The sequence below is a fragment of the Agelaius phoeniceus genome, chromosome 1 (genome assembly GCF_051311805.1).
Source record: "Agelaius phoeniceus isolate bAgePho1 chromosome 1, bAgePho1.hap1, whole genome shotgun sequence".
NCBI lineage: Eukaryota > Metazoa > Chordata > Aves > Passeriformes > Icteridae > Agelaius > Agelaius phoeniceus.
The window spans coordinates 155,772,039-155,842,346 of record NC_135265.1 but is presented as its reverse complement, the minus strand read 5'-3'; the positions used below and the strand labels follow the sequence as shown (position 1 = coordinate 155,842,346).

The window sequence follows — 70,308 nt, the reverse complement described above, 5'->3', positions numbered from 1 at the left end:
ACCTGTCACCTCATGGCACCCATCTCTCCTGTAACCCCTAAGTCTCCCTTATTGCCATCCCTGACCCCTTCACTCCCCTCATGATCCCCCTGATGCTCATCTTTGTCCCTCAGGTGGGAGTGTCTCCAGTGCCCCCTTCCACGTTGGGGGACTCCTCCTGGCCACCACAGCCCTGGCAGTGGCCACTGGAATCCTCTGAGCCAGGAGGCCACCGACGTTACTGGGGTCACAGCGGCAACCATGGCCAGCATGGCAACCAAGGTCACTGTTGTCACTGTTGCCACCACGATCAAGAATACCACCAGGACATTCTTGAGAAACAAGAGAAACAAGAGCACCAAGGCTACCAAGGCCACCACTGCCACTATTGCCACCATGGCAGCTATTGCCCCCATGAGGTAACTGGGGCCACCATTGTCACTGCAGGCACCACAGCCACCCTGGCCACCATGGTAACTATAATCACCAAGGCCACTGTGACCACCTTGATCACCAAGATTACTTGAGCCACAAAGTTACAACAGCCAATGTAGCCATTGCGGCCACCAGTATCATTGTGCAAAGCAATTCTATTAAATAATTCTATCAAAACAATTCTATTTAGTATATCTGTCAAAGCCAGCAAAAAGGGACAATTCTTAAGCAGGGCTCAATGGCACTCCTCACACCAACACTCATGGGAATGTCTCTTTCTTTCAAACTCAAGGAGGATCCTTGGGGAGCATCCCCTTCCTGAGGGAGGAACCTCACACACATTTCATTCCAAGCAGAAACAGGAGAGAGGAATCTCTCTCTGAGAGGGCACTGGACATTCCCAGGGTCAGATGATGGATGGCCAGGCTCAGCTCTGGTGCTTCATCCTCAGTTGTCAATTTGGCGCATGTGATTTGGGCTGGTTTTAGCCCCACTCAGCAGCAAAAGCAGCACAAGACCCCTCTCAGTGCTGCTCCAGTGGCCACAAACGGGGCATTGTCCCTTGGCCATATTCCAGGCAGAGCATCCTGCCACATGCTGCACTTCAGGGGGACCTCAAAGGTTGGAAACTGGGAGGTTCAAGAGGGAAGGGCAGATCCTGTCCCTGGGAACAGACAGTCCCCAGTTCCAGTCCAGGCTGGGTGGGACCTGCTGGAACAGCTCTGGGGAAGGACCTGGGGGTGCTGGTGGGTGACCCGTGGAACTGGCATTGTGTCCCATGGCCAGGAGCGATCCAGGGGGCATCAGGAGGGGTGGGACCAGGAGGTGAGGGAAGTTTTGTGCCCCTCTGCCCTTCCCAGTGAGGAGCATCGGGAGTGCCGTGACCAGCTGTGCCCAGTGCCATGTACAACCCTGCCCAGTGCCATGTCCAGTTCTGTCCTGCTGTGGACCCAAACCTGGTCTATGGCATGATGCTGCCTGAGCTGGGAGGTTGGGCCAGGGGCCCACTCTGGGTCCTTCCAGCCTGACCCATGCTGGGATTTGGGGATTCTGGCAGTTGCAGTTCAGGAATTGTCCACTGGAGGGCGGCAGCTGCGAGTGCGGGAAATCAGCAGCACTGCGCATGCGCCGTCGCCAGCTGCAGTTCCGGGTGCCAACAGCAGGCGGCAGCACGAGCTGCTGGCGCTGCCGAGTGCCTGCCCCGCCCCATCCTGGCCCCGGGGGCTCTGCAATGGTTTGGGAAGGAGCGACCTTAAAGCCCATCCGGTGCCAGCCCTGCCATGGGCAGGGACATCTTCCCCTGGGCTGGGCTGTTCATGGCCCTGCCCAACCTGGCCTTGAACTGTTCCAGGACTGGGGAGCCACAGCTTTGGTACAGATGGGTAAAATGATGATTGGCTCTCAAAATTAAGGCATGAATATTGTGTTTATGTTAAGAAAAGTTTTGTTGATGTATGGTTATGTGATTTTAGTTTGTTGTTTGGACATCCTGTGTAATCCCCATCGCCCCCTCTCCTCCCCCATAAGTTGCTACAGGACAGCTGTGGTTGTCAGGATTGTCAGGGACATGTACCCGTGCCCCTTGCACGGGGCAGTTGGGAATGGGGAATGCCTGTTTCTGCGGAGGAGTGGCACGGCAACACCTCACCTCCAACCACACTGCAGGAAGGTCTCCACCAAAGGACAGCAAGGAAGAATCAAGTGGCAGACTTTGGGAATGACAAGGGATTTAGAAGAAAAATGTTTGAATATATATGACTGCTTATGGATATGTATTTGGTTGATGCAACAACAGGGGTATAAAGGTCAGAGCCGCCATTTTGTGGATGAGACTCTGGCTGCAGCTAAGCATACCGCTTAGGATTCAAGTGGAACATTTTTACTGTCTACCTTTTGAGCAGAAAAATTTACCTTGCCAGAGGTTTACTTGCAGAAAGGAGACAGAAGAGCCCTGTAATTTCATTCATGATCAAAGGAAGAGGTTGTTCTGGTTTGAAAGCACAACCAGTGAGAGACTCCAAGTCAGAAATGCAATTTATTGTGAAGAGGGAGAAGGAAAACCAAAATACATGCAATAATACAAAAGAAAAACCACAGACAAAAAGTATGACCTGACACCGTGTTGGTCAGTGTGTTGGCAGCAGTCCAGTTCAATTGGTAGCTGCAGTCCTCTTGGAGTGGCAGATATGGTGCTGTTGGAGCAGTTATCCTGTAGATGGATGTAGTCTCCCTCTGAAGATCCAGTGGAAAAGATGGCTGTTTCTCTGGGAATACAGTGGAAAGTCTGACTGCTCTGTCCCAAAACCCAGATTATATCCAGGTGGAGGTTCTTAGCTCCTCCCTCCTGGGCAGAGCATCTCACAATGCGCTGTTATCATTCTGATGAGTCATACAGTGGGTCCTTGACTGTCCATTAAACAGAAATGGCTCCTAGAGGGAGTTATCTCAGTGTCATGTGGCAAGACATTGTTTTGTTGATTAACAGCAGATAAGAAAAAACAATGTCCCTCCTGGTTTCAACAGCTCTTGAGGATGGGAATAGAATACATCTTTTTATTGTAACCTGGGACGGAGGCCATGGGCAATTTCCCCATGGGGTGTTCCAAGTTGCTGGACAATGCAGCCTCCTTTTTATCCCAATTTCCGTGCACTCCCCTTCCCCATTCATGGAGGTATTCAGAAGGTGCAGACTTCAAAACCCACTTACAAAATATCCCCCTTGCTACACAGCCCACTCTTCTATCACACAGACACGTGACCATTCAAATGAGATTTAACTCCACCCTGGGTGCGGAAATTAAAATTCATAAGCCTGTTAAGACTTTTTTCTTCTTCTTGAAGTTCAGGAATTTTGCAGGACCTTGTCTGAGCAGCAATCCGTGTCAGTGAGGAACATTTTCTGAAACTGATAGTTTCTCCGGTCACTTCCTTATCTACAAGTCCCAGGCCCAATCTACCACAAGATCCACACAATCTGTTTGTAAAGAAACATTCCTCTTATTCCTTTCAGGGTTGAATTAATTGTGGAGCAGAAATAGAGTTTGGTTGGGTTTAAGTCCTGAATATGTGGGAAAGCACAGAATATGATCAAGAATGCAAATGAATGAATTTCTAAAGAAGTAAAGGACAGTCAGGGAGATGTTGGGGGAGAGAGGGGGTGGGGAAGATTGTTGTTTTTCCTCTTCTCTTCCTCTACTCTTTTCCCTTTTTTCCCTTTTCCTCCAGGGAGATTGGCAGTGGCGGCCTTGGTAGCCACATTTATCTGGGGGTCATGGTGGTCATGGTGATTATGGAGATCATGGTGAGTGTGAGAAATAACTGCTCACTTTAAAATTTTAAAGGTTTATTAGACCTCAACAGCACAATAAAGGGCCTGAATACGGAAAACAGGCAGCACTGGGAGTGTGGTTGACTGCCATTGGCTCGTCCACAAAACAGCGGCTTTGCCTTTTATACCCCCAGTGTTGCATCAGCCAAACCTGGCTCTGCCAAAGTCTGCCATTCAATCCTGACTCGCTGTCCATAGGTACAGACCTTCTTGTAACTTGACTGGAGGAGAGGTGAGGTGAGGTGAGGTGAGGTGAGGTGAGGTGAGGTGAGGTGAGGTGAAGTGAGGGAGGTGAGGTGAGGTGAGGTGAGGTGAGGTTAGGTGAGGTGAGGCATGCCACAACTCAATAGGAACAGATTTTCCACATTCCCAACTGCCCAATGGCAGGGGCACGGGTTCATGTCCGGCCCCCACATGTCCCTGACAACCCCAACAACCAGGGCTGTCCAGTGGGAACAATACAGAGGTGGGTGAAGAGGACAGTGTGGAGCACAAAGGGTGTCCAAAAGCCAAACTACAATCACATTACCATAAGTCAACAAAATTTCTCTTAATATGCACACAATATTCACCATTTAATTGTGAGAGTCAGATATAATGTTACCCATCTATAACAAAGCTGTGGCTGCCCCACTCCTGGAAGGGTTCAAGGCCAGACTGGGCAGTGCCTGGAGCAGCCTGGCCTAGGGGAAGATGTCCCTGCCCATGGCAGGGCTGGCATCGGACGGGCTTTAAGGTCGCTCCATCCCAAACCATTGCAGAGCCCCCGGGGCCAGGATGGGGCGGGGCGGGCGCTTGGCAGCACCAGCAGCTCGTGCTGCCGCCTGCTGTTGGCACCCGGAACTGCAGCTGGCGACGGCGCATGCGCAGTGATGCTGATTTCCTGTGCTCGCTGCTGCCCTCCGGTGGACAATTCCTGAACTGCAACTGCCAGAATCCCCAAATCCCAGCATGGGTCAGGCTGGAAGGACCCAGAGTGGGCACCTGGCCCAACCTCCCAGCTCAGGCAGCGTCATCCCTGAGCACAGGATTGGGTCCAGAGCAGCCCATAACTGGACATGGCACCTGGCAGAGCTGGACACGGCATTCCTGTTATGCCTCCCTGGGCAGGGCAGAGGGACATGAACATTCCCTGACTTCCTCCCCCTGCTCTTCCTGATATCCCCTGAATCCATTCTGGCTCTAGGCAGCACAGCCAGCTTCACTGGTCACCCACCAGCACCCCCAGATTCTTCTCCAGAACTGCTCCAGCAGGTCCCACCCAGCCAAAGATGGCACTGGTGACTGTCCCTCCCCAGGGACAGGATCTGCCCTTGACCTCTTGAACCTCCCAGTTTCCAGCCTGTAAGGTCCCCTGAAGTGCAGGATGTGTCTGGATGCTCTGCCTGGAATGTGCCCAAGGGACAATGCCCCACTTGTGGCCATCATGGCAACATTGAGAGGGGTCTGGTGCAGATTTTGTTGCTGAATTGGTGAAAACCAGCCCAAATCACCAACTTCAAATTGAGAACTGAGGCTATAACAGCAGAGCTGCGCCTGGCCATCCATTAGCTGACCCTGGGAACATCCAATCCTGTCTCAGACAGAGATTCCTCTCCCCTATTCTGCTTGGAATGAAATGTGTCTGAGGATCTTCCCTTGGGAAGGGGTTCCTCCCAAGGATCCTCCTTGAGGCTGAGAGAAAGAGACCATCCCAAGATTGCTGTTGTGGGGAGTGACATCGAGCCCTGTTTAGCAATTTTCTCTCTTTGCTGGCTTTGTCAGAATTATTTAATGGAGTTTTTTTGATAGATTTTTTATTAGAATTGCTTTGCACAATGGCCTTGGTGGCCACAATGGCCAGGGTGGCTGTGGTAGCCTTGGGGCTGAGGGAGTCTTGGTGGTCATGGTGGCCACAGCTGCCACAGTGACCACAGTGACCTTGGTGACCTTGATGGCCTCATTGCTCAGAGGATCCAGGTGGCCACTGCCAAGGCTGTGGTGGCCAGGAGGAGTCCTCTGAGGTGGAAAGGAGTCCTGGGGACACTCTAACCTGAGGAAAAAAGAGGAGAATCAGTGGGGCCATGGGGGTAGTAAGGGTCTCAGGGATAGCCATAATTGGGGATTAAGGGTGACAGGAGAGCTGGGGGCATGAGTGTGACAGGTGACAGGGTGTCAGGAGGGGCACAGGGGGGTACAGGGGCCAGGGAGGTCAGGGAAATCATGGTGGGCTTAGAGGGCCATGGGGGGTTTCAGGGGGTTACAGGGTTTCAGGCAGTACCATGTAAAGGTCCTGGCCCACCCATGTTCTGTACACAGGGCCCATCCCCACAACACTGCCTTTATCAGAGAGGGACAGGGTTGGTACACTGTGGAGGTCCCTGTCCCTGTCCCTGTCCCTTGTCCCCTGGCATGGGTGTTCCTGTCCCTGTTCCCTCCCAGAAGTGGGGATACCTATCCCTCTACCCTGTCATGGATGTTCCTGTCCCTATGCCCACAATGGATGACCCCAGAATAGGTGCCCCCAACCCAGGGTATCCTTGTCACCCCACACACTGTGAGTGTCCCTGTCCCCCATCCCCAGTCAGTGTCATTGTCCCCTGTGCCTTATCGTGGCTGTCCCCATCCCCCCTGGCTGTCCCCTGTGTTTTTACCTTGCAGCCACTCACAGTTGTATTTGCTGTAGGTCCCATTGGACTGGAGCTGGATCTGTGTCTTGTCCCCTTCCTGGGCATATTGGGTGACCTTGAAGGTCTCAAAGGGTGGGATCAGCACAATTTTAGGTTCCGGATGTTCGCTAAAAAGCGTGACATCCACACCATGGCACGTGTGCACCTCGAGTATTGTGGTGTTGGAGCACTCGCCAGTTTGATTGCTCAGGAACACTGGCATGAAATGACCGAACCGGATGGTGTCACCATGCTGTGCCTCGAACCGGGTGCCACACACCATCAGGAACGCGTCCCGACACTGCCCGTTCTGAGCGTCCCTCAGCATGGCCAGGGCATCGGTCAGCAGGAAATGCAGCGTTTTGAAGTGGAAGTTGTCCCGGTATTCCTGGCGGGAATGCCCGACCACGTGCAGGGCATCATTGAATTTTCTGGGGTCAGTCATTGTGAAGGCAATGATGGCGGTGGCTGGTCTGGGGACAGAGGGGACTCAGGGGGGCCCCGACTCTGCCACTCAGCTGCAGCCTTTACCCAAACCTCAGCAAACTCCTTGTTCTGCTCAAACTCGGAGCTGTTGAGGGCCGGCAATGCCTCCTTCATGGCAGGGCCGCAGCCCTGGTACTGGTCATCAAAGGAGTCTGGGGCCATGTCCAGGGGGATCACATCGACAGCCGTGGTGGCCATGGCCATTGCCAGCAATGCCAGGGCCTGAGCCAGGGGGGCCATGGCAGGGAGAGGCCACAGGGACCGGTGTGGACACTGGAGGACACAGAGGGGACATGGGGGAGACAGGGGGGGGTTCATCAGTGAGGGACTGGGGAGGGGAGTGGGGTCAGCAAGGGAGTGGGGTCAGGGGGAAGAGAGGCACTCCTGCCCAGACGACCCCTGCACATGTCTGAGTTCCCTGACCCCAAAATCTGGGATTACTTATGCCTCCCCAACATCCCCCAGCCCCAGGGACCCCAGTCCCACAGCACCATCACCCCCAGAAGCCCAATCCTACTCCCATGACTACAAGTCCCCTCAGCCTCAGCAGAATCCCCACCCAAATCCTGGGGTCACTCCCTGAGCCCCTCAGTGTCCCTCTCCCTTGGTCCCCAGACCCCACTCCTACTCCCATTCCCCAGTTCCTTTGGTGTCACCCCAGGACATCAACCCAAATCCAGGCATCACCCTCTGTCCCCACAGTGTCTCCCAGACTCCCCATCACCCCAATCCCACCACATTCTCACCATCCCGTGTCCCCCCTCATTTCCGCCAGAGCCCCCCATGACCCCAGTCCCTGACCTGTGACTCTCTCAGTGTCACCCCTTGTCCGCAATCCCATTCCCTCAATCCCATGTCCCTGCAAAGAGTCCTCCCAGAGTCCCCCCAGCCCCGATACTAAAATCAGCCGGAGTGAACTCCTGGATGGATCTGGATATAGCAGAAAGCTGGAATTCCTTATCAGCTCAGACTCACAGCAGATCTCTCCTGGTCCTGCACATCAGGGGGGCACTTTGCCATGGGGTATTTATCCACCATATTTATAAATATTCATGAAAATGTCTCCCTTAGCTAGTACAGAATCTGTACTTTTCCCGTAAATCATTTGCATTGATCCACCTCCTCCTACAAGTCATTTTATTGTCCTGGAGAGTTGTAAAAATGGGGCTTCTGGGGCACATTTTCACCAAATACTTTGATATCAAAGGCTCTTTTCCTGGAACAATTTCTTTGCACAGGTGCTGTTGTTTCCTGTTACAGAACTTGCCAAAACCCCACTGGAGTTCCCTTTGTCTGTTTCTCCATGGGTTCTAGCCATGATTTTCATCTTGTATGCACACCTCTCCATCCTTTTATCATTTCTGCCAGTTTGTCTTCAGGCTCTGTCCAGCACCTTCAGGGGAAGGGAAAATTTCCATTCTCTCTGTTATTTGTCACTTTGTGACAGAAATGCTCCAGTCCAGTTATCATCCATGATACCATCCAGGATCTCCAGGTCTTTCCTGTCCTGAGGAGCCCACAACAGGAAAGAGCACTGGGCAGAACTGTACATGGCACTGGGCAGAGCTGGACATGGCACTGGGCAGTGCTGGACATGGCATTGGGCAGAGCTGGACATGGCACTGGGCAGATGTGGACACAGCCCTGAGCAGAGCTGGACACTGGGCAGAGCTGGACACAGCCCTGAGCAGAGCTGGAAATGGCGCTGAACAGAGTTGGGCACAGCACTCCTGATGTGCCTCACTGGGCAGGGAGAGGGGCACGATCACTCCCTGACTTCCTGGCCCTGCTCCTCTGAGTGCCCCCCAGATCTCTCCTGGCCCCAGGCCACATAGCCAGCTCCATTGGTCACCCAGCAGCACCCCCAGGTCCTTCCCCAGAGCTGCTCCAGCAGGTGCCCACCAGCCAGGCACGGCACTGGGGCTAAATTGGACTAAAACCAGCCAAAATCACCAACCCTGAACTGACAAATGCTCGAAAAGTACCAGAGCTGGGCCTGGCCATCCATCAGCTGACCCTGGCAATGTCCAGTCCCCTCTCAGACAGAAATTCCTCTCCCCTATTCATACTTGGCATGAAATGTCTCTGAGGTTCCTCCCTCGGGAAGGGGACACTCCCCAAGCATCCTCCTGAAAGTTGAGGGAAAGAGACGTTCCCACAAGTGTTGGCATGGAGAGTGACTTTGAGTCCTGCATGGGAATTGTCACTTTTGACTGGCTCTGTCAGAATTACTTCATGGAATCGTTTTGGTAGAATTATTTAATGGAGTAGTTTTGATAGAATCATGTAACAGATTTGATTTGACAGAATAATTTAATAGAATGTGAATTGACCAAACCAGACCCTCTGGCCACACCATGCCTGGAACCGGACACCATGCACACCCCGGAACACGTGGTGACACTGCCCATTCTGAGCATGCCTCAGTGTCACCAGAGCCTGGGTCAGCAGGAAATGCAGCGTTTTGAAGTGGAAGTTGTTCCGGTATTCATGGCGGGAGCTCCCGGCCGCACACACGGCTGCATTGAACTCCTTGTAAATGTCCTTTGTTGTGTAGGCCACGAGAGCTACGGCCTGGGCTGGGGATGCCAGAGGGGACACAGGGGGAGCCCCGCTTGTGCCACTCAGCCTCGGCCTTCACCCAGGTCTGGGTGGGGAGCGGATTCACCTTGAACTCGGAGTGGCTGAGGGCCGGCAATGCCACGATCACGGCAGGCCTGGAGCCCCAGTACTGGTCATGAAAGGAGTCCTGGGCCATGTCCAGGGGCACCACCTTGATGGCTGCAGTGGTCACAGTCATTGCCAGCAGTGCCAGGGTGCGAGCCAGGAGGGCCATGGTGGGGAAGTTACTGGGAGCAGTGTGGGGACACTGGGGGACAAAGTGGGACACACTGAGGGGACACTGAGGACACACGGGGCTACATGGGAAGGGCTCCTCTGTGAGGGGCTCAGCATGGCCCCTGAGCTCCAACCAGATGAACTTTAGAACAGTGGCCATTTATCCTCATTTCCTAGGAGGCCTTGGATATTATCCTTTTGTTTTCCTATGCAGTGAGTCTCTTAGTCAGTGACACGGTTGTATTTGGTAAGTTTTTCTTGATTGTGATCTGTGCTCCATATATTTTATCCTGTACTTAGAAGATAACCAGTAATAGCTTTAATAAAATAATAGCCTTACAGATGGGAACTGCTTTAACATCAAGGTACACAAACTCTTTGCATAAAGAACCGAGAAGGGGAAGATGTGGAAGACCAGACCACTACAGAAGCTCAACTGGAGCATGGCAGACCTTGTGGCCCTGGTAGAGTGAAGACTGTGGGAGAGAAAAACTCCAGGCAAGTACAGAAGTGATGATGTCATGTCTGATCACTCTGCCCATCATGTCTGGACACTTCTGACCATCACGATGAGCACTCTGGCCAGAGAAGAGATGACAGGGATGTTGCTGGTGAAAGAGATAACAAGGACATTACCAGTGTAAGAAGGATAATGGAGAATATTGTGTTTCTAAGGGGACTGCCGCACAGGAGTCCGAGTAGAAAACTTCGTACAAACATGGTGAGCTATAAATCCTGGTAAACTGGTGCAATAAATGGCTTTGCTTTGATGGCATTGCAGAGTCCATGTCTCTCAATCCCCGCACAACAGCTGCTCCTTCCCAATCCCAATCCTGTGTTTACCCTTCCAATGTCCCCCTGGTGCTTCCCAGGATCTCATTTCTGCTCCCAGAGCTTTGTAGCCCTCTTGTGACCCCAGGCTGCTCAGGAAACTCACCCAAATTCCTTAAGCCACTCTGTCACCCCCTCCTGCCCAAGTCCACCTTGGCCCTCTCCCAGACCCCAGTCCCACTCCCAGTCCCATTAACAGTTTCATGTCATCCCAGGACCCCAACTCAAATTTGTGGATGAACCCCTGACCCTACAATGTCAGCCTGGAGACCTTCCTGCCCCCCATTCCACAACTGCAACACACAACCCCAGTCCCATGTCCCTCCACACGTGTCCCCTGGAGTGCCCCACAACCACCGATATCGAAACCGGCCAGAGTGAACTCCCTGATGGTACTGGAGTTAGCAGAAAGATGGAATTCTTGTTTAGCTCAGACTCACAGCAGATCTCTCCTGGTCCTGCATATCAGGGGAGACTTTACCACACAGAATCTATCCATCTTAATTATACATATTCATCAAAATGGGCTTCTTAGCTAATACAAAACCAGCACATTTCCCGTAAATAATTGGCATGGGCCTGGTTATTTGGGGAAGTAATTTTTATTGTCCTAGGGAGTCATAAAAATGGGGTGTTGGGATGTGGGTTTCACAAAGTGCCCCAATATCTCAGATGACCTTGTCTCAAACTTTCATTTTTGCAGGCACTGCTCCTTCTGTGTTACAGATCTTGCCAAAATAATGCCTCACTGGATTTCCCTTTATCTCTTTCTCCACAGGTTCCAGTAACCTTTGCTCTTCTCTGTGCACATTTTTACATCCTTCTATCGGTTTTTGTTTGTTCTTCTTAAAGCCCTATGCAGCACCTTCAGGAGAACTCAAACTTTCTATTCTCTCTCTTATTGCTCAGCCCCCACAACCCCAATCCCACCATCCCTTGTCCCCCGAGTTTCCCCCAGTCCCACTCCCCACGGCTCACTGAGTTGCTGCCACACCTCAGATACCAGTTGGGCTCCCCTATCAGATGCCATCCCTGTAGGCACCTTGAGCCTGGGGATGATCTCTTCGGGGAATGCCTGGGTGACTTCCCTGGCCTTGCTGGTGTGGCAGGACAAGCTCTGGACCCCAAAATGGATCCATCTATACCAGGACATACCTGAGCCTACGTTGGCGTGGTAGCTCAAAAAAACCATTTGCCAGTAATCCCAGGAGCGTTTCCACTTCCAGTGATGCCTGGAGGTGATGGTTTTGAATGCAAATGGTTCTTTTAAAAAGATATTAGCGATTGCTCTGTAACAGACCTGACAGTTTTGTCCTATGAACACTGAGGCTGCAGAACGGTCCCCATCTCATCGATTCCCCAGAGCTTTGCTGGCGCTTTTCTCCTTTACAAATTGCAGCATCCGCTGGGGTGGGCCTGACCTGGTTATTGGGAGTTACCTCTCACCAACCCACCCACTCACCCTCTTTATTGTGGGCTTTAGATAAGCATCCAATTTTCAATCTGCCCAACTCTCTCCAGGCCTCACCTCTGGGGCTGAAATTCCATTCTCAGGAATTAACAGCAGCATGCTTTGTTGCAGAACCTCTCATGCAGCTTTATTGCAAGTCTATTTCCCACAGAGATTTGTCTGGACATGGCCCAGGACTCCTTTCATGACCATTTTTATGACTCTTCAGGACTATAAAAGGACTTGTAGGAGGAGGTGGATCAATGCAAATGATTTACAGGAAAAGTACAGTTTCTGTATTGGGAAAGGGACACATTTTCATGAATATTTATAAATATGATGGATAAATACCCCATGGCAAAGTCGCCCTTTATGTGCAGGACCAGGAGAGATCTGCTGCGAGTCTGAGCTGATAAGGAATTCCGGCTTTCTGCTCTCTCCAGATCCATCAGGGAGCTCACTCCAGCTGATTTTGGTATTGGGGCTGGGGGGAATCGAGGGGGACTCTTGGGGGGGGACACGGGATTGAGGGAATGGGATTGCAGACATGGGGGGACACTGAGGGAGTCACAGGTCTGGGATTGGGGTCATGGGGGGCTCTGGCGGAAATGAGGGGGGACACGGGATGGTGAGAGTGGGATTGGGGTGATGGGGAGTCTGGGAGACACTGTGGGGGCAGAGTGTGATCCCTGGATTTGGGTTGATGTCCTGGGGTGATACCAAAGGAACTGGGGAATGGGAGTAGGAGTGGGGTCTGGGGACCAACGGAGAGGGACACTGAGGATCTCAGGGAGTGACCCCAGGATTTGGGTGGGGATTCTGCTGAGGCTGAGGGGACTTGTAGTCATGGGAGTAGGATTGGGCTTCTGGGGGTGATGGTGCTGTGGGACTGGGGACCCTGGGGCTGGGGGATGTTGGGGAGGCATAAGTAATCCCAGATTTTGGGGTCAGGGACCCCAGACATGTGCAGGGGTTGGCTGGGCAGGAGTGCCTCTCTTCCCCCTGGGCAAACTCCACTCCCTTCCCCAGTCCCTCACTGATGAACCCCCCCCGTGTCTCCCCTGTGTCCCCTCTGTGTCCTCCAGTGTCCACACCGGTCCCTGTGGCCTCTCCCTGCCATGGGCCCCCTGGCTCAGACCCTGGCACTGCTGGCAATGGCCATGGCCACCACGGCTGTCAATGTGATCCCCCTGGACATGGCCCCAAACTCCTTTGATGACCAGTACCAGGGCTGCGGCCCTGCCATGAAGGAGGCATTGCCAGCCCTCAACAGCTCCGAGTTTGAGCAGAACAAGGAGTTTGCTGAGGTTTGGGTAAAGGCTGCAGCCAAGTGGCAGAGTCGGGGCCCCCCTGAGTCCCCTCTGTCTCGAGACCAAGCCACCGCCTTCAGGGCCTTCACAATGAGTGGCCTGACCAGCATCTTTAATGATGCTGTGCGCGTGGCTGGGCGCTCCCAGCAGGAATACCGGGACAACTTCCACTTCAAAACGCTGCATTTCCTGCTGACCGATGCCCTGGCCACGCTGAGGGATGCTCAGAAAGGGCAGTGTCGGGACGCGTTCCTGAAGGTGTGTGACACCCGGTTCGAGGCACAGCGTGGTGACACCGTCCGGTTTGGTCTATTCATGCCAGTGTTCCTGAGCAAACAAACTGGCGAGTGCCCCGGTGAGACAATGCTCGAGGTGCACACGTGCCATGGCGTGGATGTCATGCTTTTTAGCGATCATCCGGAACCAAAAATCGTGCTGATCCCACCCTTTGAGACCTTCAAGGTCACCCAATACACCCAGGAAGGGGACAAGACACAGATCCAGCTCCAGTCCAATGGGACCTACAGCAAATACAACTGCGAGTGGCTGCGAGGTAACAACACAGAGGACAGCCAGGGGGGATGGGGACAGCCATGATAAGGCACAGGGGACAATGACCCTGACTGGGGATGGGGGATAAGGACACCCACTGTGTGTGGGGTCACAAGGATTCCCTGGGCTGGGGGCTCCTATTCTGGGGACGCCCATTGTGGGCACAGGGACAGGAACACACATGACAGGGAAGAGGGATAGGTATCCCCACTTCTGGGAGGGAACAGGGACAGGAACACCCATGCCAGGGGACAAGGGACAGGGACAGGGACAGGGACAGGGAGAGGGACAGGGACCCCCCAGGGTACCAACCCTGTCCCCCCTGATAAAGGCAGTTCTTTGGGGATGGGCGCTGTGTACAGAACATGGGTGGCCAGGACCCCCCATGCCACTCCCTGAGACCCTGTAACCCCCTGTAACCCCCCATGGCAATCCCTGACTCCTCCTGACCCCTGTCACTCCTAAGTCCACCAAGACCCCCCTGACCTCCCTGGGGTCTCTTTCCCCCCATGCCCCCCCTCACACCCTTTCACCTGTCACCTCATGGCACCCATCTCTCCTGTAACCCCTAAGCCTCCCTTATTGCCATCCCTGACCCCTTCACTCCCCTCATGATCCCCCTGATGCTCATCTTTGTCCCTCAGGTGGGAGTGTCCCCAGTGCCCCCTTCCACGTTGGAGGACTCCTCCTGGCCACCACAGCCCTGGCAGTGGCCACTGGAATCCTCTGAGCCATGAGGCCACCAATGTCACTGTGGTCACTGCGGCAACCATGGCCAGCATGGCAACCAAGGTCACTGTTGTCACTGTTGCCACCATGAAAAAGAATACCATCAGGACCCCCAGAGAAACAAGAACACCAAGGCTACCAAGGCCACCACTGCTACTATGGCCACCATGGCAGCTATTGCCCCCATGATGTAACTTGGGCCACCATTGCCACTGTGGCACTGCAGGCACCACAGCCACCCTGGCCACCATGGTAACTATAATCACCAAGGCCACTGTGACCACCTTGATCACCAAGATTACTTGAGCCACAAAGTTACAACAGCCAATGTAGCCACTGTGGCCACCAGTATCATTGTGCAAAGTAATTCTATTAAATAATTCTATCAAAACAATTCTATTTAGTATATCTGTCAAAGCCAGCAAAAAGGGACAATTCTTAAGCAGGGCTCAATGGCACTCCTCACACCAACACTCATGGGAACGTCTCTTTCTTTCAAACTCAAGGAGGATCCTTGGGGAGCATCCCCTTCCTGAGGGAGGAACCTCACACACATTTCATTCCAAGCAGAAACAGGAGAGAGGAATCTCTCTCTGAGAGGGCACTGGACATTCCCAGGGTCAGATGATGGATGGCCAGGCTCAGCTCTGGTGCTTCATCCTCAGTTGTCAATTTGGCGCATGTGATTTGGGCTGGTTTTAGCCCCACTCAGCAGCAAAAGCAGCACAAGACCCCTCTCAGTGCTGCTCCAATGGCCACAAATGGGGCATTGTCCCTTGGCCACATTCCAGGCAGAGCATCCTGCCACATGCTGCACTTCAGGGGGACCTCAAAGGCTGGAAACTGGGAGGTTCAAGAGGGAAGGGCAGATCCTGTCCCTGGGAACAGACAGTCCCCAGTTCCAGTCCAGGCTGGGTGGGACCTGCTGGAACAGCTCTGGGGAAGGACCTGGGGGTGCTGGTGGGTGACCAGTGGAGCTGGCGTTGTGTCCCATGGCCAGGAGCGATCCAGAGGGCATCAGGAGGGGTGGGACCAGGAGGTGAGGGAATGTTTGTGCCCCTCTGCCCTTCCCAGTGAGGAGCATCGGGAGTGCCGTGACCAGCTGTGCCCAGTGCCATGTACAACCCTGCCCAGTGCCATGTCCAGTTCTGTCCTGCTGTGGACCCAAACCTGATCTAAGGCATGATGCTGCCTGAGCTGGGAGGTTGGGCCAGGGGCCCACTCTGGGTCCTTCCAGCCTGACCCATGCTGGGATTTGGGGATTCTGGCAGTTGCAGTTCAGGAATTGTCCACTGGAGGGCGGCAGCAGCGAGTGCGGGAAATCAGCGGCACTGCGCATGCGCCGTCGCCAGCTGCAGTTCCGGGTGCCAACAGCAGGCGGCAGCACGAGCTGCTGGCGCTGCCGAGCGCCCGCCCCGCCCCATCCTGGCCCCGGGGGCTCTGCAATGGTTTGGGAAGGAGCAACCTTAAAGCCTGTCCGGTGCCAGCCCTGCCATGGGCAGGGACATCTTCCCCTGGGCTGCGCTGTTCATGGCACCGCCCATCCTGGCCTTGAACTGTTCCAGGAGTGGGGCAGCCACAGCTTTGTTATAGATGGGTAATGTGACGATTGGCTCTCAAAATTAAGGGATGAATATTGTGTTCATGTTAAGAGAAATTTTGTTGATGTATGGTTATGTGATTTTAGTTTGTTGTTTGGACTCCCTGTGTTCTCCCCATTGCCCCCTCTCCTCCCCCCATGTTGTTGCTCCAGGACAGCTGTGGTTGTCAGGATTGTCAGGGACATGTACCCGTGCCCCTTGCACGGGGCGGTTGGGAATGGGGAATGCCTGTTTCTGCAGAGGAGTGGCATGGCAACACCTCACCTCCAACAACACTGCAGGAAGGTCTCCATCAATGCACAGCAAGGAAGAATCAAGTGGCAGACTTTGGGAATGACAAGGGATTTAGAAGAAAAATGTTTGAATATATATGACTGCTTATGGATATGTATTTGGTTGATGCAACACCAGGGGTATAAAGGTCAGAACCACCATTTTGTGGATGAGACTCTGGCTGCAGCTAAGCATACCCCTTAGGATTCAAGTGGAACATTTTTGCTGTCTACCTTTTGAGCAGAAAAATTCACCTTGCCAGAGGTTTACTTGCAGAAAGGAGACAGAAGAGCCCTGTAATTTCATTCATGATCAAAGGAAGAGGCTGTTCTGGTTTGAAAGCACAACCAGTGAGAGACTCCAAGTCAGAAATGCAATTTATTGTGAAGAGGGAGAAGGAAAACCAAAATACATGCAATAATACAAAAGAAAAACCACAGACAAAAAGTATGACCTGACACCGTGTTGGTCAGTGTGTTGGCAGCAGTCCAGTTCAATTGGTAGCTGCAGTCCTCTTGGAGTGGCAGATGTGGTGCTGTTGGAGCAGTTATCCTGTAGATGGATGTAGTCTCCCTCTGAAGATCCAGTGGAAAAGATGGCTGTTTCTCTGGGAATACAGTGGAAAGTCTGACTGCTCTGTCCCAAAACCCAGATTATATCCAGGTGGAGGTTCTTAGCTCCTCCCTCCTGGGCAGAGCATCTCACAATGCGCTGTTATCATTCTGATGAGTCATACAGTGGGTCCTTGACTGTCCATTAAACAGAAATGGCTCCTAGAGGGAGTTATCTCAGTGTCATGTGGCAAGACATTGTTCTGCTGATTAACAGCAGACAAGAAATACGATGTCCCTCCTGGTTTCAACAGCTCTTGAGGATGGGAATAGAATACATCTTTTTATTGTAACCTGGGACAGAGGCCATGGGCAATTTCCCCATGGGGTGTTCCAAGTTGCTGGACAATGCAGCCTCCTTTTTATCCCAATTTCCGTGCACTCCCCTTCCCCATTCATGGAGGTATTCAGAAGGTGCAGACTTCAAAACCCACTTACAAAATATCCCCCTTGCTACACAGCCCACTCTTCTATCACACAGACACGTGACCATTCAAATGAGATTTAACTCCACCCTGGGTGCGGAAATTAAAATTCATAAGCCTGTTAAGACTTTTTTCTTCTTCTTGAAGTTCAGGAATTTTGCAGGACCTTGTCTGAGCAGCAATCCGTGTCAGTGAGGAACATTTTCTGAAACTGATAGTTTCTCCGGTCACTTCCTTATCTACAAGTCCCAGGCCCAATCTACCACAAGATCCACACAATCTGTTTGTAAAGAAACATTCCTCTTATTCCTTTCAGGGTTGAATTAATTGTGGAGCAGAAATAGAGTTTGGTTGGGTTTAAGTCCTGAATATGTGGGAAAGCACAGAATATGATCAAGAATGCAAATGAATGAATTTCTAAAGAAGTAAAGGACAGTCAGGGAGATGTTGGGGGAGAGAGGGGGTGGGGAAGATTATTGTTTTTCCTCTTCTCTTCCTCTACTCTTTTCCCTTTTTTCCCTTTTCCTCCAGGGAAAATTGAACTGGCGGCCTTGGAGGCCACATTTTTCTGGGGGGTCATGGTGGTCATGGTGATTATGGAGATCATGGTGAGTGTGAGAAATAACTGCTCACTTTAAAATTTTAAAGGTTTATTAGACCTCAACAGCACAATAAAGGGCCTGAATACGGAAAACAGGCAGCACTGGGAGTGTGGTTGACTGCCATTGGCTCGTCCACAAAACAGCGGCTTTGCCTTTTATACCCCCAGTGTTGCATCAGCCAAACCTGGCTCTGCCAAAGTCTGCCATTCAATCCTGACTCGCTGTCCATAGGTACAGACCTTCTTGTAACTTGACTGGAGGAGAGGTGAGGTGAGGTGAGGTGAGGTGAGGTGAGGTGAGGTGAGGTGAGGTGAGGTGAGGTGAGGCATGCCACACCTCATTAGGAACAGATTTTCCCCATTCCCAATTGCCCAATGGCAGGGGCACGGGTTCATGTCCGGGCCCCACATGTCCCTGACAACCCTGAGAACCTGGGCCGTCCAGTGGGAACAATACAGAGGCAGGTGAAGGGGACAGTGTGGAGCACAAAGGGTGTCCAAAAGCCAAACTACAATCACATTACCATATGTCAACAAAATTTCTCTAAATATACACACAATGTTCACCATTTAATTGTGAGAGTCAGATATAATGTTACCCATCTATAACAAAGCTGTGGCTGCCACACACCTGGAACAGTTCAAGGCCAGACTGGGAAGAGGCTTAGAGCAGCCTGGCCCAGGGGAAGATGTCCCTGCCCATGGCAGGGCTGGCACCGGACGGGCTTTAAGGTCGCTCCATCCCAAACCATTGCAGAGCCCCCGGGGCCAGGATGGGGCGGGGCGGGCGCTCAGCAGCACCAGCAGCTCGTGCTGCCGCCTGCTGTTGGCACCTGGAACTGCAGCTGGGGGAGGCGCATGCGCAGTGACGCTGATTTCCCGTGCTCGCTGCTGCCCTCCTGTGGACAACTCCTGAACTACAACTGCCAGAATCCCCAAATCCCAGAATGGGTCAGGCTGGAAGGACCCAGAGTGGGCCCCTGGCCCAACCTCCCAGCTCAGGCAGCGTCATGCCTGAGCACAGAACTTAGTGCAGAGGAGCCCATAACTAGACATGGCACCTGGCAGAGCTGGATATGGCATTTCTGATGCGCCACCCTGGGCAGGGCAGAGGGACATGAACATTCCCTGACTTCCTCCCCCTGCTCTTCCTGATACCCCCTGAATCCCTTTGACCCTAGGCAGCACAGTCAGCTTCACTGGTCACCCACCAGCACCCCCAGGTCCTTCTCCAGGTCTGCTCCAGCAGGTCCCACCCAGCCAAAGATGGCACTGGTGACTGTCCCTCCCCAGGGACAGGATCTGCCCTTGCCCTCTTGAACCTCCCTGTTTCCAGCCTGTAAGGTCCCCTGAAGTGCAGGATGTGTCAGGATGCTCTGCCTGGAATGTGCCCCAGGGACAATGCTTGTTGGTGGGGGGAGTGACATTGAGCCCTGTTTAGGAATTTCGCACTTTGCTGGCTTTGTCAGAATTGTTTAATGGAATTATTTCAATAGAATGTTTTATTAGAATTGCTTTGCACAATGGCCTTGGTGGCCACACTGGCCAGGGAGGCTGTGGTAGCCTTGGGGCTGAGGGAGTCTTTGTGGTCATGGTGGCCACAGCTGCCACAGTGACCACAGTGACCTTGGTGACCTTGATGGCCTCATTGCTCAGAGGATCCAGGTGGCCACTGCCAAGGCTGTGGTGGCCAGGAGGAGTCCTCTGAGGTGGAAAGGAGCCCTGGGGACACTCTAACCTGGGGGAAAAAGAGGAGAATCAGTGGGGCAATAGGGGTAGTATGAGGGTCAGGGATAGCCATAATTGGGGATTAATGGTGACAGGAGAGCTGGGGGCATGAGTGTGACAGGTGACAGGGTGTCAGGAGGGACACGGGGGGTTCAGGGGCCAGGGAGATCAGGGAAATCATGGTGGGCTTAGAGGGCCATGGGGCGGTTACAGGGGGTTACAGGGTTTCAGGGAGCGACATGTAAAGGTCCTGGCCCACCCATGTTCTGTACACAGGGCCCATCCCCACAACACTGCCTTTATCAGACAGGGACAGGGTTGGTACATTGTGGAGGTCCCTGTCTCTGTCTCTGTCCCTGGTCCCCGGGCACGGGTGTTCCTGTCCCTGTTCCCTCCCAGAAGTGGGGGTCCCTATCTCTGTTCCCTGTCATGGATGTTCCTGTGCCTGTGCCCACAATGGGTGTCCCCAGAATAGGTGCCCCCAACCCAGGGTATCCTTGTCACCCCACACACTGTGAGTGTCCCTGTCCCCCATCCCCAGTCAGTGTCATTGTCCCCTGTGCCTTATCATGGCTGTCCCCATCCCCCCTGGCTGTCCCCTGTGTTGTTACCTTGCAGCCACTCGCAGTTGTATTTGCTGTAGGTCCCAGTGGACTGGAGCTGGATCTGTTTCTTGTCCCCTTCCTGGGCGTATTGGGTGACATTGAAGGTCTCAAAGGGTGGGATCAGCACAATTTTAGGTTCCGGATGTTCGCTAAAAAGCGTGACATCCACGCCATGGCATGTGTGCAGCTTGAGCATTGTCTCACCGGGGCACTCGCCAGTTTGATTGCTCAGGAACACGAGCATGAAATGACCGAACCGGACGGTGTCACCACGCTGTGCCTCAAACCGGGTGCCACACACCATGAGGAACGCGTCCCGACACTGCCCGTTCTGAGCGTCCCTCAGCGTGGCCAGGGCATCGGTCAGCAGGAAATGCAGCGTTTTGAAGTGGAAGTTGTCCCGGTATTCCTGTCGGGAATGCCCGACCACGTGCAGGGCATCATTGAATTTTCTGGGGTCAGTCATTGTGAAGGCCATGATGGCGGTGGCCTGGTCTGGGGACAGAGGGGACTCAGGGGGGCCCCGACTCTGCCACTCAGCTGCAGCCTTTACCCAAACCTCAGCAAACTCCTTGTTCTGCTCAAACTCGGAGCTGTTGAGGGCCGGCAATGCCTCCTTCATGGCAGGGCCACAGGTACTGGTCATCAAAGGAGTTTGGGGCCATGTCCAGGGGGATCACATTGACAGCCGTGGTGGCCATGGCCATTGCCAGCAGTGCCAGGGTCTGAGCCAGGCGGGCCATGGCAAGGAGAGGCCACAGGGACCGGTGTGGACTCTGGAGGACACAGAGGGGACACGGGGGAGACACGGGGAGGGTTCATCAGTGAGGGACTGGGGAAGGGAGTGGGGTCAGCAGGGGAGTGGGGTCAGAGGGAAGGGAGGCACTCCTGCCCAGCCAACCCCTGCACATGTCTGGGTTCCCTGACCCCAAATTCTGGGATTACTTATGCCACCCCAACATTCCCCAGCCCCAGGGTCCCCAGTCCACGGCACCATTGCCCCCAGAAGCCCAATCCTACTCCCATGACTACAAGTCCACTCACCCCAGCAGAATCCAAATGGGCTTCTTAGCTAATACAAAACCAGCATATTTCCCGTAAATAATTGACATGGCTCTGGCTGTTTTGGGAAGTAATTTTTATTGTCCTAGAGAGTCATAAAAATGGGGTGTTGGGATGTAGGTTTCACAGAGTGCCCCTATATCTCAGATGACCTTGTCTCAAACTTTCGTTTTTGCAGGCACTGCTCCTTCTGTGTTACAGATCTTGCAAAAAATGCCTCACTGGATTTCCCTTTATCTCTTTCTCCACAGGTTCCAGCAATATTTGCTCTTCTTTGTGCACATTTTTACATTCTTTTACTGTTTTTTATTTGATCTTCTTAAAGTATTATGCAGCACCTTCAGGAGAACTCAAACTTTCTATTCTCTCTCTTATTGCTCAGCCCCATGACCCCAATCCCGCCATCCCTTGTCCCCTCAAAGCCACCCAGTCCCACTCCCCACTGCTCACTGAGTTGCTGCCACACCTCAGATACCAGTTGGGCTCCCCTATCAGATGCCATCCCTGTAGGCACCTTGAGCCTGGGGATGATCTCTTGAGGGAATGCCTGGATGACTTCCTTGGCCTTGCTGGTGTGGCAGGAGAAGTTCTGGACCCCAAAATGGATCCATCAATTCCAGGAGATACCTGAGCCTATGTTGGCATGGTAGCTCAGAAAAACCATTTGCCAGTAATCCCAGGAGCGTTTCCTCTTTCAGTGATGCCTGGAGGTGATGGTTTTGAATGCAAAGGTTTCTTTTAAAAAGAAAGATATTAGCGATTGCTCTGTAACAGACCTGACAGTTTTGTCCTATGAACACTGAGGCCACCGACCAGTCCCTATTGCATCGATTCCCCAGAGCTTTGCTGGTGCTTTTCTCCTTTACAAATTGCAGCATCAGTTGGGGAGAGCCTGGCCTGGTTATTGGGAGTTACCTCTCACCAACCCACCCAGCCACCCTCTTTATTGTGGGCTTTTAGATAAGCAGCCAATTTTCAATCTGCCCAACTCTCTCCAGGCCTCACCTCTGGGGCTGAAATTCCCTTCTCAGGAATTAACACCAGCAGGCTTTGTTGCAGAACCTCTCATGCAGATTTATTGCAAGTCTATTTCCCACAGGGATTTGTCAATCCCCAAGCTGGTGTGCCCTGGATTGTTGTATGGCCATGTCTTTGGGCAGCTGGGTGGTTGCCAGCACACCCAGAGCCTGCTGCTTTTGTTGTTACACAAAAATCTCCAAGGAGAGGCAATCCCATGGGAAATGTGGACCTCAGGGCCATCTTTGAGTTACAGAATGTGTGTCCTTTCATAGGAGTCCAAATCGAAGGTCATTCTGGGGCCTGCTTTGTGGGGGAGACTTCACAAGATCTGTGGGGTGCTCTTCAAAACAACTCAACATCAGCCAGGATTGGCACAGATGAATGTGGGGCACAGCAGTGACTGTTTTCCTCATCCAAGCGGCCAAGAAATCCAATCTGGGACAAAGGTTTATGGTATATACTCTGCTTACTGTAAAGAAAACTGTCAGGTCTCTTACAGAGCAATGCCTGGGACCTTTTCAAAAGAACCCTTTCAATTGAAAACCATCACCTCCAGGCATCACTGGAAGAGGAAACACTCCTGGGGATTACTGGCAAATTTTCTGGACTACTACGCCTACATGGGCTCAGGTATCTCCTGGTGTTGCTGGATCACTTCTTGGGGGTCCAGAACTTGTCCTGCCACACCAGCAAGGCCAGGGAACTCACCCAGGCACTCCCCCAAGAGATCATCCCCAGGCTCAAGGTGCCTGCAGGGATGGCATCTGATAGGGGAGCCCAACTGGTATCTGAGGTGTGGCAGCAACTCAGTGAGCAGTGGGGAGTGGGGCTGGAGGAAACTCGGGGGACAAGGGATGGTGGGATTGGGGTTGTGGGGGCTGAGCAATAAGAGAGAGAATAGAAAGTTTCAGATCCCCAGGAGATGATGGATAAGGTTTTAAGAAGAACTAGCAAAAAACAATAAAAGAATGTAAAAGTGACGGCACGGAAGGGCAAAGGTTGCTGGAACCTGTGGAGAAAGAGATAAAGGGAGCTGCAGTGAGGAGATTTTGGCAAGATCTGTAACACAGCAGGTGCAATGCCTGCAAAAGTGAAAGTTTGAGTCAAGGTCATCTGGAATATTGGGGCACTCAGTGAAACTCACAACCTTATACCCCAGTTTTATGACCCTCCAGGACAATAAAAATTATTTCCCAAAAGAGGCAGAGCCCTGCCAATTATTTATGGGAAATGTGCTGGTTTTGTATTAGCTAAGAAGCCCATTTTGATAAATATGTATAATGAGGATGGATAGATTCTATGTGGCAAAGTCCCCCCTAATGTGCAGGACCAGGAGAGATCTCCTGTGAGTGTGAGCTGAAAAAGAATTCCAGCTTTCTCATACCTCCAGTTCCATGAGTTAGTTTACGCTGGCCAATTTCTATATTGGTGGCTGGAGGGACTCCAGGGGACACTTGTGGAGGGACATGGGACTGGGATTGCATATTCCTAGACCGTTATATTTCCATAAACTAGTTTCCATATTCCAGGAATTATTTAACATGGCCCTTCCTTGGGTCAGCCTTTTTTAGAGCATGCCTGCTTCTTGGCTGCGGTTTTGACTCCTTCTCTTTATCACTTCCAGTCTGGGCCTTGGTCCATACTTTCTTCAGACAGCAGACGCTGAAAGTTGGCATTTCAACAGCAGGGTCCTCATGACATGTCCACTGGATGTTATCCCCACCAAACAGACAGTTCACTGGTAACAATATCAGCTACCGCTACTACTATGTCTAACCTTTTGTTAATAGCAGAAATAAAAGCAAAGATATTTGAACATATACATGTAGTAATTCATCTTAATATTTGCAAAGAGACAAGAGATTTGATTTGTCTTCCATTCTCTTTTCCCGTTTTTCTCTTTTCCTCCAGGGGTAATGTCAGTGGTGGCCCTGGCACCATGGTGACCTCTCTTTTCTGGGGGTCATGGTGGCCTTGGTGGTAATGGAAACCAGAGTGACTGTGAGAAACAACCGCTCACTTTAATTTTTAAAGGTTAAATAAACTGCAACAACACTTTAAGAGGACTGAATAAGGAAAAAGGGACAGTGCTGGGAGTGTGACCAACTGCCACAAAACGGCGGCTCTGCCTTTTATACTCCTGGGGGGTTGCATCAGCCAAATACATATTCATAAGCAGTCAAACATATTGAAACACTTTCCGTATAAATCCCTTGCCCCACCAAAAATCTGCCGGTTGACTCTTCCTTGCTGTCCATTGGTGGAGACCTTCCTGCAGTCTGATTGGAGGTGAGGCGTTGCCATGCCACACATCCCCAGCAACAACTTCTCCCATTCCCAGCTGCCCCATGCAAGGGGCACAGGTACACACCCTCCCTCCCTCCAACATGTCCCTGACATCCAATGCTGAAACCTACCGTGAAAACCAATGCTGTTGGGTAGAAACAATATGGGTTGGGGAAAGGGGGCTGTGGGGAGAACCGAGGGTGTCCAATCAACAAATTACAATAACATAACCATAAATCAACAAAACTTCTCTTAATACAAAAATGCAATATTCATCCCTTTATTGTGAGAGCCAATCATGTTACCCATCTATACCAAAGTTGTGGCTGCCCCACTCCTGGAATGGTCCAAGGCCTGGTTGGGCTGGGCCATGAACAGCGCAGCCCAGGGGAAGGTGTCCCTGCCCATGGCAGGGCTGGCACCGGACGGGCTTTAAGGTCGCTCCAGCCCAAACCATTGCAGAGCCCCCCGGGGCCAGGATGGGGCGGGGCGGGCACTCGGCAGCGCCAACAGCTCGTGCTGCCGCCTGCTGTTGGCACCTGGAACTGCAGCTGGGAGCGGCACATGTGCAGTGCTGCTGATTTCCTGAGCTCACTGCTGCCCTCCAGTGGACAATTCCTGAACCACAACTGCCAGAATCCCCAAATCCCAGCATGGGTCAGGCTGGAAGGACCCAGAGTGGGCACCCGGCCCAACCCCCCAGCTCAGGCAGCGTCATCCCTTAGGATAGGATTGGGTCCAGAGCAGCCCATACCTGGACACGCCACTCGGCAGAGCTGGATACGTCACTCCCGATGTGCCTCCCTGCTCAGGGATGAGGGGCACGATCTCTCCCTGACCTCCTCCCCCTGCTCTTCTTGATGCCCCCTGGATCCCTCCTGACCCCAGGCCAGCTTCACTGGTCACCCACCAGCACCCCCAGGTCCTTCTCTACTTCTGATCCAGCAGGTCCCCTGCATCTGGAACTGACACTGGGAACTGTCCCTCCCCAGGGGCAGAACCTTTCCTTGCCCTCTTGAACCTCCCAGTTTCCAGCCTTTAAGGTCCCCTGAAGTGCAGGATGTGGCAGGATGCTCTGCCTGGAATGTGCCCTAGGGACAATGCCCCATATGTGGCCATGACGGCAACATTGAGAGGAGTCTGGTGCAGATTTTGGCACTGAATGGGGCTAAAACCAGCCCAAATCACCAACTTCAAATTGATAACTGATGGTAAAGCACCAGAGCTGGGCGTGGCCATCCATCAGCTGACCCTGGGAACATCCAGGTCTCTGTCAGACAGAGATTCCTCTCCCCTATTCTGCTTGGAATGAAATGTGTCTGAGGATCCTCCCTTGGGAAGCGGATGCTCCCTAGGGATCCTCCTCTAGGTTGAGAGAAAGAGACCTTCCCAAGATTGTTGTTGTGGGGAGCCCTGTTTAGCAATTTTCTCTCTTTGCTGGCTTTGTCACAATCATTTAATCTATTTTTTTGAAAGAATTTTTTATTAGAATTGCTTTGCACAAGGGCCTTGGTGGCCACACTGGCCAGGGTGGCTGTGGTAGCCTTGGGGCTGAGGGAGTCTTGGTGATCATGGTGGCCACAGCTGCCACAGTGACCACAGTGACCTTGGTGACCTTGATAGCCTCATTGCTCAGAGGATCCAGGTGGCCAGTTCCTAGGCTGTGGTGGCCAGGAGGAGTCCTCTGAGGTGGAAAGGAGCCCTGGGGACACTCTAACCTGGGGGAAAAAGAGGAGAATCAGTGGGGCAATAGGGGTAGTATGAGGGTCAGGGATAGCCATAATTGGGGATTAATGGTGACAGGAGAGATGGGGGCATGAGTGTGACAGGTGACAGGGTGTCAGGAGGGACACGGGGGGCTCAGGGGCCAGGGAGATCAGGGGAGTCATGGTGGGCTTAGAGGGCCATGGGGTGTTACAGGGGGTTACAGGGTTTCAGGGAGTGCCATGGGGAGGTTTTCCATACACAGGGCCCATCCCCAGAGCACTGCCTTTATCAGAGAGGGACAGGGTTGGTACACTGTGGAGGTCTCTGTCTCTCTCCCTTGTCCCCTGGCATGGCTGTTCCTGTCCCTGTTCCCTCCCAGAAGTGGGGGTCCCTATCTCTGTTCCCTGTCATGGATGTTCCTGTGCCTGTGCCCACAATGGGTGACCCCAGAATAGGTGCCCCCAGCCCAGGGTATCCTTGTCACCCCACACACTGTGAGTGTCCCTGTCCCCCATCCCCAGCCAGTGTCATTGTCCCCTGTGCCTTATCGTGGCTGTCCCCATCCCCCCTGGCTGTCCTCTGTGTTGTTACCTTGCAGCCACTCGCAGTTGTATTTGCTGTAGGTCCCAGTGGACTGGAGCTGGATCTGTGTCTTGTCCCCTTCCTGGGTGTATTGGGTGACATTGAAGGTCTCAAAGGGTGGGATCAGCACAATTTTAGGTTCCGGATGTTCGCTAAAAGGCGTGACATCCACGCCATGGCACGTGTGCACCTCGAGCATTGTCTCACCGGGGCACTCGCCAGTTTGATTGCTCAGGAATATTGGCATGAAATGACCGAACCGGATGGTGTCACCATGCTGTGCCTCAAACCGGGTGCCACACACCATCAGGAACGCGTCCCGACACTGCCCGTTCTGAGCGTCCCTCAGCGTGGCCAGGGCATCGGTCAGCAGGAAATGCAGCGTTTTGAAGTGGAAGTTGTCCCGGTATTCCTGTTGGGAATGCCCGACCACACGCAGGGCATCATTGAATTTTCTGGGGTCAGTCATTGTGAAGGCCATGATGGCGGTGGCCTGGTCTGGGGACAGAGGGGACTCAGGGGGGCCCCGACTCTGCCACTCAGCTGCAGCCTTTACCCAAACCTCAGCAAACTCCTTGTTCTGCTCAAACTCGGAGCTGTTGAGGGCCGGCAATGCCTCCTTCATGGCAGGGCCGCAGCCCTGGTACTGGTCATCAAAGGAGTCTGGGGCCATGTCCAGGGGGATCACATCGACAGCCGTGGTGGCCATGGCCATTGCCAGCAGTGCCAGGGTCTGAGCCAGGGGGGCCATGGCAGGGAGAGGCCACAGGGACCGGTGTGGACTCTGGAGGACACAGAGGGGACATGGGGGAGACACGGGGAGGGTTCATCAGTGAGGGACTGGGCAAGGGAGTGGGGTCAGCAGGGGAGTGGGGTCAGGGGGAAGAGAGGCACTCCTGCCCAGCCGACCCCTGCACATGTCTGAGTTCCCTGACCCCAAATTCTGGGATTACTTATGCCTCCCCAACATCCCCCAGCCCCAGGGACCCCAGTCCACAGCACCATTGTCCCCAGAAGCCCAATCCTACTCCCATGACTACAAGTCCCCTCAGCCTCAGCAGAATCCCCACCCAAATCCTGGGGTCACTCCCTGAGCCCCTCAGTGTCCCTCTCAGTTGGTCCCCAGACCCCACTCCCACTCCCATTCCCCAGTTCCTTTGGTATCACCCCAGGACATCAACCCAAATCCAGGCATCACCCTCTGCCCCCACTGTGTCTCCCAGACCCCCATCACCCCATCAATCCCACCCCACTCTCACCATCCCGTGTCCCCCCTCATTTCCCCCAGAACCCCCCATGACGCCAATCTCAGACCTGTGACTCCCTCAGTGTCCCCCCTTGTCCGCAAACCCCATCCCTCAATCCCATGTCCCTCCCAAGAGTCCCCCCAGAGTCCCCCCAGCCCCAATACCAAAATCAGCCGGAGTGAACTCCCGGATGGATCTGGAGATAGCAGAAAGCTGCAATTCCTTATCAGCTCAGATTCGCAGCAGATCTCTCCTGGTCCAGCACATCACGGAGGCACTTTTCCATGGGGTATTTATCCACCATATTTATAAATATTCATGAAATTGTGTCCCTTTCCCAATACAGAAACTGTACATTTCCCGTAAATCATTTGCATTGATCCACCTCCTCCTTTTATTGTCCTGGAGAGTTGTAAAAATGGGGCTTCTGGGTATCATTTTCACCAAATACTTTGATACCAAAGGCGCTTTTCCTGGAACAATTTCTTTGCACAGGTGCTGTTCTTTCCTGTTACAGAACTTGCCAAAACCCCTCTGGAGTTCCCTTTATCTGTTTCTCCATGGGTTCTAGCCATGATTTTCATCTTGTGTGCACACCTGTCAATCCTTTTATCATTTCTGCCTGTTTGTCTTCAGGCTCTGTCCAGCACCTTCAGGGGAAGGGAAAATTTCCATTTTCTCTGTTATTTGTCACTTTGTGACAGAAATGCTCCACTGTGGTCATCATCCATGCTGCCATCCGGGATCTCCAGGTCTTTCCTGTCCTCAGGAGCCCAGAACGGGAAAGAGCACAGGGCAGAACTGTACATGGCACTGGGCAGATCTGGACATGGCACTGGCCAGAACTGGAAAGAGCATTGGGCAGAACTGGACATGGCATTAGGCAGAGCTGCACACAGAGCTGGACAGAGCTGGACACTGGGCAGAGGTGGACACAGCCCTGAGCAGAGCTGGAAATGGCGCTGAACAGAGTTGGGCACAGCACTCCTGATGTGCCTCACTGGGCAGGGAGAGGGGCACGATCACTCCCTGACTTCCTGGCCCTGCTCCTCTGAGTGCCCCCAGATCTCTCCTGGCTCCAGGCCACATGGCCAGCTCCACTGGTCACCCAGTAGCACCCCCAGGTCATTCCCCACAGCTGCTCCAGCAGGTGCCTCACCAGCCAGGCACGGCACTGGTGCAAAATTGGGCTAAAACCAGCCCAAATCACCAACCCTGAACTGACAACTGCTCGTAAAGTACCAGAGCTGGGCCTGGCCATCCATCAGCTGACCCTGGCAATGCCCAGTCCCCTCTCAGACAGAAATTCCTCTCCCCTATTCATACTTGGCATGAAATGTCTCCGAGGTTCCTCCCTCGTGAAGGGGATGCTCCCCAAGCATCTTCCTGAAAGTTGAGAGAAAGAGACGTTCCCATAAATGTTGGCATGCTGAGTGACATTGAGCCCTGCATGGGAATTGTCACTTTTGACTGGCTCTGTCAGAATTACTTCATGGAATCGTTTTGGAAGAATTATTTAATGGAGTTGTTTTGATAGAATCATGTAACAGAATTAATTTGACAGAATAATTTATTAGAATGTGAATTGACCAAACCAGACCCTCTGGCCACGCCGTGCCTGGAACCAGACACCATGCACACCCCGGAACACATGGTGATACTGCCCATTCTGAGCATGCCTCAGTGTCACCAGGGCCTGGGTCTGCAGGAAATGCAGCGTTTCGAAGTGGAAGTTGTTCCGGTATTGCTGGCGGGAGCTCCCGGCCGCACACACGGCTGCATTGAACTCCTTGTAAATGTCCTTTGTTGTGTAGGCCACGAGAGCAACGGCCTGGGCTGGGGATGCCAGAGGGGACACAGGGGGAGCCCCGCTTGTGCCACTCAGCCTCGGCCTTCACCCAGGTCTGGGTGCACAGAGGATTCACCTGGAACTCAAAGTGGCTGAGGGCCGGCAATGCCACGATCACGGCAGGCCTGGAGCCCCAGTACTGGTCATGAAAGGAGTCCTGGGCCATGTCCAGGGGCACCACCTTGATGGCTGCAGTGGTCACAGTCACTGCCAGCAGTGCCAGGGTGCGAGCCAGGAGGGCCATGGCAGGGAGGTTACTGGGAGCAGTGTGGGACACTGGGGACAAAGTGGGCCACACTGAGGGGACACTGAGGACACACGGGGCTACATGGGAAGGGCTCCTCTGTGAGGGGCTCAGAATGGCCCCTGAGCACTAACCAGATGAACTTTAGAACAGTGGCCATTTATCCTCATTTCCAAGGAGGCCTTGGACATTATCCTTTTGTTCTCCTATGCAGTGAATGGGTTTGTTAGTGACAAGATTGTATTTGATGATAAGTTTTTTTTGATTGTGATCTGTGCTCCATATATTTTATCCTGTATTTTGCAGATAACCAGTAATAGTATTGATAAGATAATAGCCTCACAGATGGGAACTGCTTTAACATCAAGGTACACAAACTCTTTGCATAAAGAACCGAGAAGGGGAAGATGTGGAAGACCAGACCGCTACAGAAGCTCAGCTGGGTAGCATGGCAGACCTTGTGGCCCTGGTAGAGTGAAGACTGTGGGAGAGAAAAACTCCAGGCAAGTACAGAAGTGATGATGTCATGTCTGATCACTCTGCCCATCATGTCTGGACACTTCTGACCATCACGATGAGCACTCTGGCCAGAGAAGAGATGACAGCCATGTTGCTGGTGAAAGAGATAACAAGGACATTACCAGTGTAAGAAGGATAATGGAGAATATTGTGTTTCTAAGGGGACTGGGGAAAGGGGTCCAAGTAGAAAACTTCGTACAAACATGGTGAGCTATAAATCCTGGTAAACTTGTGCAATAAATGGCTTTGCTTTGCTGGCATTGCAGAGTCCATGTCTCTCAATCCCCGCACACCAGCTGCTCAGTCCCAATCCCAATCCTGTGTTTACTCTTCCAATGTCCCCCTGGTGCTCCCCAGGATCTCATTTCTGCTCCCAGACTTTTGTAGTCCTCTTGTGACCCCAGGTTGCTCAGGAACCTTGCCCAAATTCCTTAAGCCACTCTGTCACCGCCCCTGCCCAAGTCCACCTTGGCCCTCTCCCAGACCCCAGTCCAACTCCCAGTCCCATTAACAATTTCATGTCACCCCAGCACCACAACCCAAATTGAGGGACCAAGCTCTGACCCTGTAATGTCAGCCTGGAGCCCTCCATGCCCCCACTCCGCAATCCCAGTCCCATGTCCCTCCACAAGTGTCCCCTGGAGTCCCCCCAGCCTCCAATATTGAAATTGGACAGTGTGAACTCCCTGATGGAACTGGCGATATCAGATAGTTGGAATTCTTTGTCAGCTGGGACTCACAGCAGATCTCTCCTGGTCCTGCACATCAGGGGGGATATTGCCACACAGAATTTATCCATCCTAACTCTAAATATTCATCAAAATGCACTTCTTAGCTAATACAAAACCAGCACATTTCCAGTAACTAATCTGCGTTGCTCTGACTCTTTTAGGAAATATGTTTTATTGTCCTGCAGGGTCGTAAAAATGGGGTGTTAGGATTTGGGTTTCACTCAGTACTCCAATATCTCAGATGACCTTGTCTCAAACTTTCGTTTTGGGCTGGCAGTGCTCTTTTTCTGTAACCGATCTTGCCACAAACCCCTCACTGGATTTCCCTTTATCTCTTTCTCCACAGGTTCCAGCAAACTTGGCTCTTCTGTGTGCACACTTTTACACCTTTTTATTGTTTTTTGCTAGTTCATCTTAAAGCACTATCCAGCATCTTCAGGGGATCTGAAACTTTCTATTCTCTCTCTTATTGCTCAGCCCCCACAACCCCAATCTCACTGTTCCAGGTTCCTCCAGTTCCCCCCAGTCCCACTCCCCACTGCTCACTGAGCTGCTGCCACACCTCAGATACCAAATGGGGTCCCCTATCAGATGCCATCCCTGTAGGCACCTTGAGCCTGGGGATGATCTCCTGCGGGAGTGCCTGGGTGATTTCCCTGGCCTTTTGGTGTGGCAGGAGAAGTTCTGGACCCCAAACAATGGTCCACAAATACCAGGAGATACCTGAGCCCATGCAGGTGTGGAAGCTCAGAAAATCCATTTGCCAGTACTCCCCAGGAGTGTTTCCTCTTCCAGTGATGCCTGGAGGGGATGATTTTGAATTCAAAGGGTTCAAGAGAAAACACTCCTGGTGATAACTGGCAAATGGATTTTCTGCGCTAGCAAGGCAAAATGGGCTGCGATATCTCCTGGTGCTGGTGAATTCCTTTTTTGGGGTCCAGAACTTCTCCTGCCACACCAGCAAGGCCAGGGAACTCACCCAGGCACTCCCCCAAGAGATCATCCCCAGGCTCAAGGTGCCTGCAGGGATGGCATCTGAAAGTAGACCCCATTTGGTATCTGAGGTGTGGCAGCAACTCAGTGAGCAGTGGGGAGTGGGACTGGGTGGCATTGTGGGGACATGGGACTGTGGGACTGGGGTCATTGGGGCTGAGCAAGAAGAGAGAATAGAAAGTTTGAGTTCTCCTGAAGGTGCTGCATAAGGCTTTAAGAAGAACAAACAAAAACCGATAGAAAGATGTAAAAATGTGCACACAGAAGAGCAAAGGTTACTGGAACCTGTGAGGAAAGAGATAAAGGGAGCTGCAGTGAGGAGATTTTGGCAAGATCTGTAACACAGCAGGTGCAATGCCTGCAAAAGTGAAAGTTTGAGGCAAGGTCATCTGGCATATTGGGGCACTTAGTGAATCCCACAACCTGACACCCCCGTTTATGACCCTCCAGGTCAATAAAAATTATTTCCCAAAAGAGGCAGAGCCCTGCCAATTATTTATGGGAAATGTGCTGGTTTTGTATTAGCCACGAAGCCCATTTTGATGAATATGTATAATTAAGAGGGATAGATTCTGTTGACAAGGTCCCCCCTGATGTGCAGGCACAGGAGAGATCTGCTGTGAGTCTGAGCTAAACAAGAATTCCATCTTTTTGATACCTCCAGTTCCATCAGGGAGTTCACTCTGGCTGGTTTCGATATCGGTGGCTGGGGGGCACTCCAGGGGACACTTGTGAAGGGACATGGGATTGGGGTTGTGTGTTACAGTTGTGGAATGGGGGGCAGGAAGGTCTCCAGGCTGACATTGTAGGGTCAGGGGTTCATCCACAAATTTGAGTTGTGGTCCTGGGGTGACATGAAATTGTTAATGGGACTGGGAGTGGGACTGGGGTCTGGGAGAGGGCCAAGGTGGACTTGGGCAGGAGCGGTGACAGAGTGGCTTAAGGAATTTGGGTGAGTTTCCTGAGCAGCCTGGGGTCACAAGAGGGCTACAAAGCTCTGGGAGCAGAAATGAGATCCTGGGGAGCACCAGGGGGACACTGGAAGAGTAAACACAGGATTGGGATTGGGACTGAGCAGCTGGTGTGCGGGGATTGAGAGACATGGACTCTGCAAGGCCATCAAAGCAAAGCCATTTATTGCACCAGTTTACCAGGATTTATAGCTCACTATGTTTGTACAGAGTTTTCTACCTGGACCCCTTTGCCCCAGTCCCCTTAGAAACACAATATTCTTGATTATCCTTCTTTCACTAGCAATGTCCTTGTTATCTCTTTCACCAGCAACATCCCTGTCATCTCTTCTCTGGCCAGAGTGCTCATCGTGATGGTCAGAAGTGTCCAGACATGATGGGCAGAGTGATCAGACATGACATCATCACTTTTGTTCTTGCCTGGAGTTTTTCTCTCCCACAGTCTTCACTCTACCAGGGCCACAAGGTCTGCCATGCTACCCAGCTGAGCTTCTGTAGCGGTCTGGTCTTCCACATCTTCCCCTTCTCGGTTCTTTATGCAAAGAGTTCCTGTACCTTGATGTTAAAGCAGTTCCCATCTGTGAGGCTATTATCTTATCAATACTATTACTGGTTATCTGCAAAATACAGGATAAAATATATGGAGCACAGATCACAATCAAAAAAAACTTACCAGATTCAACCGTGACACTGTCAAAGAGACTCACTGCATAGGAGAACAAAAGGATAATATCCAAGGCCTCCTAGGAAATGAGGATAAATGGCCACTGTTCTAAAGTTCATCTGGTTGGAGCTCAGGGGCCATGCTGAGCCCCTCACAGAGGAGCCCTTCCCATGTAGCCCCGTGTGTCCTCAGTGTCCCCTCAGTGTGGCCCACTTTGTCCCCAGTGTCCCACACTGCTCCCAGTAACCTCCCTGCCATGGCCCTCCTGGCTCGCACCCTGGCACTGCTGGCAGTGACTGTAACCACTGCAGCCATCAAGGTGGTGCCCCTGGACATGGCCCAGGACTCCTTTCATGACCAGTACTGGGGTGGCTGCAGGCCTGCCGTGATCGTGGCATTGCCGGCCCTCAGCCACTTTGAGTTCCAGGTGAATCCTCTGTGCACCCAGACCTGGGTGAAGGCCGAGGCTGAGTGGCACAAGCGGGGCTCCCCCTGTGTCCCCTCTGGAGTCCCCAGCCCAGGCTGTTGCTCTCGTGGCCTACACAACAAAGGACATTTACAAGGAGTTCAACGCAGCCGTGTGTGCGGCCGGGAGCTCCCGCCATGAATACCGGAACAACTTCCACTTCAAAACGCTGCATTTCCTGCTGACCCAGGCCCTGGTGACACTGAGGCAGGCTCAGAATGGGCAGTGTCACCACGTGTTCTGGGGTGTGCATGGTGTCCGGTTCCAGGCATGGTGTGGCCAGAGGGTCTGGTTTGGTCAATTCACATTCTAATAAATTATTCTGTCAAATCAAATCTATTAAATAATTCTATCAAAACAACTCCATTAAATAATTCTACCAAAACGATTCCATGAAGTAATTCTGACAGAGCCAGTCAAAAGTGACAATTCCCATGCAGGACTCAAAGTCACTCTCCATGCCAACATTTATGGGAACGTCTCTTTCTCTCAGCTTTCAGGAGGATGCTTGGGGAGCATCCCCTTCCCGAGGGAGGAACCTCGGAGACATTTCATCCCAAGTATGAATAGGGGAGAGGAATTTCTGTCTGAGAGGGGACTGGGCATTGCCAGGGTCAGCTGATGGATGGCCAGGCCCAGCTCTGGTACTTTACGAGCAGTTGTCAGTTCAGAGTTGGTGATTTGGGCTGGTTTTAGTCTAATTTAGCCCCAGTGCCGTGCCTGGCTGGTGGGGACCTGCTGGAGCAGCTGTGGGGAATGACCTGGGGGTGCTGCTGGGTGACCAGTGGAGCTGGCCATGTGGCCTGGAGCCAGGAGAGATCTGGGGGCGCTCAGAGGAGCAGGGCCAGGAAGTCAGGGAGTGATCGTGCCCCTCTCCCTGCCCAGTGAGGCACATCAGGAGTGCTGTGCCCAACTCTGTTCAGCGCCATTTCCAGCTCTGCTCAGGGCTGTGTCCAGCTCTGCCCAGTGTCCAGCTCTGTCCAGCTCTGTGTGCAGCTCTGCCCAGTGCCACGTCCAGCTCTGCCCAGTGTCATGTACAGTTCTGCCCAGTCCCGTGTCCAGCTCTGCCCAGTGCCATGTACAGTTCTGCCCAGTGCTCTTTCCCGTTCTGGGCTCCTGAGGACAGGAAAGACCTGGAGATCCTGGATGGCAGCATGGATGATGACCACACTGGAGCATTTCTGTCACAAAGTGACAAATAACAGAGAGAATGGAAATTTTCCCTTCCCCTGAAGGTGCTGGACAGAGCCTGAAGACAAACTGGCAGAAATGATAAAAGGAGAGAGAGGTGTGCACACAAGATGAAAATCATGGCTAGAACCCATGGAGAAACAGATAAAGGGAACTCCAGAGGGGTTTTGGCAAGTTCTGTAACAGGAAACAACAGCACCTGTGCAAAGAAATTATTCCAGGAAAAGAACCTTTGGTATCAAAGTATTTGGTGAAAATGATCCCCAGAAGCCCCATTTTTACGACTCTCCAGGACAATAAAAGGACTTGTAGGTGGAGGTGGATCAATGCAAATGATTTACGGGAAAAGTACAGATTCTGTACTAGATAAGGGACACATTTCCATGAATATTTATAAATATGGTGGATAAATACCCCATGGCAAAGTGCCCCCCTGATGTGCAGGAGATCTTCTGCGAGTCTGAGCTGATAAGGAATTCCAGCTTTATGCTATCTCCTGATCCATCTGGGAGTTCACTCCAGTTGATTTTGGTAACGGGGCTGGGGGGACTCTGGGGGGACCCTTTGGGGGGACACGGGATTGAGGGAATGGGATTGCGGACATGGGGGGACACTGAGGGAATCACAGGTCTGGGATTGTTGTCATTGGGGGTTCTGGGGGAAAATGAGGGGGGGCACAGGATGGTGAGAGTGGGATTGGGGTGATGGGGAGGCTGGGAGACACAGTGGGGGCAGAGGGTGATGCCTGGATTTGGGTTGATGTCCTGGGGTGATACCAAAGGAACTGGGGAATGGGAGTAGGAGTGGGGTCTGGGGACCAACGGAGAGGGACACTGAGGGGCCCAGGGAGTGACCCCAGGATTTGGGTGGGGATTCTGCTGGGGTCAGGGGACTTGTAGTCATGGGAGTAGGATTGGGCTTCTGGGGGCGATGGTACTGTGGACTGGGGACCCTGGGGCTGGGGGATGTTGGGGAGGCATAAGTAATCCCAGGATTTGGGGTCAGGGAACTCAGACATGTGCAGGGGTCGGCTGGGCAGGAGTGCCTTTCTTCCCCCTGGGCTGACCCCACTCCCCTGCTGACCCCACTCCCTTGCCCAGTCCCTCACTGATGAACCCTCCCCGCGTCTCCCCTGTGTCCCCGCTGTGTCCTCCAGTGTCCACACCGGTCCCTGCGGCCTCTCCCTGCCATGGCCCCCCTGGCTCAGACCCTGGCACTGCTGGCAATGGCCATGGCCACCACGGCTGTCGATGTGTTCCCCCTGGACATGGCCCCAAACTCCTTTGATGACCAGTACCAGGGCTGCGGCCCTGCCATGAAGGAGGCATTGCCGGCCCTCAACAGCTCCGAGTTTGAGCAGAACAAGGAGTTTGCTGAGGTTTGGGTAAAGGCTGCAGCTGAGTGGCAGAGTCGGGGCCCCCCTGAGTCCCCTCTGTCCCCAGACCAGGCCACCGCCATCATGGCCTTCACAATGACTGACCCCAGAAAATTCAATGATGCCCTGCGCGTGGTCGGGCATTCCGGACAGGAATACCGAGACAACTTCCACTTCAAAACGCTGCATTTCCTGCTGACCGATGCCCTGGCCACGCTGAGGGACGCTCAGAACGGGCAGTGTCGGGACGCGTTCCTCATGGTGTGTGACACCCGGTTCGAGGCACAGCGTGGTGACACCATCCGGTTTGGTCTATTCGTGCCAATGTTCCCAAGCAAACAAACTGGCGAGTGCCCCGGTGAGACAATGCTCGAGGTGCACACGTGCCATGGCGTGGATGTCACGCCTTTTAGCGAACATCCGGAACCTAAAATCGTGCTGATCCCACCCTTTGAGACCTTCAAGGTCACCCAATACACCCAGGAAGGGGACAAGACACAGATCCAGCTCCAGTCCACCGGAACCTACAGCAAATACAACTGCGAGTGGCTGCAAGGTAACAACACAGAGGACAGCCAGGGGGGATGGGGACAGCCATGATAAGGCACAGGGGACATTGACACTGACTGGGGATGGGGGACAGGGACACTCACAGTGTGTGGGGAGACAAGGATACCCTGGGCTGGGGGCACCTATTCTGGGGTCATCCATTGTGGGCACAGGGACAGGAACATCCATGACAGGGAACAGGGACAGGGACCCCCACTTCTGGGAGGGAACAGGGACAGGAACACCCATGCCAGGGGACAAGGGAGAGAGACAGGGACCTCCACAGTGTACCAACCCTGTCCCTCTCTGATAAAGGCAGTGCTCTGGGGATGGGCCCTGTGTGCAGAACATGGGTGGGCCAGGACCTCCACATGGCACTCCCTGAAACCCTGTAACCCCCTGAAACTCCTCATGGCAATCCCTGAATACCCCTGACACACGGTCACCTCTAAGCCCACCATGACTCCCCGGTCTCCCTGGCCCCTGAACCCCCCACTGTGCCCCTCCCAACACCCTGTCACCTGTCACACTCATGCCCCCATCTCTCCTGTCACCCTTAATCCCCCATTATGGCTATCCCTGACCCTCTCACTACCCCCATGGCCCCACTGATTCACCCCTTTTTCCCCCAGGTTAGAGTGTCCCCAGGACTCCTTTCCACCTCAGTAGACTCCTCCTGGCCACCGCAGCCTTGGCAGTAACCACCAGGATTTTCTGAGCAATGAGGCCATCAAGGTCACCAAGGTCACTGTGGTCACTGTGGCAGCTGTGACCACCATGATCACCAAGACTCCCTCAGCCCCAAGACAACCACAGCCTCCCTGGCCAGTGTGGCCACCAAGGCCATTGTGCAAAGCAATTCTAATAAAAAATCTATCAAAAAAACTCCATTAAATAATTGTGACAAAGCCAGCAAAGAGAGAAAATTCCTAAACAGAGCTCGATGTCACTCCCCTCACCAACAATCATGAGAACATCTCTTTCTCTCAGCCTAGAGGAGGATCCTATGGGAGCATCCCCTTCCCAAAAGAGGAACCTCAAAGACATTTCATTTTCAGAAGAAATAGGGGAGAGGAATCCCTGTTTGAGAGGGGACTGGACATTGCCAGGGTCAGCTGATGAATGGCCAGGCCCAGCTCTGGTGCTTCAGCCTCAGTTGCCAATTCAGAGTTGGTGATTTGGGCTGGTTTTAGACCAATTCTGCACCAAAATCAGCACCAGACCTCTCCCAATGCAGCCCTGATGGCTGCAAATGGGGCATTTTCCCTTGGCCACATTCCAGGCAGAGCATCCTGACACATCCCGCAGTTTAGAGCAACATTAAAGCCTGGAAACTGGGAGGTTGAAGAGGGCAAGGGCAGGTCCTGTCCCTGGGGAGGGCCGGTCACCAGTGCCATCCCTGACTGGTGGGACCTGCTGGAGCAGTTCTGGAGAAGAATCTGGGGTTGCTGGTGGGTGACTCGTGAAGCTGGCCATGTGGCCTGGGGCCAGGAGGGATCCAGGGGGTATCAGGAGGGGTGAGGCCAGGAAGTCAGGGAGTGACCGTGCCCCTCTGTCCTTCCCATTGAGGCACATCAGGAGTGCTGTGTCCAGCTCTGTCCAGTGCGGTGTCCAGTTCTGGGCTGCTCTGGTTTCCAATTCAGGTCTCAGGATGACGCTGCCTGAGCTGGGAGAGGTTGGGCCAGGTGCCCACTCTGGGTCCTTCCAGCCTGACCCATGCTGGGATTTGGGGATTCTGGCAGTTGCAGTTCAGGAATTGTCCACCGGAGGGCAGCAGTGAGCGTGGGAAATCAGTTGCACTGTGCAGTTCCGGGTGCCAACAGCAGGCGGCAGCACGAGCTGCTGGTGCTGCCCAGCGCCTGCCCCGCCCCATCCTGGCCCCGGGAGCTCTTCAATGGTTTGGGCTGGAGCGACCTTAAAGCCTGTCCAGTGCCAGCCCTGCCATGGGCAGGGAAATCTTCCCCTGGGCCAGGCTCTTCATGGCACCGCCCATCCTGGCCTTGGACCATTCCAGGAGTGGGCCAGCCACAGCTTTGTTATAGATGGGTAATATGATGATTGGCTCTCACAATTAAGGGATGAATACTGTGTCTATGCTAAAAGAAATTTTGTTGATGCATGGTTATGTTATTGTTGTTTGTTGTTTGGGCACTCTCTGTTCTCCTCATAATCCCCTTCCCATCTCCCATATTGTTGCCACCAGATGGCCCTGGTTGTCAGTGTGTCAGGGACATGTGGAGGGAGGGCACGTACCTGTGCCCCTTGCATGGGACGGTTGGGGAATGGGAATGCCTGTTGCTCGGGAGGCATGGCATGACAACACCTCACCTCCAATCACACAGCAGGAAGGTCTCCACCAATGGAGAGCAAAGAAGAGTCAACTGGCCGACTTCAGGAGGAGCAAGGGACTTACAAGGAAAATGTTTGAATATGTATGACTCCTTAGGAATATGTATTTGGTTGATGCAACACCAGGGGTATAAAAGGCAGAACCACCATTTTGTGGCAGTTGGTCACACTCCCAGCACTGTCCCTTTTTCCTTATTCAGTCCTCTTAAAGTGTTGTTGCAGTTTAATAAACCTTTAAAAATTTAAAGTGAGCGGTCGTTTCTCACAGTCACTGTGGTTTCCATTACCACCAAGGCCACCATGACCCCCAGAAAAGAGAGGTCACCAAGGTGCCATGGCCACCCCTGACATTATGCCTGGAGGAAAAGAGAAAAACAGGAAAAGAGAATGGAAGACAAATCAAATCTCTTGGCTTTTTGCAAATATTAAGATGAATGCTACATGTATACGTCCAAATATCTTTGCTTTTATTTCTGCTATTAACAAAAGGTTGGACATAGTAGTAGCGGTAGCTGATATTGTTACCAGTGAACTGTCTGTTTGGTGGGGATAACATCCAGTGGACATGTCATGAGGACCCTGCTGTTGAAATGCCAACTTTCAGCGTCTGCTGTCCGAAGAAAGTATGGACCAAGGCCCAGACTGGAAGTGATAAAGAGAAGGAGCCAAAACTGCAGCCAAGAAGCAGGCATGCTCTAAAAAAGGCTGACCCAAGGAAGGGCCATGTTAAATAATTCCTGGAATATGGAAACTAGTTTATGGAAATATCTGGATATGCATAACGGTCTAGGAATATGCAATCCCAGTCCCATGTCCCTCCACAAGTGTCCCCTAGAGTCACCCCAGCCACTGATTCCGAAATCAGCCAGAGTGAACTCCCTGATGGAACTGGCGGTAGCAGAAAGCCAGAATTCTTTATCAGCTTGGACTCACAGCAGATCTCTCCTGGTCCTGCACATTAGGGGGGACTTTGCCACAAAAAATCTATCCGTCCTAATTATACATATTTATCAAAATGGGCTTCTTAGCTAATACAAAACCAGCACATTTCCCATAAATAATTGGCAGGGCTCTGCCTCTTTTGGGAAATAATTTTTATTGACCTGGAGGGTCATAAACTGGGGTGTCAGGTTGTGGGATTCACTAAGTGCCCCAATATGCCAGATGACCTTGCCTCAAACTTTCACTTTTGCAGGCATTGCACCTGCTGTGTTACAGATCTTGCCAAAATCTCCTCACTGCAGCTCCCTTTATCTCTTTCTCCACAGGTTCCAGCAACCTTTGCCCTTCCGCGCCCTCACTTTTACATTCTTTTATTATTTTTTGCTAGTTCTTCTTAAAGCCTTATCCATCCTCTCCTGGGGATCTGAAACTTTCTATTCTCTCTTATTGCTCAGCCCCCACAACCCTAATCCCACCATCCCTTGTCCCCCGAGTTTCCCCCAGTCCCACTCCCCAGTGCTCACTGAGTTGCTGCCACACCTCAGATACCAGTTGGGCTCCCCTATCAGATGCCATCCCTGCAGGCACCTTGAGCCTGGGGATGATCTCTTGGGGGAGTGCCTGGGTGACTTCCCTGGCCTTGCTGTTGTGGCAGGAGAAGTTCTGGACCCCCAAGAAGTGATCCAGCAACACCAGGAGATACCTGAGCCCATGTAGGCATGGTAGGTCAGAAAATTTGCCAGTAATCCCCAGGAGTGTTTCCTCTTCCAGTGAAGCCTGGAGGTGATGGTTTTCAATTCAAAGGGTTTTTTGAAAACGTCCCTGGCATTGCTCTGTAACAGACCTGACAGATTTGTCCTGTGGACACTGAGGATCTGAGGCCACAGACGGGACCCCATCTCATCGATTCCCCAGAGCTTTGCTGGTGCTTTTCTCCTTTACAAATTGCAGCAGCAGCTGGGGAGGGTCTGACCTGGTTATTGGGAGTTACCTCTCACCTACCCAGCCACCCTCTTTATTGTGGGCTTTTACATAAGCTGCCAATTTTCAATCTGCTCAACTCTCTCCAAGCCTTACCTCTGGCAGTGAAATTCCTTTCTTGGGAATTAACACTAGGATGCTTTGTTGTGGAACCTCTCATGCAGCTTTATTGCAAGTCTTATTCCCACAGGGATTTGTCAATCCCCAGGCTGGTGCACCCTGTATTGTAGTACGGCCACTTCTTTGGGCAGCTGGGAGGAATCCAGGAGGGGCAATAATTCTTGTTTATATTTAATTGCAGATCCCTGTAGTGTTAATTGACTTTTTTCTCTGCGTATGGGTCCATGGACATGAGGAATGCTCAAAGCAGATGTCAAGTGAGTTCCTATGCTTGCGCTTTTTCTCACTCTACCTGAGCTCTTTGTAACACATCGAGTTCTGCCCCTTGTTCCACATCTTCTTCCATGGTGAGCAGAGTATATATCATAACCTTTTGTCCCAGATTGGATTTCCTGGCCTCTTGGATGAGGAGAGCAGTCTCTGCTCTGGCCCACAGGCATCTGAGTCAATCCTGGCTGATGTTGAGTTGTTTAGAAGAGCACCCCACAGATCTTGTGAAGTCTCCCCCACAAAGCAGGCCCCAGAATGACCTTCAATTTGGACTCCTAAGGAAGGACACACATTCTGTAACTCAAAGATGGCCCTGTGGTCCACATTTCCTATGGGATTTCCTCTCCTTGGAGATTTTTGTGTAACAACAAAAGCAGCAGCCCCTGGGTGTCCTGGCTACCACCCAGCTGCCCAAAAGCACCAGCAAAGCTCTGGGGAATTGATGCAATAGGGACAGGTCTGTGGCCTCAGATCCTCGGTGTCCTTAGGACGAAACTGTCAGGTCTGTTACAGAGCAATGCCTGGTATGTTTTCCAAAAGAACCCTTTGAAGTCAAAACCAACCCCTCCAGTCATCACTGAAAGTGGAAACACTCCCAATGATAAATGGCAAATGGATTTTCTGAGCAACCATGGCAACATGGGCTCAGGTATCTGCTGGTGTTGGTGGATTCCTTTTGGTGGCTCCAGAACTTGTCCTGTCACACCAACAAGGCCAAGGGAGTCACCCAGGCACTCCCCCAAGAGATCATCCCCAGGCTCAAGGTGCCTGCAGGGATGGCATCTGATAGGGGATCCCAACTGGTACCTGAGGTGTGGCAGCAACTCAGTGAGCACTGGAGAGTGGCACTGGGGGGAGCTGGGGTGACATGAGACTGTGGGATTGGGGTCATAGGGGGTGAGATATAAGAAAGAGAATAGAAAGTTTGAGTTCTCTTGAAGGTGCTGGATAGAGCTTAAAGATGAATGAGTAAAAAACCATAAAAGGATGTAAAAGTGAGGACACAGCAGGGCAAAGGTGGCTGGAACGTGTGGAGAAACAGATAAGGGAACTGCAGTGAGGGGTTTTTTGGCAAGTTCTGTAACACAGCAGGTGCAATGCCAGCCCAAAGTGAAAGTCTGAGGCAAGGCCATCTGAGATATTGAGGCACTCAGATAAAACTACACCCAGAAATCCCATTTTTATGACTCTCCAGGACAATAAAAATTATTTCCTGGGGGAGGCAGAGCCCTGCCAATTATTAATGGGACAAGTGCTGTCTCTGTACTAGCTAAGCAGCCCCATTTAATGAATATGTATAATTAGGATGGATAGATTCTGTTGACAAAGTGCCCCCTGAGCAGCACGACCAGGAGAGATCTGCTGTGAATCTGAGCTGATCAAGAATTCTGGCTTTCTGCTACCTCCAGTTCCATCAGGGAGTTCACTTTCAATATCAAAGCCTGGGGGGACTCCAGGGGACACTTGTGGAGGGACATGGGACTGGGATTGTAGAGTGGGGGCATGGAGGCTCCAGGCTGACATTGCAGGGTCAGGGGTTGATCCCGGATCTTGGGTTGGGGTCCTGGGGTGAGGTGAAATGGGTAACAGGACTGGGAGTGGGACTGGGCTCTGGGAGAGGACCAAGGCAGAGCGGGGCGGGGGGTGAGGAGTGGCTTAAGGAATTTGGGTGAGGTTCCTGAGCAACCTGGGGTCACAAGAGGGCTACAAAGCTCTGGGAGCAGAAATGAGATCCTGGGGAGCACCAGGGGGACACTGGAAGTGTAAACACAGGATTGGGATTGGGACTGAGCAGCTGGTGTGCGGGAATTGAGAGACACGGACTCTGCAATGCCATCAAAGCAAAGCCATTTATTGCACCAGTTTACCAGGATTTATAGCTCACTATGTTTGTATGAAATGTTCTGCTTGGACCCCTTTGCCCCAGTCCCCTTAGAAACACAATATTCTCCATTATCCTTCTTACACTGGTAATGTCCTTGTTATCTCTTTCACCAGTAACATGGTTGTCATCTCTTCTCTGGTCAGAGTGGTCAGTCTCAGAGGGTCAGAGTGATCAGACATGATGTCTTCACTTCTTATCTTGCCTTGAGTTTTTCTCTTGCATGGTTTTAACTGTACCTGGGCCGCAAGGTCTGCAGAGCTCCCCAGCTGAGCTTCTGTAGTGGTCTGGTCTTCTGCATCTCCCCCCTTTTTTGTTCCATATGCAAGGCATAGATGTTAAAGCAGCTCTCACCTGTAAGGCTATTATCTTATTAAGGCTGTTACTGGTTATCTGCTAAATGCAGGATAAAATATATGGAGCACAGATCAGAATCAATAAAAACTTACTAAATACAATCGTGTCACAGATAAAGAGTCTCACTGCATAGGAGAACAAAAGGATGACGCCCAAGGCCTCCTAGGAAATGAGAATAAATGGCCACTGTTCTGAAGTTCATCTGGTTGGAACTCTGGGGCCATGCTGAGCCCCTCACAGAGGAACCCTCCCCATGTACCCTTTCTGCCCTCACTGTTCCCTCAGTGTGTCCCACTTTGTTCCCCAGTGGCCTCTCCCCGCCATGGCCCTCCTGGCTCTCACCCTGGCACTGCTGGCAATGACTGTGACCACTGCAGCCATCAAGGTGGTGCCCCAGACATGGCTCAGGACTCCTTCGATGACCAATACTGGAGCTGTGGCCACACCATGACCGCAGCATTGCCGGCCCTCAGCCACTTTGAGTGCTCACTCTGTACTAGCTAAGCAGCCATTTTCATTTTAATTTTAATGAATATATATATTTAGGATTCTCTTGGCAAAGTCCCCCCTGATGTGCAGGACCAGGAGAGATCTGCTCTGAGTCCGAGCTGATAAAGTATTCCAGCTTTCTGCTACCTCCAGTTCCATCAGGGAGTTCATTTCGGCTGATTTCGGTATTGGTGGCTGGGGGGACTCCAGGGGACACTTGTGGAGGGACATGGGACTGGGATTGCATATTCCTAGACCGTTATGCATATCCAGATATTTCCATAAACTAGTTTCCATCTTCCAGGAATTATTTAACATGGCCCTTCCTTGGGTCAGCCTTTTTTAGAGCATGCCTGCTTCTTGGCTGCAGTTTTGGCTCCTTCTCTTTATCACTTCCAGTCTGGGCCTTGGTCCATACTTTCTTCGGACAGCAGACGCTGAAAGTTGGCATTTCAACAGCAGGGTCCTCATGACATGTCCACTGGATGTTATCCCGACCAAACAGACAGTTCACTGGCAACAGTATCAGCTTTCACTACTACTATGTCCAACCTTTTGTTAATAGCAGAAATAAAAGCAAAGATATTTGGGCATATACCTGTAGCATTCATCTTAATATTTGCAGAAAGCTGAGAGATTTGATTTGTCTTCCATTCTCTTTTCCCGTTTTTCTCTTTTCCTCCAGGCATAATGTCAGTGGTGGCCCTGGCACCATGGTGACCTCTCTTTTCTGGGGGTCATGGTGGCCTTGGTGGTAATGGAAACCACAGTGACTGTGAGAAACAACTGCTCACTTTAATTTTTAAAGGTTTATTAAACTGCAACAACACTTTAAGAGGACTGAATAAGGAAAAAGGGACAGTGCTGGGAGTGTGGCCAACTGCCACAAAATGGCGGCTCTGCCTTTTATACTCCTGGGGGGTTGCATCAGCCAAATACATATTCATAAGCAGTCAAACATATTGAAACACTTTCCTTATAAATCCCTTGCCCCACCCAAAATCTGCCGGTTGACTCTTCCTTGCTGTCCATTGGTGGAGACCTTCCTGCAGTCTGATTGGAGGTGAGGTGTTGCCATGCCACACATCCCCAGCAACAACTTCTCCCATTCCCAGCTGCCCCATGCAAGGGGCACAGGTACACACCCTCCCTCCCTCCAACATGTCCATGACATCCAATGCTGAAACCTACCGTGAAAACCAATGCTGGTGGGTAGAAACAATATGGGTTGGGGAAAGGGGGCTGTGAGGAGAACCGAGGGTGTCCAATCAACAAATTACAATAACATAACCATAAATCAACAAAACTTCTCTTAATACAAAAATGCAATATTCATCCCTGAATTGTGAGAGCCAATCATGTTACCCATCTATACCAAAGTTGTGGCTGCCCCACTCCTGGAATGGTCCAAGGCCTGGTTGGGCTGGGCCATGAACAGCGCAGCCCAGGGGAAGGTGTCCCTGCCCATGGCAGGGCTGGCACCGGACGGGCTTTAAGGTCGCTCCAGCCCAAACCATTGCAGAGCCCCCGGGCCGGGATGGGGCGGGGCGGGCGCTCGGCAGCGCCAGCAGCTCATGCTGCCGCCTGCTGTTGGCACCTGGAACTGCAGCTGGGAGCGGCACATGTGCAGTGATGCTGATTTCCTACGCTCACTGCTGCCCTCCGGTGGACAATTCCTGAACCACAACTGCCAGAATCCCCAAATCCCAGCATGGGTCAGGCTGGAAGGACCCAGAGTGGGCACCCGGCCCAACCCCCCAGCTCAGGCAGCGTCATCCCTTAGGATAGGATTGGGTCCAGAGCAGCCCATACCTGGACACGCCACTCGGCAGAGCTGGATACGTCACTCCCGATGTGCCTCCCTGCTCAGGGATGAGGGGCACGATCTCTCCCTGACCTCCTCCCCCTGCTCTTCTTGATGCCCCCTGGATCCCTCCTGACCCCAGGCCAGCTTCACTGGTCACCCACCAGCACCCCCAGGTCCTTCTCTACTTCTGATCCAGCAGGTCCCCTGCATCTGGAACTGACACTGGGAACTGTCCCTCCCCAGGGGCAGAACCTTTCCTTGCCCTCTTGAACCTCCCAGTTTCCAGCCTTTAAGGTCCCCTGAAGTGCAGGATGTGGCAGGATGCTCTGCCTGGAATGTGCCCTAGGGACAATGCCCCATATGTGGCCATGACGGCAACATTGAGAGGAGTCTGGTGCAGATTTTGGCACTGAATGGGGCTAAAACCAGCCCAAATCACCAACTTCAAATTGATAACTGATGGTAAAGCACCAGAGCTGGGCGTGGCCATCCATCAGCTGACCCTGGGAACATCCAGGTCTCTGTCAGACAGAGATTCCTCTCCCCTATTCTGCTTGGAATGAAATGTGTCTGAGGATCCTCCCTTGGGAAGCGGATGCTCCCTAGGGATCCTCCTCTAGGTTGAGAGAAAGAGACCTTCCCAAGATTGTTGTTGTGGGGAGCCCTGTTTAGCAATTTTCTCTTTGCTGGCTTTGTCACAATTATTTATTGTATTTTTTTGAAAGAATTTTTCATTAGAATTGCTTTGCACAAGGGCCTTGGTGGCCACACTGGCCAGGGTGGCTGTGGTAGCCTTGGGGCTGAGGGAGTCTTGGTGATCATGGTGGCCACAGCTGCCACAGTGACCACAGTGACCTTGGTGACCTTGATAGCCTCATTGCTCAGAGGATCCAGGTGGCCAGTTCCTAGGCTGTGGTGGCCAGGAGGAGTCCTCTGAGGTGGAAAGGAGCCCTGGGGACACTCTAACCTGGGGGAAAAAGAGGAGAATCAGTGGGGCAATAGGGGTAGTGAGAGGGTCAGGGATAGGCATAATTGGGGATTAATGGTGACAGGAGAGCTGGGGGCATGAGTGTGACAGGTGACAGGGTGTCAGGAGGGACACGGGGGGTTCAGGGGCCAGGGAGATCAGGAGAGTCATGGTGGGCTTAGAGGGCCATGGGGTGTTACAGGGGGTTACAGGGTTTCAGGGAGTGCCATGGGGAGGTTTTCCATACACAGGGCCCATCCCCAGAGCACTGCCTTTATCAGAGAGGGACAGGGCTGGTACACTGTGGAGGTCCCTGTCTCTCTCCCTTGTCCCCTGGCATGGCTGTTCCTGTCCCTGTTCCCTCCCAGAAGTGGGGGTCCCTATCTCTGTTCCCTGTCATGGATGTTCCTGTGCCTGTGCCCACAATGGGTGACCCCAGAATAGGTGCCCCCAGCCCAGGGTATCCTTGTCACCCCACACACTGTGAGTGTCCCTGTCCCCCATCCCCAGTCAGTGTCATTGTCCCCTGTGCCTTATCGTGGCTGTCCCCATCCCCCCTGGCTGTCCTCTGTGTTTTTACCTTGCAGCCACTCGCAGTTGTATTTGCTGTAGGTCCCAGTGGACTGGAGCTGGATCTGTGTCTTGTCCCCTTCCTGGGTGTATTGGGTGACATTGAAGGTCTCATAGGGTGGGATCAGCACGATTTTAGGTTCCGGATGTTCGCTAAAAGGCGTGACATCCACGCCATGGCACGTGTGCACCTCGAGCATTGTCTCACCGGGGCACTCGCCAGTTTGATTGCTCAGGAATATTGGCATGAAATGACCGAACCGGATGGTGTCACCATGCTGTGCCTCAAACCGGGTGCCACACACCATCAGGAACGCGTCCCGACACTGCCCGTTCTGAGCGTCCCTCAGCGTGGCCAGGGCATCGGTCAGCAGGAAATGCAGCGTTTTGAAGTGGAAGTTGTCCCGGTATTCCTGTCGGGAATGCCCAACCACGTGCAGGGCATCATTGAATTTTCTGGGGTCAGTCATTGTGAAGGCCATGATGGCGGTGGCCTGGTCTGGGGACAGAGGGGACTCAGGGGGGCCCCGACTCTGCCACTCAGCTGCAGCCTTTACCCAAACCTCAGCAAACTCCTTGTTCTGCTCAAACTCGGAGCTGTTGAGGGCCGGCAATGCCTCCTTCATGGCAGGGCCGCAGCCCTGGTACTGGTCATCAAAGGAGTCTGGGGCCATGTCCAGGGGGATCACATTGACAGCCGTGGTGGCCATGGCCATTGCCAGCAGTGCCAGGGTCTGAGCCAGGGGGGCCATGGCAGGGAAAGGCCACAGGGACCAGTGTGGACTCTGGAGGACACAGAGGGGACATGGGGGAGACACAGGGAGGGTTCATCAGTGAGGGACTGGGGAGGGGAGTGGGGTCAGCAGGGGAGTGGGGTCAGGGGGAAGGGAGGCACTCCTACCCAGCCGACCCCTGCACATGTCTGAGTTCCCTGACCCCAAATCCTGGGATTACTTATGCCTCTCCAACATCCCCCAGCCCCAGGGACCCCAGTCCCACAGTACCATCACCCCCAGAAGCCCAATCCTACTCCCATGACTACAAGTCCCCTCAACCCCAGCAGAATCCCCACCCAAATCCTGGGGTCACTCCCTGAGCCCCTCAGTGTCCCTCTCCGTTGGTCCCCAGACCCCACTCCTACTCCCATTCCCCAGTTCCTTTGGTATCACCCCAGGACATCAACCCAAATCCAGGCATCACCCTCTGCCCCCACAGTGTCTCCCAGCCTCCCCATCACCCCAATCCCACTACACTCTCACCATCCTGTGTCCCCCCTCATTTTCCCCCAGAGCCCCCCATGACCCCAATGCCAGACCTGTGACTCCCTCAGTATACCCCCATGTCTGCAATCCCATTCCCTCAATCCCCTGTGCTCCCAAAGAGTCCCCCCAGTGTCCCCCCAGCCCCAATACCAAGATCAGCCGAAGTGAAGTCCCTGATGGAACTGGAGGTAGCAGAAAGCTGGAATTCCTTATCAGCTCAGACTCGCAGCAGATCTCTCCTGGTCCTGCACATCATGGGGGCACTTTTCCATGGGGTATTTATCCACCATATTTATAAATATTCATGAAAATGTCTCCCTTAGCTACTACATAATCTGTACTTTTCCCGTAAATCATTTGCATTGATCGACCTCCTCCTACAAGTCATTTTATTGTCCTGGAGAGTTGTAAAAATGGGGCTTCTGGGGCACATTTTCACCAAATACTTTGATATCAAAGGCTCTTTTCCTGGAACAATTTCTTTGCACAGGTGCTGTTGTTTCCTGGTACAGAACTTGCCAAAACCCCTCTGGAGTTCCCTTTGTCTGTTTCTCCATGGGTTCTAGCCGTGATTTTCATCTTGTGTGCACACTTCTCCAACCCTTTATCATTTCTGCCAGTTTGTCTTCAGGCTCTGTCCAGAACCTTCAGGGGAAGGGAAAATTTCCATTCTCTCTGTTATTTGTCACTTTGTGACAGAAATGCTCCACTGTGGTCATCATCCATGCAGCCATCCAGGATCTCCAGGTCTTTCCTGTCCTGAGGAGCTCAGAACAGGAAAGAGCACTGGGCAGAACTGGACATGGCACTGGGCAGAGCTGGACATGGCACTGTCCAGAACTGGAAAGAGCATTGGGCAGAACTGGACATGGCATTGGGCAGAGCTGGACATGGCATTGGGCAGAGCTGCATACAGTGCTGGACAGAGCTGGACACTGGGCAGAGCTGGACACAGCCCTGAGCAGAGCTGGAAATGGCGCTGAACAGAGTTGGGCGTAGCACTCCTGATGTGCCTCACTGGCCAGGGAGAGGGGCACGATCACTCCCTGACTTCCTGGCCTCACTCCTCTGAGTGCCCCCCAGATCTCTCCTGGCCCCAGGCCACATGGCCAGCTCCACTGGTCACCCAGCAGCACCCCCAGGTCATTCCCCAGAGCTGCTCCAGCAGGTCCCCACCAGCCAGGCAGGCCAATGGGGCTAAATTGGGCTAAAACCAGCCAAAATCACCAACCCTGAACTGACAACTGAGGCTGAAGTACCAGAGCTGGGCCTGGCCATCCATCAGCTGACCCTGGCAATGCCCAGTCCCCTCTCAGACAGAAATTCCTCTCCCCTATTCATACTTGGGATGAAATGTCTCCGAGGTTCCTCCCTCGGGAAGGGCATGCTCCCCAAGCATCCTCCTGAAAGTTGAGAGAAAGAGACGTTCCCACAAGTGTTGGCATGGAGAGTGACATTGAGCCCTGGGTAGGAATTGTCACTTTTGACTGGCTCTGTCAGAATTACTTCATGGAATAGTTTTGGAAGAATTATTTAATGGAGTTGTTTGATAGAATCATGTAACAGAATTGATTTGACAGAATAATTTACAAGAATGGGAATTGACCAAACCAGACCCTCTGGCCACACCATGCCTGGAACCGGACACCATGCACACCCCGGAACACGTGGTGACACTGCCCATTCTGAGCCTGCCTCAGTGTCACCAGGGCCTGGGTCAGCAGGAAATGCAGCGTTTTGAAGTGGAAGTTGTTCCGGTATTGCTGGAGGGAGCTACCGGCCGCACACACGGCTGTGTTGAACTCCTTGTAAATGTCCTTTGTTGTGTAGGTCACGAGAGCAACGGCCTGGGCTGGGGACGCCAGAGGGGACACAGGGGGAGCCCCGCTTGAGCCACTCAGCCTCAGCCTTCACCCAGGTCTGGGTGCACAGAGGATTCACCTGGAACTCGGAGTGGCTGAGGGCCAGCAATGCCACGATCATGGCAGGGCTGCAGCCCCGGTACTGGTCATGAAAGGAGTCCTGGCCATGTCCAGGGGCACCACCTTGATGGCTGCAGTGGTCACAGTCATTGCCAGCAGTGCCAGGGTGAGAGCCAGGAGGGGCATGGCAGGGAAGTTACTGGGAGCAATGTGGGACACTGGGGGACAAAGTGGGACACACTGAGGGGACACTGAGGACACACGGGGGTACATGGGAAGGGCTCCTCTGTGAGGGGCTCAGCATGGCCCCTGAGCTCCAACCAGATGAACTTTAGAACAGTGGCCATTTATCCTCATTTCCTAGGAGGCCTTGGATATTATCCTTTTGTTCTCCTATGCAGTGAGACTCTTTATCAGGGTCAAGGTTGTATCTGGTAAGTTTTTCTTGATTGTGATCTGTGCTCCATATATTTGTCCTGTACTTAGCGGATAACCAGTAATAGTTTTAATAAGATAATTGCCTCACAGATGGGAACTGCTTTAACATCAAGGTACAGGAACTCTTTGCATAAAGAACTGAGAAGGGGAAGATGTGGAAGACCAGACCGCTACAGAAGCTCAGCTGGGGAGCATAGCAGACCTTGTGGTCCTGGTAGAGTGAAGACTGTGGGAGAGAAAAACTCAAGGCAAGAACAGAAGTGATGACATCATGTCTGATCACTCTGCCCATCATGTCTGGACACTTCTGACCATCACGATGAGCACTCTGGCCAGAGAAGAGATGACAGCCATGTTGCTGATGAAAGAGATAACAAGGACATTACCAGTGTAAGAAGGATAATGGAGAATATTGTGTTTCTAAGGGGACTGCCGCACAGGAGTCCTAGTAGAAAACTCTGTACAAACATAGTGAGCTATAAATCCTGGTAAATTGGTGCAATAAACGGCTTTGCTTTGATGGCATTGCAGAGTCCGTGTCTCTCAATCCCCGCACACCAGCTGCCCAGTCCCAATCCCGATCCTGTGTTTACACTTCCAATGTCCCCCTGGTGCTCCCCAGGATCTCATTTCTGTTCCCAGACCTTTGTAGCCCTCTTGTGACCCCAGGCTGCTCAGGAACCTCACCCAAATTCCTTAAGCCACTCTGTCACCGCTCCTGCCCAAGTCCACCTTGGCCCTCTCCCAGACCCCAGTCCCACTCCCAGTCCCCTTAATAATTTCATGTCATCCCAGGACCCCAACTCAAATTTGTGGATGAACCCCTGACCCTGTAATGTCAGCCTGGGGACCTTCCTGCCCCCCATTCCACAACTGTAACACACAACCCCAGTCCCATGTCCCTCCACACGTGTCCCCTGGAGTGCCCCACAACCACCGATATCGAAACCGGCCAGAGTGAACTCCCTGATGGAACTGGAGGGAGCAGAAAGATGGAATTCTTGTTTAGCTCAGACTCACAGCAGATTTCTCCTGGTCCTGCATATCAGGGGGGACTTTACCACACAGAATCTATCCCTCTTAATTATAAATATTCATCAAAATGGGCTTCTTAGCTAATACAAAACCAGCACATTTCCCGTAAATAATTGGCATGGGCCTGGTAATTTGGGGAAGTAATTTTTATTGTCCTAGAGAGTCATAAAAATGGGGTGTCAGGATGTGGGTTTCACAAAGTGCCCCAATATCTCAGATGACCTTGTCTCAAACTTTCATTTTTGCAGGCACTGCTCCTTCTGTGTTACAGATCTTGCAAAAAATGCCTCACTGGATTTCCCTTTATCTCTTTCTCCACAGGTTCCAGCAATATTAGCTCTTCTTTGTGCACATTTTTACATTCTTTTACAGTTTTTTATTTGTTCTTCTTAAAGCCCTATGCAGCACCTTCAGGAGAACTCAAACTTTCTATTCTCTCTCTTACTGCTCAGGCCCCACAACCCCAATCCCACAGTCACACCGTCCCATGTCCCCACAATGCCACCCAGTCCCACTCCCCAGTGCTCACTGAGTTGCTGCCACACCTCAGATACCAGTTGGGCTCCCCTATCAGATGCCATCCCTGCAGACACCTTGAGCCTGGGGATGATCTCTTGGAGGAGCACCTGGGTGACTTCCCTGGCCTTGCTGGTGTGGCAGGACAAGCTCTGGACCCCAAAATGGATCCATCAATACCAGGAGATACCTGAGCCTATGTTGGCGTGGTAGCTCAGAAAATCCATTTGCCAGTAATCCCCAGGAGTGTTTCCTCTTTCTGTGATGCCTGGAGGTGATGGTTTTGAATTCAAAGGGTTCTTTTAAAAATATATTAGCGATTGCTCTGTAACAGACCTGACAGTTTTGTCCTATGAACACTGAGGCCGCAGACCGGTCCCCATCTCATTGATTCCCCAGAGCTTTGCTGGTGCTTTTCTCCTTTACAAATTGCAGCAGCAGCTGGGGAATTCCTGACCTGGTTATTGGGAGTTACCTCTCACCCACCCATCCGGCCACCCTCTTTATTGTGGGCTTTTAAATAAGCAGCCAATTTTCAATCTGCCCAACTCTCTCCAGGCCTCACTTCTGGCAGTGAAATTCCTTTCTCAGGAATTAACACCAGCATGCTTTGTTGCAGAACCTTTGCATGCAGATTTATTGCAAGTCTATTTCCCACAGGGATTTGTCAATCCCCAAGCTGGTGTGCCCTGGATTGTTGTATGGCCATGTCTTTGGGCAGCTGGGTGGTAGCCAGGACACCCAGGGGCTGCTGCTTTTGTTGTTACACAAAAATCTCCAAGGAGAGGAAATCCCATGGGAAATGTGGACCACAGGGCCATCTTTGAGTTACAGAATGTGTGTCCTTCCTTAGGAGTCCAAATTGAAGGTCATTCTGGGGCCTACTTTGTGGGGGAGACTTCACAAGATCTGTGGGGTGCTCTTCAAAACAACTCAACATCAGCCAGGATTGACTCAGATGCCTGTGGGCCAGAGCAGAGACTGCTCTCCTCATCCAAGAGGCCAGGAAATCCAATCTGGGACAAAAGGTTATGATATATACTCTGCTCACCATGGAAGAAGATGTGGAACAAGGGGCGGAATTCGATGTGTTACAAAGAGCTCAGGAATTGTGAGAAAAAGAGCAAGCATAGGAACTCACTTGACATCTGCTTTGAGCATTGCTCATGCCCATGGAGCCATATGCAAAGAAAGAAATCAATTAACACTACAGGGATCTGCAATTAAATATAAACAAGAATTATTGTCCCCCCTTGATTCAACCCAGCTTCCCAAAAAATGTCCATACAACAATCCAGGGCACACCAGCTTGGGGATTGACAAATGCCTGTGGGAAATAGACTTGCAATAAAACTGCATGAGAGGTTCCACAACAAAGCATGCTGGTGTTAATTCCTGAGAAAGGAATTTCACTGCCAGAGGTGAGGCCTGGAGAGAGTTGGGCAGATTGAAAATTGGCTGCTTATTTAAAAGCCCACAATAAAGAGGGTGGCCGGATGGGTGGGTGAGAGGTAACTCCCAATAACCAGGTCAGGCCTACCCCAGTGGATGCTGCAATTTGTAAAGGAGAAAAGCACCAGCAAAGCTCTGGGGAATTGATGAGATGGGGACCGGTCTGCGGCCTCAGTGTTCATAGGACAAAACTGTCAGGTCTGTTACAGAGCAATCGCTAATATATTTTTAAAAGAACCCTTTGAATTCAAAACCATCACCTCCAGGCATCACTGAAAGAGGAAACACTCCTGGGGATTACTGGCAAATGGATTTTCTGAGCTACCACGCCAACATAGGCTCAGGTATCTCCTGGTATTGATGGATCCATTTTGGGGTCCAGAGCTTGTCCTGCCACACCAGCAAGGCCAGGGAAGTCACCCAGGTGCTCCTCCAAGAGATCATCCCCAGGCTCAAGGTGTCTGCAGGGATGGCATCTGATAGGGGACCCCAAGTGGTATCTGAGGTGTGGCAGCAACTCAGTGAGCAGTGGGGAGTGGGACTGGGTGGCTTTGTGTGGACATGGGACGGTGTGACTGTGGGATTGGGGTTGTGGGGGCTGAGCAGTAAGAGAGAGAATAGAAAGTTTGAGTTCTCCTGAAGGTGCTGCATAGGGCTTTAAGAAGAACAAATAAAAAACTGTAAAAGAATGTAAAAATGTGCACAAAGAAGAGCTAATATTGCTGGAACCTGTGGAGAAAGAGATAAAGGGAAATCCAGTGAGGCATTTTTTGGCAAGATCTGTAACACAGAAGGAGCAGTGCCTGCAAAAACGAAAGTTTGAAGCAAAGTCATCTGGAATATTGGGGCACTTAGTGAAACCCTAATATACGAACTGACCAATTTTATGACCCTCCAGGGCAATAAAAATTATTTCACAAAAGAGGCAGAACCATGCCAATTATTTACAGGAAATGTGCTGGTTTTGTATTAGCCACGAAGCCCATTTTGATGAATATGTATAATTAAGATGGATAGATTCTGTTGACAAGGTCCCCCCTGATATGCAGGACCAGGAGAAATCTGCTGTGAGTCTGAGCTAAAAAAGAATTCCTTCTTTCTGCTCCCTCCATTTCCATCAGGGAGTTCACTCTGGCCGGTTTCGATATTGGTGGTTGTGGGGCACTCCAGGGGACACGTGTGAAGGGACATGGGACTGGGGTTGTGTGTTACAGTTGTGGAATGGGGGGCAGGAAGGTCTCCAGGCTGACCTTGTAGGGTCAGGGGTTCATCCACAAATTTGAGTTGGGGTCCTGGGATGACATGAAATTGTTAATGGGACTGGGAGTTGGACTGGGGTCTGGGAGAGGGCCAAGGTGGACTTGGGCAGGGGCGGTGACAGAGTGGCTTAAGGAATTTGGGTGAGGTTCCTGAGCAGCCTGGCGTCACAAGAGGGCTACAAAATCTGGGAGCAGAAATGAGATCCTGGGGAGCACCAGGGGGACATTGGAAGAGTAAACACAGGATTGGGATTGGGACTGGGCAGCTGGTGTGCAGGGATTGAGAGACACGGACTCTGCAATGCCATCAAAGCAAAGCCATTTATTGCACCAGTTTACCAGGATTTATAGCACACTATGTTTGTACGAAGTTTTCTACTTGGACCCCTTTCCCCAGTCCCCTTAGAAACACAATATTCTCCATTATCCTTCTTACACTGGTAATGTCCTTGTTATCTCTTTCACCAGCAACATCCCTGTCATCTCTTCTCTGGCCAGAGTGCTCATCGTGATGGTCAGAAGTGTCCAGACATGATGGGCAGAGTGATCAGACATGACGTCATCACTTCTGTACGTGCCTTGAGTTTTCTCTCCCACAGTCTTCACTCTACCAGGGCCACAAGGTCTGCCATGCTCCCCAGCTGAGATTCTGTAGCAGTCTGGTCTTCCACATCTTCCCCTTCTCAGTTCTTTATGCAAAGAGTTCCTGTACCTTGATGTTAAAGCAGTTCCCACCTGTAAGCCTATTATCTTATTAATACTATTACTGGTTATCTTGTAAGTACAGGATAAAATATATGGAGCACAGATCACAATCAAGAAAAACTTACCAGATACAACCTTGACCCTGATAAAGAGTCTCACTGCATAGGAGAACAAAAGGATAATATCCAAGGCCTCCTAGGAAATGAGGATAAATGGCCACTGTTCTAAAGTTCATCTGCTTGGAGCTAAGGGGCCATGCTGAGCCCCTCACAGAGGAGCCCTTCCCATGTAGCCCCGTGTGTCCTCAGTGTCCCCTCAGTGTGTCCCACTTTGTCCCCCAGTGTCCCACATTGCTCCAAGTAACTTCCCTGCCATGGCCCTCCTGGCTCTCACCCTGGCACTGCTGGCAATGACTGTGACCACTGCAGCCATCAAGGTGGTGCCCCTGGACATGGCCAGGACTCCTTTCATGACCAGTACTGGGGTGGCTGCAGGCCTGCCGTGATCGTGGCATTGCCGGCCCTCAGCCACTCTGAGTTCCAGGTGAATCCTCTCTCCACCCAGACCTGGGTGAAGGCCGAGGCTGAGTGGCACAAGCGGGGTTCCCCCTGTGTCCCCTCTGGCATCCCCAGCCCAGGCCGTTGCTCTCGTGACCTACACAACAAAGGACATTTACAAGGAGTTCAAGGAAGCCGTGTGTGCAGCTGGGAGCTCCCGCCATGAATACCGGAACAACTTCCACTTCAAAACGCTGCATTTCCTGCTGACCCAGGCCCTGGGGACACTGAGGCACGCTCAGAATGGGCAGTGTCACCACGTGTTCCAGGGTGTGCATGATGTCCGGTTCCAGGCATGGTGTGGCCAGAGGGTCTGGTTTGGTCAATTCACATTCTAGTAAATTATTCTGTCAAATCAAATCTACTACATGATTCTATCAAAACAACTCCATTAAATAATTCTAGGAAAATGATTCCATGAAGTAATTCTGACAGAGCCAGTCAAATGTGACAATTCCCAAACAGGGCTCAATGTCACTCTCCATGACAAGACTTGTGGGAACATCTCTTTCTCTCAGCTTTCAGGAGGATGCTTGGGGAGTGTCCCCTTCCCGAGGGAGGAACCTCGGAGACATTTCATCCCAAGTATGAATAGGGGAGAGGAATTTCTGTCTGAGAGGGGACTGGGCATTGCCAGGGTCAGCTGATGGATGGCCAGCCCCAGCTCTGGTACTTTTCGAGCATTTGTCAGTTCAGGGTTGGTGATTTTGGCTGGTTTTAGCCCAATTTTGCACCAGTGCCTTGCGTGGCTGGTGGGGACCTGCTGGAGCAGCTCTGGGGAATGACCTGGAGGTGCTGCTGGGTGACCAGTGGAGCTGGCCATGTGGCCTGGAGCCAGGAGAGATCTGGGGGGCACTCAGAGGAGTGAGGCCAGGAAGTCAGGGAGTGATCGTGCCCCTCTCCCTGCCCCAGTGAGGCACATCAGGAGGGCTGTGCCCAACTCTGTTCAGCGCCATTTCCAGCTCTGCTCAGGGCTGTGTCCACCTCTGCCCAGTGTCCAGCTCTGTCCAGTGCTCTTTCCCATTCTTGGCTCCTTAGGACAGGAAAGACCTGGAGATCCTGGATGGCAGCATGGATGATGACCACAGTGGAGCATTTCTGTCACAAAGTGACAAATAACACAGAGAATGGAAATTTGCCCTTCCCCTGAAGGTGCTGAAAAGGATCTGAAGACAAACTGGCAGGAATGATAAAAGGATGGAGAGGTTTGCATACAAGATGAAAATCATGGCTAGAACCCATGGAGAAACAGACAAAGGGAACTCCAGTGGGGTTTTGGCAAGTTCTCTAACAGGAAACGACAGCACCTGTGCAAAGAAATTATTCCAGGAAAAGTGCTTTTGCTATCAAAGTATTTGGTGAAAATGATCCCCAGAAGCCCTATTTTTACGACTCTGCAGGACAATAAAAGACTTGTAGGAGGAGGTGGATCAATGCAAATGATTTACGGGAAAAGTACAGATTCTGTACTTGCTAAGGGAGACATTTTCATGAATATTTATAAATATGGTGGATAAATACCCCCTGGCAAATCGCCCCTGATGTGCAGGAGATCTGCTGTGAGTCTGAGCTGATAAGGAATTCCAGCTTTCTGCGATCTCCAGATCCATCCAGGAGTTCACTCCAGTTGATTTTGGTAACGGGGCTGGGGGGACACTGGGGGGACCCTTTGGGGGGACACGGGATTGAGGGAATGGGATTGCAGACATGGGGGGACACTGAGGGAATCACAGGTCTGGGATTGGGGTCATTGGGGGTTCTGGGGGAAAAAGAGGGGGGGCACAGGATGGTGAGAGTGGGATTGGGGTGATGGGGGGCTGGGAGACACTGTGGGGGCAGAGGGTGATGCCTGGATTTGGGTTGATGTCCTGGGGTGATACCAAAGGAACTGGGGAATGGGAGTAGGAGTGGGGTCTGGGGACCAACTGAGAGGGACACTGAGGATCTCAGGGAGTGACCCCAGGATTTGGGTTGGGATCCTGCTGGGGTCGGGGGACTTGTAGTCATGGGAGTAGGATTGGGCTTCTGGGGGCGATGGTGCTGTGGACTGGGGCTCCTGGGGCTGGGGGAAATTGGGGAGGCATAAGTAATTCCAGGATTTGGGGTCAGGGAACCCAGATATGTGCAGGGCTCTGCTGGGTAGGAGTGCCTCCCTTCCCCCTGACCCCACTCCCCTGCTGACCCCACTCCCTTGCCCAGTCCCTCACTGATGAACCCTCCCCGTGTCTCCCCTGTGTCCCATCTGTGTCCTCCAGAGTCCACACCGGTCCCTGTGGCCTTTCCCTGCCATGGCCCCCCTGGCTCAGACCCTGGCACTGCTGGCAATGGCCATGGCCACCACGGCTGTCGATGTGTTCCCCCTGGACATGGCCCCAGACTCCTTTGATGACCAGTACCAGGGCTGCGGCCCTGCCATGAAGGAGGCATTGCCGGCCCTCAACAGCTCCGAGTTTGAGCAGAACAAGGAGTTTGCTGAGGTTTGGGTAAAGGCTGCAGCTGAGTGGCAGAGTCGGGGCCCCCCTGAGTCCCCTCTGTCCCCAGACCAGGCCACCGCCATCATGGCCTTCACAATGACTGACCCCAGAAAATTCAATGATGCCCTGCGTGTGGTCGGGCATTCCCGCCAGGAATACCGAGACAACTTCCACTTCAAAACGCTGCATTTCCTGCTGACCGATGCCCTGGCCACGCTGAGGGACGCTCAGAACGGGCAGTGTCGGGACGCGTTCCTCATGGTGTGTGACACCCGGTTCGAGGCACAGCATGGTGACACCATCCGGTTTGGTCATTTCATGCCAGTGTTCCCGAGCAAACAAACTGGCGAGTGCCCCGGTGAGACAATGCTCGAGGTGCACACGTGCCATGGCGTGGATGTCACGCCTTTTAGCGAACATCCGGAACCTAAAATCGTGCTGATCCCACCCTTTGAGACCTTCAAGGTCACCCAATACACCCAGGAAGGGGACAAGACACAGATCCAGCTCCAGTCCACCGGAACCTACAGCAAATACAACTGCGAGTGGCTGCGAGGTAACAACACAGGGGACAGCCAGGGGGGATGGGGACAGCCATGATAAGGCACAGGGGACAATGACACTGACTGGGGATGGGGGACAGGGACACTCACAGTGTGTGGGGAGACAAGGATACCCTGGGCTGGGGGCACCTATTCTGGGGTCACCCATTGTGGGCACAGGCACAGGAACATCCATGACAGGGAACAGGGTTAGGGACCCCCACTTCTGGGAGGGAACAGGGACAGGAACACCCATGCCCGGGGACAAGGGAGAGAGACAGGGACCTCCACAGTGTTCCAGCCCTGTCCCTCTCTGATAAAGGCAGTGCTCTGGGGATGGGCCCTGTGTGCAGAACATGGGTGGGCCAGGACCTCCACATGGCACTCCCTGAAACCCTGTAATCCCCTGAAAATCCTCATGGCAATCCCTGAATACCCCTGACACACGGTCACCTCTAAGCCCACCATGACTCCCCGATCTCCCTGGCCCCTGAACCCCCCACTGTGCCCCTCCCAACACCCTGTCACCTGTCACACTCATGCCCCCAGCTCGCCTGTCACCCTTAATCCCCCATTATGGCTATCCCTGACCCTCTCACTACCCCCATGGCCCCACTGATTCACCCCTTTTTCCCCCAGGTTAGAGTGTCACCACGACTCCTTTCCACCTCAGTGGACTCCTCCTGGCCACCGCAGCCTTGGCAGTAACCACCAGGATTTTCTGAGCAATGAGGCCATCAAGGTCACCAAGGTCACTGTGGTCACTGTGGCAGCTGTGGCCACCATGATCACCAAGACTCCCTCAGCCCCAAGGCTACCACAGCCTCCCTGGCCAGTGTGGCCACCAAGGCCATTGTGCAAAGCAATTCTAATAAAAAATCTATCAAAAAAACTCCATTAAATAATTCTGACAAAGCCAGCAAAGAGAGAAAATTCCTAAACAGGGCTCGATGTCACTCCCCTCACCAACAATCATGAGAACATCTCTTTCAGCATAGAGGAGGATCCTTTGGGAGCATCCCCTTCCCAAAAGAGGAACCTCAAAGACATTTCATTTTCAGAAGAAATAGGGGAGAGGAATCCCTGTTTGAGAGGGGACTGGACATTCCCAGGGTCAGCTGATGGATGGCCAGGCCCAGCTCTGGTGCTTCAGCCTCAGTTGCCAATTCAGAGTTGGTGATTTGGGCTGGTTTTAGCCCAATTCTGCACCAAAATCAGCGCTAGACCTCTCCCAATGCAGCCCTGATGGCTACAAAAGGGGCGTTTTCCCTTGGCCACATTCCAGGCAGAGCATCCTGACACTTCCCGCAGTTTAGGGGAACATTAGAGGCCTGGAAATTGGGAGGTTGAAGAGGGCAAGGGCAGGTCCTGTCCCTGGGGAGGGCCAGTCACCAGTGCCATCCCTGACTGGTGGGACCTGCTGGAGCAGTTCTGGAGAAGAATCTGGGGTTGCTGGTGGGTGACTCGTGAAGCTGGCCATGTGGCCTGGGGCCAGGAGGGATCCAGGGGGTATCAGGAGGGGTGAGGCCAGGAAGTCAGGGAGTGACTGTGCCCCTCTGTCCTTCCCATTGAGGCACATCAGGAGTGCTGTGTCCAGCTCTGTCCAGTGCGGTGTCCAGTTCTGGGCTGCTCTGGTTTCCAATCCTAGTCTCAGGGAAGATGCTGCCTGAGCTGGAAGGTTGGGCCAGGTGCCCACTCTGGGTCCTTCCAGCCTGATTCATGCTGGGATTTGGGGATTCTGGCAGTTGTGGTTCAGGAATTGTCCACCGGAGGGCAGCAGTGAGCTCAGGAAATCAGTGGCTCTGTGCAGTTCCGGGTGCCAACAGCAGGCGGCAGCACGAGCTGCTGGCGCTGCCGAGCGCCCGCCCCGCCCCTTCCCGGCCCCGGGGGCTCTGCAATGGTTTGGGCTGGAGCGACCTTAAAGCCCGTCCGGTGCCAGCCCTGCCATGGGCACAAACATCTTCCCCTGGGCCAGGCTGCTCCAGGCCGTGCACAACCTGGCCTTGTACCCTTCCTGGCATGGGGTAGCCACAGCTTTGCTGTAGATGGGTAACATGATTGGCTCTCACAATTCAGGGATGAATATTGCATTTGTATGTTAAGAGAAGTTTTGTTGATTTATGGTTATGTTATTGTAATTTGTTGATTGGACACCCTCGGTTCTCCCCACAGCCCCCTTTCCCCAACCCATATTGTTTCTACCCACCGGCATTGGTTTTCACCGTAGGTTTCAGCATTGGATGTCAGGTTCATGTGGAGGGAGGGTGTGTACCTGTGCCCCTTGCATGGGGCAGCTGGGAATGGGAGAAGTTGTTGCTGGGGATGTGTGGCATGGCAACACCTCACCTCCAATCAGACTGCAGGAAGGTCTCCACCAATGGACAGCAAGGAAGAGTCAGCTGGCAGATTTTGGGTGGGGCAAGGGATTTATAAGGAAAGTGTTTGAATATGTATGACTGCTTGTGAATATGTATTTGGCTGATGCAACCCCCCAGGAGTATAAAAGGCAGAGCCGCCATTTTGTGGCAGTTGGCCACACTCCTGGTGCTGTCCCTTTTTCCTTATTCAGTCCTTTTCTTGTGTTGTTGAGGTTTAATAAACCTTTAAAAATTAAAGTGAGCAGTTGTTTCTCACAGTCACTGTGGTTTCCATTACCACCAAGGCCACCATGATTCCCAGAAAAAGAGAGGTCACCAAGGTGCCATGGCCACCCCTGATATTACCCCTGGAGGAAAAGAGAAAAACAGGAAAAGAGAATGGAAGACAAATCAAATCTCTTGGCTTTTTGCAAATATTAAGATGAATCCTACATGTATATGTTCAAATAACTTTGCTTTTATTTCTGCTTTTAACAAAAGGTTGGACATAGTAGTAGCGGTAGCTGATATTGTTACCAGTGAACTGTCTGTTTGGTCGGGATAACATCCAGTGGACATGTCATGAGGACCCTGCTGTTGAAATGCCAACTTTCAGCGTCTGCTGTCTGAAGAAAGTATGGACCAAGGCCCAGACTGGAAGTGATAAAGAGAAGGAGCCAAAACTGCAGCCAAGAAGCAGGCATGCTCTAAAAAAGGCTGACCCAAGGAAGGGCCATGTTAAATAATTCCTGGAAGATGGAAACTAGTTTATGGAAATATCTGGATATGCATAACGGTCTAGGAATATGCAATCCCAGTCCCATGTCCCTCCACAAGTGTCCCCTGGAGTCCCCCCAGCCACCAATATCGAAATTGGCCAGAGTAAACTAACTCATGGAATAGGAGGTAGCAGAAAGCTGGAATTCTTTATCAGCTCGGACTCAGAGCAGATCTCTCCTGGTCCTGCACATCAGGGGGGACTTTTTACACAGCACCTATCCATCCTAATTATACATATTTATCACATTGGGATTCTTAGCTAATACAAAACCAGCACATTTCCCATAAATAATTGGCAGGGCTCTGCCTCTTTTGGGAAATAATTTTTATTGTCCTGGAGGGTCATAAACTGGGGTGTCAGGTTGTGGGATTCACTAAGTGCCCCAATATTCCAGATGACCTTGCCTCAAACTTTCACTTTTGCAGGCATTGCACCTGCTGTGTTACAGATCTTGCCAAAATCTCCTCACTGAAGCTCCCTTTATCTCTTTCTCCACAGGTTCCAGCAACCTCTGCCCTTCCGCGCCCTCACTTTTACATCCTTTTATTGTTTTTTGCTAGTTCTTCTTAAAGCCTTATCCAGCATCTTCAGGGGATCTGAAACTTTCTATTCTCTCTCTTATTGCTCAGCCCCCTCAACCAATATCCCACCATCCCTTGTCCCCCGAGTTTCCCCCAGTCCCACTCCCCAGTGCTCACTGAGTTGCGGCCACCCCTCAGGTACCAGTTGGGGTCCCCTATCAGATGCCATCCCTGCAGGCACCTTGAGCCTGGGGATGATCTCTTGGGGGAGTGCCTGGGTGACTTCCCTGGCCTTGCTGTTGTGGCAGGAGAAGTTCTGGACCCCCAAAAAGTGATCCAGCAACACCAGGAGATACCTGAGCCCATGTAGGCGTAGTAGTCCAGAAAATTTGCCAGTACTCCCCAGGAGTGATTCCTCTTCCAGTGATGCCTGGAGGTGATGGTTTTCAATTCAAAGGGTTTTTTGAAAACGTCCCTGGCATTGCTCTGTAACAGACCTGACAGATTTGTCCTGTGGACACTGAGGATCTGAGGCCACAGACGGGACCCCATCTCATGGATTCCCCAGAGCTTTGCTGGTGCTTTTCTCCTTTACAAATTGCAGCAGCAGCTGGGGAGGGTCTGACCTGGTTATTGGGAGTTACCTCTCACCTACCCAGCCACCCTCTTTATTGTGGGCTTTTAGATAAGCTGCCAATTTTCAATCTGCCCAACTCTCTCCAGGCCTCACTTCTGGCAGTGAAATTCCTTTCTCAGGAATTAACACCAGGATGCTTTGTTGTGGAACCTCTTGTGAAGCTTTATTGCAAGTCTATTTCCCACAGGGTTTGCCAATCCCCAAGCTGGTGCACCCTGTATTGTAGTACGGCCACTTCTTTGGGCAGCTGGGAGGAATCCAGGAGGGGCAATAATTCTTGTTTGTATTTAATTGGAGATCCCTGTGCTGTTAATTGACTTTTTTCTCTGCATATGGGTCCATGGGCATGAGGGATGCACAAAGCAGATGTCAAGTGAGTTCCTATGCTTGCTCTTTTTCTCACAATTCCTGAGCTCTTTGTAACACATCGAGTTCTGCCCCTTGTTCCACTTCTTCCATGGTGAGCAGAGTATATATCATAACCTTTTGTCCCAAATGGGATTTCATGGCCTCTTGGATGAGGAGAGCAGTCTCTGCTCCGGCCCACAGTCATCTGAGCCAATCCTGGCTGATGTTGTTTTGAAGAGCACCCCACAGATCTTGTGAAGTCTCCCCCACAAAGCAGGCCCCAGAATGACCTTCAATTTGGACTCCTGAGGAAGGACACACATTCTGTAACTTAAAGATGGCCCTGAGGTCCACATTTCCCATGGGATTTCCTCTCCTTGGAGATTTTTGTGTAACAACAAAAGCAGCAGGCCCTGGGTGTCCTGGCTACCACCCAGCTGCCCAAAAGCACCAGCAAAGCTCTGGGGAATTGATGCAATAGGGACAGGTCTGTGGCCTCAGATCCTCGGTGTCCTTAGGACGAAACTGTCAGGTCTGTTACAGAGCAATGCCTGATATGTTTTCAAAAGAACCCTTTGAAGTCAAAGCCATCACCTCCAGGCATCACTGAAAGTGGAAACACTCCCAATCATAAATGGCAAATGGCTTTTCTGAGCAACCATGGCAACATGGGCTCAGGTATCTGCTGGTGTTGGTGGATTCCTTTTGGTGGCTCCAGAACTTGTCCTGTCACACCAACAAGGCCAAGGGAGTCACCCAGGCACTCCCCCAAGAGATCATCCCCAGGTTCAAGGTGCCTGCAGGGATGGCATCTGATAGGGGATCCCAACTGGTACCTGAGGTGTGGCAGCAACTCAGTGAGCACTGGAGAGTGGCACTGGGGGGAGCTGGGGTGACATGAGACTGTGGGATTGGGCTCATAGGGGGTGAGAAATAAGAGAGAGAATAGAAAGTTTGAGTTCTCTTAAGGTGCTGGATAGAGCTTAAAGATGAATGAGCTAAAAACCATAAAAGGATGTAAAAGTGAGGACACAGCAGGGCAAAGGTGGCTGGAACGTGTGGAGAAACAGATAAGGGAACTGCAGTGAGGGGTTTTTGGCAAGTTCTGTAACACAGAAGGAGCAGTGCCAGCCCAAAGTGAAAGTCTGAGGCAAGGTCATCTGAGATATTGAGGCACTCAGATAAAACTACACCCAGAAATCCCATTTTTATGACTCTCCAGGACAATAAAAATTATTTCCTGGGGGAGGCAGAGCCCTGCCAATTATTAATGGGAGAAGTGCTGGCTCTGTACTAGCTAAGCAGCCCCATTTAATGAATATGTATAATTAGGATGGATAGATTCTGTTGACAAAGTGCCCCCTGAGCAGCACGACCAGGAGAGATCTGCTGTGAATCTGAGCTGATCAAGAATTCTGGCTTTCTGCTACCTCCAGTTCCATCAGGGAGTTCACTTTCAATATCAAAGCCTGGGGGGACTCCAGAGGACACTTGTGGAGGGACATGAGACTGGGATTGTAGAGTGGGGGCATGGAGGCTCCAGGCTGACATTGCAGGGTCAGGGGTTGATCCCGGATCTTGGGTTGGGGTCCTGGGGTGAGGTGAAATGGGTAACAGGACTGGGAGCGGGACTGGGCTCTGGGAGAGGACCAAGGCAGAGCGGGGCGGGGGGTGAGGAGCGGCTTAAGGAATTTGGATGAGGTTCCTGAGCAACCTGGGGTCACAAGAGGGCTACAAAGCTCTGGGAGCAGAAATGAGATCCTGGGGAGCACCAGGGGGACACTGGAAGTGTAAACACAGGATTGGGATTGGGACTGAGCAGCTGGTGTGCGGGAATTGAGAGACACGGACTCTGCAATGCCAGCAAAGCAAAGCCATTTATTGCACCAGTTTACCAGGATTTATAGCTCACTATGTTTGTATGAAATGTTCTGCTTGGACCCCTTTGCCCCAGTCCCCTTAGAAACACAATATTCTTGATTATCCTTCTTTCACTAGCAATGTCCTTGTTATCTCTTTCACCAGTAACATGGTTGTCATCTCTTCTCTGGTCAGAGTGGTCAGTCTCAGAGGGTCAGAGTGACCAGACATGATGTCTTCACTTCTTATCTTGCCTTGAGTTTTTCTCTTGCATGGTTTTAACTGTACCTGGGCCGCAAGGTCTGCAGAGCTCCCCAGCTGAGCTTCTGTAGTGGTCTGGTCTTCTGCATCTCCCCCCTTTTTTGTTCCATATGCAAGGCATAGATGTTAAAGCAGCTCTCACCTGTAAGGCTATTATCTTATTAAGGCTGTTACTGGTTATCTGCTAAATGCAGGATGAAATATATGGAGCACAGATCAGAATCAATAAAAACTTACCAGATACAATCGTGTCACAGATAAAGAGTCTCACTGCATAGGAGAACAAAAGGATGATGCCCAAGGCCTCCTAGGAAATGAGAATAAATGGCCACTGTTCTGAAGTTCATCTGGTTGGAACTCTGGGGCCATGCTGAGCCCCTCACAGAGGAGCCCTCCCCATGTACCCTTTCTGCCCTCAGTGTCCCCTCAGTGTGTCCCACTTTGTTCCCCAGTGGCCTCTCCCCGCCATGGCCCTCCTGGCTCTCACCCTGGCAACTGCTGGCAATGACTGTGACCACTGCAGCCATCAAGGTGGTGCCCCTGGACATGGCTCAGGACTCCTTCGATGACCGGTACTGGAGCTGTGGCCACACCATGACCGCAGCATTGCCGGCCCTCAGCCACTTTGAGTGCTCACTCTGTACTAGCTAAGCAGCCATTTTCATTTTAATTTTAATGAATATGTATATTTAGGATTCTCTTGGCAAATTCCCCCCTGATGTGCAGGACCAGGAGAGATCTGCTCTGAGTCCGAGCTGATAAAGAATTCCAGCTTTCTGCTACCTCCAGTTCCATCAGGGAGTTCATTTCGGCTGATTTCGGTATTGATGGCTGGGGGGACTCCAGGGGACACTTGTGGAGGGACATGGGACTGGGATTGCATATTCCTAGACCGTTATGCATATCCAGATATTTCCATAAACTAGTTTCTATATTCCAGGAACTATTTAACATGGCCCTTCCTTGGGTCAGCCTTTTTTAGAGCATGCCTGCTTCTTGGCTGCAGTTTTGGCTCCTTCTCTTTATCACTTCCAGTCTGGACCTTGGTCCATACTTTCTTCGGACAGCAGACGCTGAAAGTTGGCATTTCAACAGCAGGGTCCTCATGACATGTCCACTGGATGTTATCCCCACCAAACAGACAGTTCACGGGCAACAGTATCAGCTTTCACTACTACTATGTCCAACCTTTTGTTAATAGCAGAAATAAAAGCAAAGATATTTGGGCATATACCTGTAGCATTCATCTTAATATTTGCAAAAAGCCGAGAGATTTGATTTGTCTTCCATTCTCTTTTCCCGTTTTTCTCTTTTCCTCCAGGGGTAATGTCAGTGGTGGCCCTGGCACCATGGTGACCTCTCTTTTCTGGGAATCATGGTGGCCTTGGTGGTAATGGAAACCACAGTGACTGTGAGAAACAACTGCTCACTTTAATTTTTAAAGGTTTATTAAACTGCAACAACACTTTAAGAGGACTGAATAAGGAAAAAGGGACAGTGCTGGGAGTGTGGCCAACTGCCACAAAATGGCGGCTCTGCCTTTTATACTCCTGGGGGGTTGCATCAGCCAAATACATATTCATGAGCAGTCAAACATATTGAAACACTTTCCTTATAAATCCCTTGCCCCACCAAAAATCTGCCGGTTGACTCTTCCTTGCTGTCCATTGGTGGAGACCTTCCTGCAGTCTGATTGGAGGTGAGGTGTTGCCATGCCACACATCCCCAGCAACAACTTCTCCCATTCCCAGCTGCCCCATGCAAGGGGCACAGGTACACACCCTCCCTCCAACATGTCCATGACATCCAATGCTGAAACCTACCGTGAAAACCAATGCTGGTGGGTAGAAACAATATGGGTTGGGGAAAGGGGGCTGTGGGGAGAACCGAGGGTGTCCAATCAACAAATTACAATAACATAACCATAAATCAACAAAACTTCTCTTAATACAAAAATGCAATATTCATCCCTGAATTGTGAGAGCCAATCATGTTACCCATCTATACCAAAGTTGTGGCTGCCCCACTCCTGGAATGGTCCAAGGCCTGGTTGGGCTGGGCCATGAACAGCGCAGCCCAGGGGAAGGTGTCCCTGCCCATGGCAGGGCTGGCACCGGACGGGCTTTAAGGTCGCTCCAGCCCAAACCATTGCAGAGCCCCCGGGGCCGGGATGGGGCGGGGCAGGCGCTCGGCAGCGCCAGCAGCTCATGCTGCCGCCTGCTGTTGGCACCTGGAACTGCAGCTGGGGGCGGCACATGTGCAGTGACGCTGATTTCCTGAGCTCACTGCTGCCCTCTGGTGGACAATTCCTGAACCACAACTGCCAGAATCCCCAAATCCCAGCATGGGTCAGGCTGGAAGGACCCAGAGTGGGCACCCGGCCCAACCCCCTAGCTCAGACAGTGTCATCCCTTAGGATAGGATTGGGTCCAGAGCAGCCCATAACTGGACACGCCACTCGGCAGAGCTGGATACGTCACTCCCGATGTGCCTCCCTGCTCAGGGATGAGGGGCACGATCTCTCCCTGACCTCCTCCCCCTGCTCTTCTTGATGCCCCCTGGATCCCTCCTGACCCCAGGCCAGCTTCACTGGTCACCCACCAGCACCCCCAGGTCCTTCTCTACTTCTGATCCAGCAGGTCCCCTCCATCTGGAACTGACACTGGGAACTGTCCCTCCCCAGGGGCAGAACCTTTCCTTGCCCTCTTGAACCTCCCAGTTTCCAGCCTTTAAGGTCCCCTGAAGTGCAGGATGTGGCAGG

General features: G+C 52.2%; 2 protein-coding genes and 5 pseudogenes across 2 annotated transcripts; 3 read left to right on the top strand and 4 right to left on the bottom strand.

Annotated features, from left to right (window-relative positions):
- Positions 1–5,769: 5,769 nt before the first annotated feature.
- LOC129123955 (erythroblast NAD(P)(+)--arginine ADP-ribosyltransferase-like) lies at positions 5,770–9,712 on the bottom strand (annotated as a pseudogene).
- Positions 9,713–12,458: 2,746 nt separating this feature from the next.
- LOC129130318 (erythroblast NAD(P)(+)--arginine ADP-ribosyltransferase pseudogene) lies at positions 12,459–14,587 on the top strand (annotated as a pseudogene).
- Positions 14,588–19,749: 5,162 nt separating this feature from the next.
- Positions 19,750–21,173, bottom strand: LOC129124455 (erythroblast NAD(P)(+)--arginine ADP-ribosyltransferase-like; annotated as a pseudogene).
- Positions 21,174–26,430: 5,257 nt separating this feature from the next.
- LOC129124391 (erythroblast NAD(P)(+)--arginine ADP-ribosyltransferase-like) lies at positions 26,431–30,427 on the bottom strand (annotated as a pseudogene).
- Positions 30,428–34,561: 4,134 nt separating this feature from the next.
- Positions 34,562–38,271, top strand: LOC143693569 (erythroblast NAD(P)(+)--arginine ADP-ribosyltransferase-like). Its single transcript, XM_077175445.1, has 4 exons — positions 34,562–34,732; positions 34,815–34,967; positions 37,119–37,893; positions 38,198–38,271. The coding sequence occupies exons 1-4, from the start codon at positions 34,562–34,564 to the stop codon at positions 38,269–38,271; spliced, it is 1,173 nt and encodes a 390-aa protein (XP_077031560.1).
- Positions 38,272–48,045: 9,774 nt separating this feature from the next.
- On the bottom strand, positions 48,046–49,294 carry LOC143693564 (erythroblast NAD(P)(+)--arginine ADP-ribosyltransferase pseudogene; annotated as a pseudogene).
- A 7,763-nt stretch (positions 49,295–57,057) lies between these two features.
- Positions 57,058–61,174, top strand: LOC143693557 (erythroblast NAD(P)(+)--arginine ADP-ribosyltransferase-like). The gene is made up of 6 exons (XM_077175287.1): positions 57,058–57,074; positions 57,192–57,241; positions 57,551–57,685; positions 57,842–58,077; positions 60,022–60,796; positions 61,101–61,174. Exons 1-6 carry the CDS (start codon positions 57,058–57,060, stop codon positions 61,172–61,174), a joined length of 1,287 nt encoding a protein of 428 aa, XP_077031402.1.
- Positions 61,175–70,308: the final 9,134 nt, after the last annotated feature.

Bases quoted from the DNA above. Each gene is read 5' to 3' on its own strand.
- LOC143693569 (XM_077175445.1), top strand. From the start codon at position 34,562: ATGGCCCTCCTGGCTCGCACCCTGGCACTGCTGGCAGTGACTGTAACC. The intron at 34,733-34,814 runs GTGAATCCTCTG...TCCCCTCTGGAG, and splicing joins TCAGCCACTTTGAGTTCCAG to TCCCCAGCCCAGGCTGTTGC. The intron at 34,968-37,118 runs GTGACACTGAGG...TGTGTCCTCCAG, and splicing joins TCCTGCTGACCCAGGCCCTG to TGTCCACACCGGTCCCTGCG.
- LOC143693557 (XM_077175287.1), top strand. The intron at 58,078-60,021 runs GTCTGGTTTGGT...TGTGTCCTCCAG, and splicing joins AGGCATGGTGTGGCCAGAGG to AGTCCACACCGGTCCCTGTG. The intron at 60,797-61,100 runs GTAACAACACAG...TCCCTCTCTGAT, and splicing joins CAACTGCGAGTGGCTGCGAG to AAAGGCAGTGCTCTGGGGAT.